Source organism: Pristis pectinata, chromosome 11 (genome assembly GCF_009764475.1).
Source record: "Pristis pectinata isolate sPriPec2 chromosome 11, sPriPec2.1.pri, whole genome shotgun sequence".
NCBI lineage: Eukaryota > Metazoa > Chordata > Chondrichthyes > Rhinopristiformes > Pristidae > Pristis > Pristis pectinata.
The window spans coordinates 20,291,620-20,347,768 of NC_067415.1; the positions used below are offsets into that span (position 1 = coordinate 20,291,620).

General features: G+C 40.6%; 1 protein-coding gene across 1 annotated transcript; it reads left to right on the plus strand.

Annotated features, from left to right (window-relative positions):
• The first annotated feature begins 2,050 nt into the window (after nt 1-2,050).
• On the plus strand, nt 2,051-52,002 carry vps36 (vacuolar protein sorting 36 homolog). Its single transcript, XM_052026628.1, is given in 16 exon segments — nt 2,051-2,404; nt 7,098-7,166; nt 9,302-9,372; nt 15,707-15,821; nt 19,281-19,370; nt 24,315-24,401; nt 32,066-32,098; nt 34,981-35,058; nt 39,926-40,060; nt 45,869-45,934; nt 46,498-46,562; nt 49,005-49,089; nt 49,654-49,696; nt 49,699-49,729; nt 49,815-49,845; nt 49,847-52,002. Coding segments are annotated over 16 exon segments (1,158 nt in total). The 5' UTR covers nt 2,051-2,308; the 3' UTR covers nt 49,910-52,002.
• The last annotated feature ends 4,147 nt before the right edge of the window (nt 52,003-56,149 follow it).

Here is a 56,149-nt window from a genome sequence, read left to right on the forward strand (position 1 = left end):
GATGCCGTCTGACCTGCTGTCTTTATTTCACATTTCCAGCATCTGCAGTTTATTTGGAGATTGTTTCCAATTTAGAAAATGGGAAAATAGTCCATTAAGTGAAATTTCACAAATAGAAGAGATTGCAAAATGCATTATAGTTACTTAAGTGCAGAAAAACTCCAACAATCTAGTATATGCCCAATCGTAAATCCCAATGGTTTAGCATGCCATGATATTTACCACATTCCCCATCCACTCAGTGAGGCTCTGGTTTCTGTGCTTCCTTTCCAGAAACCAGTCCCGGATACCATGTTCCCTTTGATTCCCCTGGTTCTGTTGGCTGTGCTCCCTTGAAACTCCCTTTGTTCCTGCACTTCATATTAAACTTATCAGGCCACTATGTTGCATGGTTTTAAAAAAGTGAATTAAAAGCGTGTTGGAGTATTACTGAAATAGCATCCAATAGTCCAGAAAAATCTTCTAGTCCAGCACCGAAGTTCAATGGAATTAATCTCATGCAGTGAATAGCATATTGGAATTGGTTTATTGTTGTCATATGTACTGAGATACAGTGAAACCTGTACATCTGTACAGATCATTTCAAAACATAAGTACACTAAGGTAATACAAGGAAAATGCAACAACAGAATGCAGAATATAGTGTTACAGTTCACAAGATCACAAGATCATAAGACAAGGGAACAGAAGCAGGCCATTCGGCCCATCGACTCTGCTCCAAGGAAAGGGAAATAGAAATGAGAAATGGGGAATGGGGAAAGAAGAAAAAAAAACTATTCTAATCCCAATTACCGGCCTTATCCCCATATCCCTTGATATCCTGACTATTTAGATATCTATCTATCTCCTCCTTGAGCGTCCCCGCTGATCTGGCTTCCACTGCTGTACGTGGCAAGGAGTTCCACAAATTCACCACCCTCTGGCTGAAGAAATTTTTCCTCATCTCTGTTTTGAAACTGTACTCTCTAATTCTAAGATTGTGCCCTCTGGTCCTGGACTCACCCACCAAGGGAAACAGCCTAGCCACATTTACTCTGTCCTTTCCTATCAATATTTTAAATGTCGCTATGAGGTCCCCTCTCATTCTTCTGTACTCCAGCGAGTACAGTCCAAGAGCCGACAAACGCTCCTCATACGTAAGCCCTTTCATTCCTGGAATCATCCTCGTAAATCTCCTCTGAACCCTCTGCAACGTCAGCACATCCTTCCTAAGATGTGGAGCCCAAAACGGCGCACAATATTCCAAATGAGGCCTCACTAGTGCCCCGTAGAGTAAGTGTTACTTCCTTACTTTTATACACTATACCTCTCGAAATGAATGCCAACATAGCATTCGCTTTCTTTACCACCGATCCGACCTGGTGGTTAACCTTTAAGGTATCCTGCACGAGTACCCCCAAGTCCCTTTGTACTTCCATGCTTTGGATTTCCTCTCCTCCTAGATAATAATCTGCCCGCTTATTTCTGCTTCCAAAGTGTACAACTGCACATTTCCCTACATTGAATCTCATCTGCCATTTCCTTGCCCATTCTCCTAAACTATCTAGGTCCCTCTGCAACCTTCCTATCTCTTCAATACTCCCTACTCCTCCCCCTATCTTGGTGTCATCCGCAAACCAGTTACAGAGAAAGTGCAGTACAGGTAGACAATAAGGTGCAAGGACTATGATGAGGTAGATTGTGAATTCAAGTCAGTTTATTGTCATATGCAGGAGTACATGTATGCAATGAAAAACTTACTTGCAGCAGCATCACAGGCATATAACATCAGATAAGCAGCAATCAGAAGAAAAACATAAATTATACACATGGTGAAGACTCCTCTCACCTGGACTTGCCTATCACCTGCCTGCGTGTGCTCCTCCTCCTCCTCCCCATCCCCCCACCTTCTTATTCTGGTTTCTGCCCTCTCCCTTTCCAATCCTGATTAAGGGTCTCCGCCCGAAACGTCAACTGTTTATTTCCTTCTACAAATACTGCTTGACCTGCTGAGTTCCTCCAGCACTTTTTGTGTATTGCTCCAGATTCCAGCATCTGCAGAACTTCTTGTGTCTCAGTGCTCCTTGTCAAAGGCGTTAAAGCGAAAACTCGTAAACCAAGGAATTACTCTATGCTGCTGTTAGAAATGTTGTTGTATCCGGCAGTGAAGAGGATTTGGGAGAGCGTTGTAACGATACCCTGGCTGGAGCAGAGATGTTCCATTTGCTGCTCTCCTTTCCAACGGGAACCGTCCGGTAGGTGGTGGTGTCGCAGGAGTTGCTGGTGCCGGAAGTGAGCTGGGCCTGGACGGTCCGGGGGCCGCTCGGCGATGGACCGGTTCGTGTGGGTGAGCGGCCTGCTAGAGATTAACGAGACCCTGGTGATACAGCAGCGCGGAGTCCGATTATACGACGGCGACGAAAAGGTAAAGCGAGTGGGGCTGCGTCGCCTGGGCCCAGCCGCTCCGAGAGTACGCGAGCCCCAGGCGGAACTGGGCCTGGTTTTGGCCTCAAGATGAAACTTTTCTTGCACAGATGCAAAAGCATGAAAGTATCAGCGAGTTAACAAAACCCTTGATTAATCTACTTGTTTTTGCTATTGGAAAGGCCCATGGTAAAAAAAAAGGCAGCTGCCAACTTTATTAATGGCCATGTACAGTCAGGATGTGGGATGCTGTAACCTGAAGGAATGGTGATCAAGGGACAATGGTGTCGCCAGTGGAGGAGCCAGAATATTTTATTGTCCACCCAGTCACTATCACAATGCTATAGCCTGATTACAGCTGACAATAATAAACAATTCCAATACCACTAAAGTATTCTCTCTTGACCCAAACTTTCCTTTAGCATTCTTTTCATGAGAGGCCTTAGGGGCTTAATAATACTAAAATGCAACACCGAAACACACACATACTAACACATAAAACAGTGGTGCCGTTGCAGAGCTGCTGTTGCACAGCTCCAGCGACCTGGGCTTGATTCTGATCTTCGATGCTGTAAGCAACATAGGCCAAGTGAGTGAATGTGTTGGTGGAAACAAACTGGTTAGGACGGTCTAAAACTAACGTGTTCTCTCTTTTCAAGTTCTATTAAATGATTTTTGACCTGAAACGTTAACTCCCTTTGTCAGGAGACACAAGGGACTGCAGATGCTGGAATATGCAGCAAAAAAAGTAAATTGCTGGAAGAACTCAGCGGGTCGAGCAGCGTCTGTGGAGGCAAAGGGATGGTTGACGTTTCCGGTCAAGACCCTGCACCAGGACTGAGAATGTAGAGTGGAGGTAGCCAGTGTAAAGAGATGAGAGAGAAGGGTGAGACAGGGGCTGGTAGGTGATAGGTGGAATTAAGTGAGGGGGCAGATGATGGACAGATGGAGCTAGGGGGGGGGGGGGAATGTTGGGGGAAGGTAGAGACAGAGGCTGCCCGTGATAGATGAAATCAGATAAGGGGAACAAAGGGGGTTTGGAGACGGAGCCATGTGGGATGGGAAGATAGAGACGGAGGCTGGAAGGTGATGAGTGAAACCAGATAAGGGAGGGGTAATCAGCAGATCGAACCAGGTGGACCCACTTTCCAGTAACCCACACCCCCTGTGTTCTTGTCCCACTCCAACTGGTCCACCTACGTTCTCTCTCCCTTTTTTCATCTGTTCCATTCTTCCCCAGACCTAGATCCACTACGCTTCCCCATCTGGTTCCACCTGTCCATCACCCTCACACTTATCTACCTAGGTTTCTTCTCCCTTGGCCTACCCTTCGCATCTCCTCTTCGACCTGGCTCCATCTGCCCATCAACCCCAGCCTGACTTGATTCCACCTATCACCTACCAGCCCCTGTCTCAACAACTGCACCCTCCCCCCCCCCCCAATTCTCTTTATACTGTTTATCTTCCTCTACGCTCTTAGTCCTGATGCAGGGTCTGTTGCCTCCACAGATGCTGCTTGACCTGCTTAATTTCTCCAGGAGTTTGTTTTTAATTCCCTTTCTCAGATGCTGCCTGACCTGCTGAGTGTCTCTGGCCTTTTCTGATTTTTATTTCAGGTTTCCAGCATCTGCAGTTTTTAAAAAAAAAAATTTATTTGCTGCTGTCTTCCAAGTGGGTGTGCCTTGGCCCACCTTTGGCCTCCTCTGGCTAAGCTCATGGGTGTCAAAGGCATCAAATTAAAAGATTTTTGTCCTTTTCAAGTTCAAGTTTATTGTCATAGGTATACGTACCCAGGGTGTAAATGCCATGAAAATTAGCTTTTTGCAGCAGCAGAATACATTAGAAACTTTTGGCATTGGCTTCTGCAGCCCACAACCTGATAAGGAGAAAACCTGCCAGATTGGGTTAGATCTGAAGCCAGCATGGGCTGCCGTCTTCCTATTGTCTGTGCAGTTGATGGTGGAAGCACATCCCTTCATCTTCATGCCCATTTCTCATGCTCATATTGTGTGCTATAATGTCACTGAATGTGGTGCATCCGTGTCTTTTGAATAGGACAGCCAATTCCCCAGCAAGTTTTTAAAAACAAAAGTAGACAATAATATTATTTAAAGAAAATAACTAATGGAATCACATCATTGCTTTCTGTAAAGCAATAGAGTGATATTGCATGCCTTCTCAAGATTGCAGTCTTGATGCAGTATAAAAGAAGGCTCTGTGTCCCAGCAAAATATTTGGATAATATTTTTTCCTTTTTACCTTGGTATTGGTTTATTATTGGCACATTTACCGAGACACAGTGGAAAAACCTTTGTTTGCATGCCATTCAGACAGATTATGCCATACATGAGTACATCAAGGTAGTAGAAAGAAAAACAGAATGCAGAATATGGTGTTGCAGTTGCAGAGAAGATGCAGTGCAGGTAGACAAATAATGTGCAAGGGCCATGACGAGGTACAGTGGGAGATCAGGTGTTCTTTCAGCGTTGAGAGGTTGTTTCAAGGGTCTGATGACAGCAGGATAAAAACTGCCTTTGACCCTGGTGCTACGTACTCTCAAGCTTTTGTACTTTCTGCCTGATGAGGGGAGAAGACTGAATGATGGGTATCGAAGAGGTCCTCGATTATGTTGGCTGTTTTCTTGAGGCAGCAGGAAGTGTTGATGGAGTCAATGGAGGGAAGGCTGGTTTGCATGATAGACTGGGCTTCATTCACCACTCTTTGCAATTTCTGCAGCCTTGGGCAGAGCAGTTGCCATACCAAGCTGTGATGCATCCAGATAGGATATTTTCTATGGTGTATCTGTTTTAAAAAAAAAATTGGTAAGATTTACCAGGTATAGGCTGAATTTCATTAGCCTCTGAGGATTTGGAGGCACTGGTGTGCTTTCTTGGCTATGGTGTCTACATGGCTGGTCCAGGGCAAGTTGTTGGTGATATTTACACCCTAAGCTCTCAACCATCTCCACTTCAGCACCATTGATATAGACAGGAGTGTGTACTCCAACCTGCTTCCTGAAATTAATGACCAGCTCCTTCATTTTGCTGATATTGTGGGAAAGGTCATTGTCTTGATACCATGCCATTAGGCTCCCTATCTCCTTCCTGTACTCTGTCTCATTGTTGTTTGAGATCTCACCCACTATGGTAGTGTCATCTGCAAACTTGTAGTGGAGCTAGAGCAGAATTTGGCCACACAGTTGTGAATGTATAGGGAGCAAAGTAAGGGGCTGAGGATACAGCCTCATGGGGTACCAGTGTTGAAAATAATCGTGGAGGAGATGTTGTTGCTTATCCTTACTGATTTGCAGTCTGTTGGTCAGAAGTCAAAGGGAGTGCAAAGTCCTAGGTCTAGGAGTTTGGAGACGAGTTTGCGTGGAATTATGGTGTTGACGGCAGAGCTATAGTCAATAAATGGGAGTCTGACATGCGTGCCTTTGTTATCCAGATGTTTCAGAGATGAGTATAGGGCCAGGGAGATGGTGTCTGCCATAGACCTTCGGCAGTAGGTGAATGTTCAGTGGGTTAAGGTTGCCTGGGAGGCTGGAGCTGATGTGTACCATGACCAGCCTCTTAAAGCACCTCACGATGATTGATGTCAGAGGCACTGGGCAGTAGTCATTAAGGCACGTTACCTTATTTTTCTTTGGCACTGGGATGATAGTGGTATTCGTCACCCAGCAGTGATCGCTGTTTGAAAAGTAGCCACCTTCTCGATCTTTGAAAGTGTTGCAGTAGCCAGGTACAGAAAAATTTATGTCTTGTCATCCTCTCATTTACAAGTACTGGATCTTAAAGTGTATGACCACCAGGTGGTGTCATGGAACAATGTTAACTGCATACAACTATATTGATCTGCAATTTCACTATTTTAATTTTAAGCTTCCACAATGAAAAATTAAACAAAATTACTTATTTTTATTATGCTTGATTTATAACAGCATAGTTTTTTTTTGTTTTATCACTTTCAATACTGGACAGTTTTTGACTAGATATTTTACCCTACAATATTTAGAGAAGAACTTTCAACCATGTGAACGTTCTGAATAAATTCAATTTTCAGGATGACATCTGTACATCATCAACATTTAATGAATAAAAAGGGTATATTCTTTCATCATGGGGAGATTTGCAAGCTGCTTTGTTTATTTTCCCCCAAGAGTTTGATGGAAACAGTCTTCACATATTTAGATGGATGATATATAAATTGTGCTTGTCTGTTATGAAGCCTTCAACAGTAGATCAAACATGTATGAATAGGAATAGATGTTACCATGTGAGAGACATTAGTGAGAATGCGGAGAGTGGTTGCTGCTTTTTGTTGTTGCTGGCTGAAAAGGGGAAGAAAAGATTGTTGATAGAGAATTGATATTATTAGTCAGTTATCTTTTTTCAATTGTATGTTTTCAGTTTAAAAAACCTTCTGGAATACTTATGTGCCCATATGACTTTTTAATATGAAGATTGGCACCCTATCCAGCCCTGTTTAAAATGTCATTAGACCCTTAAGTCTATTACCACATTGTCATGTTACAAAATAATATTGCTATTGTCCCTGCTAACATAATGCATAACAGTTTGACTCACAGAAACCTTTCCTCTCTTACTATGATCAATGCCTAACTATGCTCCAAGTTTTGTAGAAAAATACATCTGTTAATATGAATTCAATTAAATGTAATTTCTTTATTGCAGACGAAATTTGACTTGGGAACTCTTCTTCTAAGCACACACAGATTACTTTGGAGAGACCAAAAAAGATCTGTAAGTTTCTTGAAAGTAATTTCAATTGCATCATGCAAAATGTATTATTTTAAATATTAAAAAGGTTTACTTTCTGAAAAGTTTGTCAAAAATAGCATTTAAAAATAAAATAAGTAATACTTTTAATGTTGCAAAATGAGGTTCTGAGGTGCTTCACAAGAACTTATCCTGTTGAAGTTTAACACACAGCAATAGTAGGAGCTATTCGAACCAGTATCCATATCTTGGTCAAAGAAATTGAATTTAAGTTGAGGAGAAGATTAGTGAGGGAATTCACTAGTTAGGCAGCTGCTGGCAGAACTGACAGTGGTAGTGCAGTTACAATCAGTGATATTTAAGGACTACAGAAATTTTAGAAGGTTGTAGCATTGAGGAAGATTGCCAAGGTAGGTGAGAGTGAGGCCATGTGGATTTAGAAACTAGAATCAGTATTTTTAGATTCCGGATGTGATTTGAATAAGGAGCTAATGACAAACAAGGACAGGGATTTAAGAGTAACCAGAACCTTGTGTGAGTTATAAGAATGGATGGCAGAGTTTTGGATGAATTCAACCCTTTAGACTATCAGAAAAGTCAAACATCAAGGTGATAAATGCAGGGATGAGGGTTTCAGAAGCACATGAACTGTACCAGGGCAGCGATGAGTGATTTTTTTATAACGGCAAAAGTAGTGGTGAAGGTGTTGGAGCAGATGTGTGGTCAGAAACTCGTTACAGAGTCAGATAGGATGGCAGGCTTTCTAGTAATCCAGTTCAGCATCTCACGGTTACTGCAGAGACAGGTGCAGGCAATGGCCAGGGTTAGAAATTGTAGGAACGATTAATGGCAGCATTTTGATTTTCCCAATATTAGAGGACTTATCCAGGACTGGATGTCAGACAAACAGCATGATTAATCAGAATGGAGCAGTGAAGAGAAGTGCTGAGGAAGGGCTGGATGTTGTCAGTAAACACCTGAAACCTGATTTTTCTTCCTTTTTGCAATGCCAAAAGAATCAAAGGATACAGGGATAAGGGTGCAAAGTGGATTTCTAACACCCAGTCAGCTGGGAGCTCACTAACAAGGAGCCAGCTTGAGGGGCTTTCTGGCCATCTTCTTCATTCTCATGAGTGACATCATTAAGGGGCAGCTGGTAGGTGAGGAGTGAGGGCACCAAGTTTAGATCTTTGACAAACTCCAAATGTAACAGCTGGGGGAGCAGGAATAGATGTTGCAGCTGTTTCGATTTTCATGCCTGGAACCAGGTGAGGGCAGTATCCAGTTGGTTGATAGAGAAAAGGGTTTGCAACACCTTGGCAATTTGGATAGTGTGTCCTCTTGAGTTACAACGTTATAAATACAGAAGGGGGTAGGGTGACACTTCTTTGTGCAACAGAGGATACTAACAGACATACAATAGCTCATAAGGTTTCTAACGCTTATACAGAACAATTGTGCTTCCATTGTTCTCCCATTGACAAAGACATCAATAAATCGGCTGAGCATCATTACTTGTGATAAGTTAGTTGTCTGTGGACCAGTGAAAATGGTTAAAATGTAATTATCATGTCGTTTATTCATATTGTATATTTTTGTCTGCTGTAGAAAATAAACATTTTATTGACTATAGGTGCTGTAGGCCAAGGTAACCAGAGACATTATGTACAGGAGGATTTCAGTCTCATCTAACTGTGCAATCATTGTCCACACTCTTCTTGCTTGGTGGCAAGTTGCTCAGTTCACATGAGCAAACACAACACAGGAAAGTCTTACATAAATAATAAAATTACAGCATTAAGATAACACTGCCTTCATTCATTTTTTTATAGTACTTTGGCATCAATTTATTTACTGGTGCGCAATGTATTATTTTCAGTATTTTCTTGCATCTTGATGAAATCAAAATGTAATTAAGCTAAGTTTTAAAAATGCTGGAAAAAGGAAATTAAAAACAGAATACTGGAAATGCACATTCTCTGGTAGAGAGAGATAGTTCATGTTTCAGAAATGAGGAAAGAACACAGTTGCTATGTTGAGTATTTCCAGTATATCATGGCTTTATTGCTGAAGATGGTTATCTGCATATTGCAATTTTCAAATTGAAAATTTGATGGATTTTAGCCACTAAATTATTTCTCCTTTTGCTTTTAACACAGGAATGTTGCATCGCGTTACCTCTCTCACAGATTATTTTCTTTGAAGAACAAGCAGCTGGAATAGGAAAAAGGTCAGGCTTTGAACACTGAACTTCTGTAAACTCATCTTCTGTATCCCTTATCCTGTAACACACTGAATTTAATCCAAAAAAACATTGATTTCTATGGATTCTGATGAAAGCATTTGTATGAGACGTTGGCTTGAATTTTATGGGAAAATACTACCAGTCCTGTGTGGAACTTTGACATTTCCTACATAGGTGCCAGCAAGTTGGGGATTCCTGTTCACACACGAGTAAGTGTAGAAGTTCTGAACTTCCTGGCAGCTATTCTGCACTACTTCCCTTGATTCTACTTCCTTTGCTTAAACCTGAACTTCAATTCTAAATTTTTTCCAATAATAAAAAAAATTATCAACCTTAAAAGTTAACTTTGTTTTATGACCAGAGGCGCTGCTTGACCTGAGTATTTCTAGCACTTTCTGATTTTACTTCAGAGCTCCAGCACATGCAGCATTTTGGTTATGCTTTTATCTACCAAGCTTGCCACCAACTCAGAAGAATTTATAGCAAAAAAACAAACTGCTGGAGGAACTCTGCAGGTTGAGCAGTATCTGTGGGTGGGAATTATTATTAGTTTATCACTTGTACTGAGGTACAGTGGAAAAACTTGTCTTGCATACCGTTCATACAGATCAATTCATTACACAGTGCATTGAGGTAGTACAAGGTAAAACAATACAGAATGCAGAACAGCTACAGAGAAAGTGCAGGTAGACAATAAGGTGCAAAGTCATAACGAGGTAGATTGTGAGGTCAAGAGTCCATTTTATCGTACTAGGGAAGCGTTCAATAGTCTTATAACAGCGGAATAGAAGCTGTCCTTGAGCCAGGTGGTATGTGCTGTCAGGCTTTTGTATCTTCTGCTTGATGGGAGAGGAGAGAATGTCCTGGGTGGGTGGGGTCTTTGATTGTCGACGTTTCGGGACAAGGACTGAGGGGGAGATGGCCAGTATAAAGAGGAGAGGGGGAAGGGTGAGACGGAGGCTGGTGGGTGATAGGCAGACTGCAGAGGGGTGGAAGATGATGAGCAGAAGGAACCAGGTAGGGGTGGAGTTGAGAGGCAGAGGCAGGTGGGTGATTGGTGGAAGCAGACAAGAAAAAATTAAGGCAAATGGACCTAGGTGGGGGGGGGGGGGGGGGGGAATGGAGTGTGAAGGTGGAGAGAGAGAGGTTGGAGATGATAAGCGAGGACACAAAGGCAACAAGTGCTGGAATCTGATAAGTAATGAAGGTGATAATAAGGACCATTAATGGAGAGAGGAATGGCAGATGGAACCAGGTGGGGAGAGGATACGATGGGTGAAGTGTGTGGGTAGTAGGTGGTTAGAACCAGGAGGGCAAGGGGTGAAGATGGATTAACTTCATTTCAGATTCCACACTTCATCTGCTAATCAGAGTTATTATTGCATTGATAGTTAACCCATTTAACAGTTGTTACTAATTAAATCTACTTAAGATCAAAAGGATTATGTACTCTTGATATAATTATTTGCAGTTCAAGTGACTAAAATGTTTTGTGTGTCGAATTTAGTAAGATACAAATCAATTGCTATTAGAAGTTTAGTGTCACTATTCGGACCCTCACAGTTAATATTGGTACAGCAGATATTGGTTCTAATACAATGATAATGGGACAATCAGAACACGTGAAAAGGGCAAAATTCTGTGATTATGGAATGTCAGACCACAAAGGGGTCTTGTCAGATGTGACTTGAGTATAAAGTGATAGGTTATAGTGATACAGTTAATAATTTTGAAATAGGACAAAAGTGAAAGTTATTGTTGTTAGGAAAATAAAGCAAAATTAATTGTAAAATAAAAAACAGTGTGCAGAATGATGATTATTTGTTTGAAAGATTGCTTTCTGGAGATTTGCTGTACTTTACACAGCTTTCAATGATGTGATTTCAGGGAAGGTATACTCTCAATGTATTGTAATTATTATTGGATATATGGTCTGTCACTTATTTTTTATTTTGTTAATCACCTCTTGTTTCTTCTGAAACAATGTGGCCTTTATTATCCAGCCTTGGATCCTAAATTTAAAAAAAATAGAAATTCCATAAAATCATAACTTTGATACTGAATTAATAACATTGAAATCAAAAACAGAAAAAGGCTGTTTTATTTTCATAGATATTAGTTTTGAAATAGTAACTAGGGATAATAATTTGTTCCAATAAATTCTGTTTATATAATCTTCATACCTGTAAGGAAAGCATGGTATGTTTCTCTTGGCAGCAAATCTGACTGAAGCTTTTGTTTTGGTAGGAAACGTGTGCTTTAACAAAGTTTTGAAGTAATTAATAAGTTTAGTTTATTATTCTTTTGGGAAGTGCCTACAATCTTTTGGCACTTGATCTTTTGGCTTTCCTAGATTAACGTTGACTTTCCGGAAAAGAGGGAAGAAATGAGGGACAGTTGATTAAACAACGGTGTAATGTTGATGGTACAGCAGGTGATCAAACTTGTTTTTAAGCCTGGAGTTGACATAATTTCCAACAGTGCCAGATAATGTAGTCCCTTTATCTATTTTAAACAAAGTATGTAAAGGGAAAGAATACAGGAAATGGCGGGACCCTTGGTAGCATTGATATACAGGGGTGCCTTGGGATCCAAGTCCACAGTTCCCTGAGAGTGACAACACAAGTAGATAGGGGGTAAAGAAGGCAAGTGGCAAGCTTGCCTTCATTTGGGCACTTAGTCAGGAAGTCATGTTGCAGTTGTATAAAACGTAGGCTAGGCTGCATTTGGTGCAGTTCTGGTCGCCCCATTTACAGGAAGGATGTGGAGGCTTTGGAGAGGATGCAGAAGAAGTTCACCAGGATGCTGCCTGTATCGGAGAGTATTAGGTATAGGGAGGGGTTGGACAAACTTGGATTGTTTTCTCTGGGGTGTCAGAGGGTAAGGGGAGACCTGATAGAAGTTTATAAAAATTGAGAGGCAGACAGATAGTCAGTCTTTTTCCAAGGATAGAAATGTCAAATACTAGCTATAAAGAGAGAGGGGGAAGGAGATGTGCTGGCAAAGTTTTGTTTTACACAGATGTATTGCCAGGGGTCATGATGGAAGCAGACATGATGGTGACTTTTAAGAGTCATTTAGAGAGGCACATGGACATGCAGGGAATGGAGGGATATGGATCATGTGCAGGCAGAAGAAATTTAGTTTAATTTGGCATCATGGTCCGCACAGACATTGTGGGCGAAAGGGCCTATTCCTGTGCTGTACTGTTCTATGTAATATCAATACTCTAAATAAAGAAGACATTAAATATTAGAAAGAAATCAATGAGTTTTCAGCATTTGTATTCCTTTTTTTTTCAATTCCAAGGTTCACCACCCTTTGGGGCAATAAATTTCTCCTCCATTCAGTCTTAAATGGCTGCCTCTCATCCTTAGATTATGGCCCCCTAGTCCTGGACTTCCTGTCCATTGGATACCCAGGTCTCATTGCACCTCCCTTTTTCCCAATCTATTGTCATTTAGATAATAATCTGCTTTCTTATTACTGTTGCCAAAATGGATAACCTCACATTTATCTACATTATGCATCCAAAATGTGCCGTGAGTAGTTGGGGCCCTGGCACTGATCCATAGAACAGTACAGCACTGGACAGGCCATTCAGCCCACAATGTTGTGCTGATCTTGATGCCAATTTATACTAAATGTCCTCTTCCTGTGTATCATCCCTATCCTGCCATTTTCTTCATATTCGTGTGTCTACCTTAAAGCCTCTTAAACTCCACCAAACTGCCTGCTTCCACTACTACCCCTGGTAACCCATTCCAGGCACCACCACTCTCTGCAGAAAAAACACTTGCCTCTCACGTCACCTTTAAACTAATCCTCCTCCCCCCCCCCCAACCTTAAAAGCATGTCTTCTGGTGTTTGACATTTCTATCCTGGGGAACAGATTCTGACTGTCTACCCTATCAGTGCCTCTCATAATTTTAAAAACCTCTATCAGGTCTCCCCTCAGCATCTGAAGCTCTAAGAACAATCCAAGTTTGTCCAAGCTTTCCTTATAGCTCATACCCTTTAATCCAGGCAGCATCCTGGTAAACCTCTTCTGCACCCTCTCCAGTCTCCACATCCTTCCTATAGTGGGGCGACCAGAACTGCACACAATACTCCAAGTATGATGTGACTAAAGTTTTATATAGCTGCAGCATTGCTTCCTTGCTCTTATACTCAACACCCCGACCAATGAAGGCAAGCATGCCATATGCCTTCTTTACCACCTTATCCACTTGCACAGCCACTTTCAGTGAACTATGGACCTGGACCCCAAGATCCCTTTGTACCTCAATGCTGTCATTAACTGGATACTTTCTCCTTTCATTTATGACCTCCCAAAGTGCAACACCTCACACTTGCCCGGATTAAACTCATCTGCCACTTCTCTGCCCACATCTGTAACCAATCTATATCCTGCTGTATTCTTTGATAGCCCTTTACACTGTCCAAACTCCACCAATCTTGGTGTCATCTGCAAATTTGCTAATCCACCCACCTACATTTTAATCCAAGTCATTGATATATTTCACAAACAACAGAGTCCCAGCCCCTGTGGTACCTTGCAAGTAATTGCCTGCCATTTAGAAAAAGACCCATTTATTCCTACCCTTTGTTTCCTAAGGGCCAACCAATTCTCTGGTCAGATCAATACCTCGCCTCCAATCTCATACTTTAACCTTGCATGCTATACTTTCATGTGGGACCTTATTGAAAGCTTTCTGAAAGTCCAAATCTACCACATCCACTGGTTCTTCCTCATCTATCCAGCTCGTTACATCCTCAAAAAAATTCCAGTGTATTTGTCAAGCATGAGCAGAATAAGAACATCCACTGGCTCCAAATTTTCGAGTCATTTGCTTGAAACCTCATGTATGCCCTTGAAATGCGAAACTTGATTAACCCAATACATTCCAGGCCAATGTCTCGTCTTCCATCTTCTCTAAATTTATGTTCATATGAAAGTTTGATGCCTGTGTCTTAACTTCACAGAAGTTAAGGGTGCTTGCAGGGACGATGTTTCCTGCAGCCAAGGAGTGTAGAACCAATGGTCAGTCTCAGTAAGGGCTAGGCCATTTAGGATTTGAGATGAGAAGCAACTTCTTCATGCAGAAAGTCGTGAATGTTAGAAAATCTTTCTCCAAAAGAGCTATGGGGACTTGGTCATTGAGTTCATTCAAAGCAGAGGTTGATAGATTTCTGGATATTAATCCAGGGATGTGGGGATACTGCAGCCAAATGGAGTTGAGGTATAATTTCAGCCATGGATTAATGGTGGAGCAGGCGCTAACGGCTGGATGGTCTACTCTGGCTCCCAATTCCAACACTTTTGTGAACATTGTCCAATACAGCTCAGGAGCTCCATCTCTGCTACATTTGCAGCAGATAAAGGCAGAGGACTGAGAAGGTGCACCAGCACTTGTGAGATCTTTGCATTCCTCCTGATCTGAATTCATTCACACTCCAGATTTTCTTGACTCTACTGTCAGTTGCCTTCTGATGCCTTGAGCTCTGGAATTTTCTTCCATAACTTCTCTGCTTCTCTCCTCCTTTAAGACATTTCTTAAAACCTACCTCTGTCACTGTTCTTAAAAATTACTTATGTGGGTTGCTGTCAACTTTTTTCCAGTTATCATTCTTGTAATGCGTGCTTGATATTTTATCATGTTAAAAGCATTATATTTGCCCTAAATATAAGTACTTGGTTGCTAATCTAGGAAGATTGCTAATCTGCCAATCTAACATATTGCTTCTTTAGAACGGCGAGCTTCCATGCTGCATTACTCTCTGGTGCATGATTTGCTGCAGTTCCGCAGACAACGTATATTGCAATATCCTATGTGTATTTTAGCTTTATTTTGAAATATATCATGGGCTATATGTGCCTTCGATAGAATTTATTTGTAGTCATCAAGACTACATTGCCAACAGAAGAATTATCAGTTTCATTTTGTTTCCTGTTATTAAGTTAATATCAGTTTTCCCCATACTTTCATGTCACAGCCATTCCATGCTGAGGAGAGTGAACCTTTGAACACTCATTCATTATCACTGTTTAAATGCATGTTACAAAGCTGAAACTTAGTTTTCTTCCTTCTGGAGAAATGCTCAGCTTTGGTGAACATTTTCTTTTAAACTCAACATCAAATCAAAATTGGGATAATTTCCTTTGGTCCCTGATTAAATTGTGTAATTTTCTGGCTAAATTTAGAAGAAGGGATGTCATTGAGAATAACTGTCTCAACAGTAATATACATTTATAACTAGGCATTTTAAACTTCCCTCTGTAAATGTCTAATAGTTGAACCTTTTATTTTGCTTCCAGTGCTAAAATAATAGTTCATCTTCAACCAGTTCCTCCCAACAAAGAGCCTGGTCCATATCAGAGCAGCAAGTACTCTTTCATCAAACTATCCTTCAGGGAACATGGACAGATTGAGGTAACTATAATATGTAGAGTTGAAATATTGTGTAAGACAACTTGCCATTTTTTAAGTTTGTATTTGTTATGCTTCAAAAAATTAAATTAAAATATCAATTGGGGTATGTAGTACAGGGGCTCAGTGGGTAAAAATCCAACTTTACACAAATTCTCCCATATATTTTAAGTATTTTTCAAGCTAGTAGTTATAATAATTAAGTATTCCATAGTATTCATTAATAACTCGATACAGTATATATTCTACTAGTATAATTATGGGTAGTGTTATGGTGATTATTCAAAGAACTATAGCAAGTGTATTTAGAGCAATACAATATGGGTTACCATAGAAAACGGACGTTTCTGACTTGTGGAGAAATTGGCTTACGGACAGTTCTCAATAACCCTCAATAGTGGACCATTTGATTCAGAGATGCAAGTTGAAAACCCACCAAGGGAGGTGGTGAATATAAATACAAGTAATTAAATAAATCCAGAATTTTTAATGAAACAAATTTTACCAATGGTAAGCATAAGGCTAATGGACTATCTTAGAAACCCAATTCTAAACCACATTTCTTCCACTGCATCTGGCTCCTGGCCTCGATACCCTTTACCCTTTAGCACTTTTTTCCAGTTCTTGTCTAGCATGTATTTCTCAGCTGCATTTGCCCGTCCTGTATTTACTAGCTGGCTCATTCTCCTATGTTCATCCACTACTCTCCTTATTGGCATTTCCTTTTTAAGCTGAATGATTTTATGAACATCTTTTTAAATTTCCCATGTTCCTGACCTGATTTTGATCTCCTTGGAACTAGCAACTGTTCCTTGGCTGACTGCTAGGAAACTGTACTTTTAATTTCCTGTCTTTACATCCTGCTCTGGCTTCTCTGTCTACCCCTGCATCCCAAAGGCTGAAGCATCATCATCTTCAGCTTCACCCTTTACTTTCAATCAGGCTTACTGAACTTAATCTATATTTCGCACATGTTCAGTCAAAACAGTTGAAGTGTGCCATATAAATGAACTGATCTTTGTTTATCACTGGAATAATTTATCAAAGCCCTTTTATTCACTAACCTTTTCATGTGACTTCTATTCCTTCCAAGCCTTTGGTCAATAATTCTAGTCAAGTTCAAGCTTATTGCTATCATAGCATACACAGGTTATAAATGGCATGAAAATTAGCTTTTTGAAGCAGCAGCACAGTATATGGCAAGATGAGACAAACACAAGTTAATATAAACTTAATTTAACATAACTAGTCGGGTGTCTCCTACATTACCCTGCTCCCAAATATAGAGGTATCAGTCTTCTTAAAGTGGTAAGTTATCTTCTTCAGCTACTCCATTTGGTAGTGAGTTACAAATTCACAACAGTGCATGTAAAGAAATTTCTCCTAAATTTGTTTGACTGGTTAATTATTATCTTGCATTTATACCATCTTGCTCCCATATTTACCCATGTGGAAATAGTTTCTCCCCACACTAATAGACCCCTTCATAATTTTAAAGTCTATCATCTTTCTTCTTAATATTCTGTACTTCAGGGAAAGGACTGCAAATAGTTACGTTAGTTCTAGTAACAGCCCAATAAATCATTGGCCCTTTAATGCTTCTGTTTCCTTTTGTAGTTGAAGACCACTGATGTATCTAGACTATTGGCGTAGTCTATCTGAGGCTCCACTTACATTTAATATTACCCTCCTGCTTTTGTATTCTGTTCCTTCAGTAATGAACTCCACTGGAGTTCATTGCTATTTAACAATTGTGATTTAAGTGCAAGGAACTTGTCTACTTGTTGAAGAGACATGTTATCTAACATATAGTGAACAGAAGTATTCATACAGTAGAGTTAGCATTTTAATAAGTAGAAGCCGTGTTCATTCCTGTGGTTAAAGCAAGTTCTTCATTACATGAGCAATACTGTTTAATTTTAACTAAGTATTTCCAGTTAGGATGAAGCTTTATAATCACTGAAGTTTATTTATTTCTAATTATTGTAATGATCTTCACGTGTCCAAAATCTTATTCAGACTTTTCAAAAGAAGTGATATTAGTTGTGTTTTAAGTTTCAATAAGTAGACATGGCATTTCAAAACTTCCTAACTCTGACTTTGCCCTCACAGGATCAAATTGTATCAGATTAAGATATCAAAGGGTTAAGACTGGATATGGGTGATGATGGATTTGAATGGGGGTATAGAATATTTTAATATCTGACATTTAAATATTACCACCCTGTCTGAAGGAGTTGAGTCAAGGCCAGAGGGTGTGAGCTGAATATGCTGGAGACCCAAGGAAATAGCTGACTGTCAATACTTGGAGGGCTATGGAATACTTGGACCTCAAAGAGCACTTCTTTTAGAAAAGCTAAAGTTAAATGCTTGCTTTTTTGATTCCTCTTCTGTGCCAGCAAGTTTTGATTTGGCCCTGTGTGATCTGCTGAATTTTATAATTAAAACAGTGCCTGTTCCCTGTCCCTCTCTCCTGACCAGAAGGGTTAAAATCTAGCTTTGTGTCATGATTTGAAATTGAAAACAGAGAAATGTAGAAACCAGAGTAATTCGGATAGCACTTCAAACTGTTCCACTCTATTGGATCATAACTGACCTGTACATTCAATCCACTGGCTTTTTTTTTCACATTTTTGAACTTTTTCTTAAAAAAAAGCTTGTTATTTGCCAGTTCTTTGATATCCTTTACTATTCTCTTAACCCACACGAACCCGGAACAGTAATAATAATCCACTTGCGTGAAGAATAATAAACATTGAAAGTAATGTGAAATTGTTCCTGTCCCAGTTTTAAGTTAATATTGTAAATTAAAATCTGTTGGACAGCTCAGCCTCTGTTTAAGTACTGTTAAATATTAAGAATCAATCTGATGCAAGACAATGACATATAAGATTGAAATTTTCAAAAGCTCATAAGGAGAAAGTTGGTGTTGTCAGGTTGAGGAATCAATGAAATCTTGCACACACCTGTATTGTGTACATATGTTCAATATTTACTCTCCATAATCTTACATCTCATCCTGAAGATGTTTGCTGGAGATCAGCCAACTGATAATTTCACTTCAGCATTGTTGCCACTTTGTTTATGGTTGAGCCTAAAGAGTAAGTGCTGGAAAGCTTTATAAACTGGACAAAGTCACAGCCATGTCCAATCCTGTCATCTGCTGGCATCCACACGCCTGAATTTTCTACCATCAGAAAATCATGTGTGCTGAATGGTGAGATTGCCTAATGCTGGAGGGCAAGCTGGGGAATAATTGGTGTGCATATTTCTTAATGACCTTAATTGGTTTACATTATCCTCCAAATACCTGTCATTTAATCAGTTTACTGGGTTGAAGGTATTTTGTTGATGTGATTGTTACAGTAGTTCAAATTGAAAGTTGCTGTTGGATATCTAAATAGCATTTGTGAAGCTTTGATTATGAATAGTTTTGATCAATGTTTAATATTATTTTTAAAGTTTTACAGGCGACTATCAGAAGAACTATCTCAGAAGCGATGGGAGAGTATTTCTGTATCTCAGCCAATGCAGTCAGCTAGTAGATCACAAGTATGTACTATTGTACTATTCCTTGATTATTGTAATAAGACAAAACAATGCTGTGTGTAAATGTATTCTAAAGAATTTAAAACCTACACGCAACTAACCTTAGCCTTTATTGCTCTACTGCCTTGTACCCATTTCCCATTTGTGCTGCCTGCTTTTTTGTACTTTTACTGTACCAGGCCATTTGTGAGATGATAGAACATGGAACAGTACAGGCCCTTTGGCCCACAATGTTGTGCTGAACTAGATGATCAATCTAACCCTTCCCTCCTGCACAGCCCACATCCCTCCATTTTTCTTACTTCCATGTGCCTATCTAAGAGCCTCTACAACCACCCCTGGCAGTAATTTTCAGGCACCCACCACTCTGTTTTTAAAAAAAAACTTGCCTCTGACACCTCCCCTAACCTTAAACTGATGTCCTCTGGTATTGGCCATTGCCACCCTGGGGAAAAGGTGCTGGCTGTTGACTATCTATGCCCCTCGTAATCTTATACACCTTTATCAAGTCACCTTTCATCCTGAGTCGCTCCAAAGAGAAAAGCCCTAACTTGCTCAACCTTTCCTCATAAGACATGTTCTCTAATCCAGGCAGCATCTTGGTAAATCTCCTCTGCACCCTCTCTAAAGCTTCCACATCTTTCCTACAATGAGGTGACCAGAACTGAACACAATTCTCCGAGTGTGATCTAACCAGAGTTTCATGGAGCTGCAACATTACCTCGTGGCTCTTGAACTCAATCCCCCGACTAATGAAGGCCAGCACAGCATACACCACCTTAACCACCCTATCAACTTGCACAGCGACTTTGAGAGATCTGTGGACTTGGACCCCAAAATCTCTCTGTTCCTGCACACTGCTCAGAATCCTGCCATTAACCTTGTCCTCCGCCTTCATGTTCGTTCTTCCAAAGTGTATCACTTCACATTTTTCCGGACTGAACTCCATCTGCCACTTCTTCGCCCCTGGTGCCACTTCTCTACATCCTGTCAATATCTTGTTGTAACCTATGACAACCTTCTACACTATCCACAACCCCTCCAACCTTGGTGTCATCCGCAAACTTACTAACCCATCCCTCCACTTCCTCATCCAAGTCGCTTATATAAAAAAATCAGAGTAGGGGTCCCAGAACAGATCCCTGCAGAACACCACAAGTCACCCTCCTCCAGGCAGAATACTCTCCATCTACTACCACCCTCTGCCTTGTATGGGCAAGCAAATTCTGAATCCACGCAGCCAAGTTTCCATAGATCCCATGCCTCATGACTTTCTGGATGAGCCTACCATGGGGAACCTTGTCAAACACTTTATTGAAATCCATATACACCACATTCACTGCTCTACCTTCATCTATTTGTGTGGTCACCTCTTCGAAAAACTCAATTAGGCTCATGAGGCACGACCTGCCCCTCACAAAGCCATGCTGACTTTCCCTAATAAGACTATGCTTCTTCAAATGCTCGTACATCTTGTCCTAAAGAATCCTCTCCAATAGTTTGCCCACTACTGAGGTAAGACTCAGTGGTCTATAATTCCCAGGATTATCCCTATTCTTGAACAAAGGAACAGCATTAGCCAACCTCCAATCCTCTGGTACCACTCTTGTGGCCAGGGAGGATGCAAATATCATCATCAACACCCCAGCAATCTCTTCCCTTGCCTACTGTGGTAACTTGGGGTATATCCGTCCGGTCCCAGGGAGCTATCTATCCTAATGTTTTTCAAAAGCTCCAACACTACCTCTTTCTTAATCTCAATGTGCTCCAGTACCATATTAGCCTGTTCTGTGCTGATCTCCCATTCATCAAATTCTCTCTCCATAGTGAAAACTGAAGCAAAGTGTTCATTAAGGACGTCCCTACCTCCTCTGCCTCCAGGCACATGTTTTCCTCCTTTATCCCTGAGTGGTCCTACCCTCACTCTAGTCATCCTCCTGTTCCTCACATATGTGTAGAATGCCTTGGGGTTTTCCTTAATTCTACTCTCCAAGGCTTTCTCATGTTCCCTCCTAGCTCTCCTAAATCCCTCCTTAAGCTCCTTCCTGGCTACCTTACTCTCAAGAGCCCTGCCTGACTTCTGCTTCCAAAATCTTAAGTCTTTTTCCTTCTCCCTCTTGTCTAAATATTCCACCTCTTGTCAACCATTCTTCCCCTGTCTCAGTGGGACAAACCTATCCAGAAGTCCATGCAAGTGTTCCCTAAACAGACTCCACATTTCTTCTGTGCATTTCCCTGAGAACGTCTGTTCCCAATTTGTGCTCCCGAAATCTTGCCTAATACCATCGTAATTAGCCCTCCCTCAATTAAAAATGTTCCCATACCGTCTGCTCCTATCCCTGTCCGTGGCTATGCAAAAGGTCAGGGAGTTGTGGTTGCTATCTCCAAAATGCTCGCCCACCGAGAGGTCTGTCACCTGACCAGGTTCATTGCCCAGTACTAGATCCAATAGTCAGCCTGTCCACATACAGTGTCAAGAATCCATCCTGGACACCTAACAAATCCTGCCCATCTGAACCTTTTACACTAAGGAAGTGCCAATCAATATTAGGGAAGTTGAAGTCTCCCATGACAACGACCCTGTTATTTTTGTACCTTTCCAAAATCTACTATCCCTGATTAGCAATGCCACTCCTTTTCTTCACCCCTTTTTTCTTTTAACCTCCTTTTGAAACATCTAAACCCCAAAACATCAAGCAGCCAATCCTGCCCTTGTGACAGCCAAGTCTCTGTAATGGCCACAACATTGGAATTCCATGTACTGATCCGTGCTCTGAGTTCGTCACCCTTATCCTTAATATTTCTTGCATTGAAGTAAAGACATTTCAACCCATCCAACTGACTGCGTTTATGACCTATACACTGTCTATCCTTCCTCACAGTCTCTCTGCATAATGCATCTACCTTTACACCAACTGCTCCATCATCTGACCTAACACTCTGGTTCCCATTCCCCTGCAAACTAGTTTAAACCCTCCCCCAATAACTCTAGCAAACCTGCCCGCAAGGACATTGGTCCCTCTCCAGTTCAAGTGTAGTCTGTCCCTTTTGTACAAGTTATACTTTCCCCAGAAGAGATCCCAGTGATCCACAAATCCTGAAATACTGTCCCCTGCACCAACTCTTCAGCCACGCATTTGCCTGCCATATCTTCCTATTCTTACCCTCACCGACGTGTGGCACAGGCAGCAATTCAGAGTTTACCACCCTTGAGGTCCTGCTTTTCAGCTTCCTTCCCAACTCCGTATATTCCCTCTTCAGGACCTCATCCCTTTTCCTATCCACGTCATTGGTACCAATGTGTACCATGACTTCTGGCTGCTCTCCCTCCCCCTTGAGAATGCCGTGGACTCAATCCGGATGTCTCTGACCCTGGCACCTGGGAGGCAACATACCATCCGGGAGTCTCATTCTCGTGCACAGAATCTCCTATCTGTTTCCCTATCCAATGAATACCACAGTCCTCTTCTTCCCCCTTCTGTGCCACAGAGTTAGACTAAGTGCCAGAGACCTGGCCACTGTGGCTTTCCTCTGGTAGGTCGTTTCCACCCCCCCCCCCCCCCCCCCCCCCCCCATAGTATCCTAAACAATATACTTGTTATTGAAGGGAATGGCCACAGGGGTACCCTGCACTGACTACCTATTCCCTTTCCCTCCCCTGACGGTCACCCAGCTACCTGCATCCTGTAACTGCCTCCCGGTAACTCCTGTCTATCATCTCCTTAGTTTCCCAGATGATCCAGAGTTCATCCAGCTCCAGTTCCCCAACACAGTCTGTAAGGAGCTGCAGCCGAATGCACTTCTTGCAGGTGCAGTCATCAGGGACACTGGAGGTCTCCCCTGATTTTCAACATCCTGCAAGAAGAGCAAATTGCTGCCCTGTCTGCCATTTCCAGTGCTCTAAACTATGCAATAAGATCAAAAAAGAGACTTTACCTGAGCCTCTCCTTAGCCTTCGCTGACTTACTTCGCCTCTTCACACTGAAGCCTCTTGAGCCAAAGCCTCAAGGTCCCACTCTTAATTTGAGCTACACACAATGGCCGCTCCTCTTGAGCTTACCCTTTTATTGGCTGCTGCTGCCCAATTAGCTAAGCAACGAGACTTGCTCTCCAAACGGCTTCCCACACTCGCTCCTAATAGGACAAAAGAAGTTCCATGATTTTTGTTTTGTTTATTCAACTGGCAAGTGTTGATTGATAATGCACTTGTGATTTATTATTTGGGTGAAGGTATTTCTAGGTACAACATAACTCTGATCAGATGAAATTTAAAACTCCATATTTCAAAAATGTACCTTGATTTTGTGTTCTGGTGACCATTGTTTCAATGTGTGTCATATCTGTACCACTTTTTCAGCCAAATTAATAACTGCATATGCTTTAGTAGTCACATTTATTGAGAAATAGGTAATTTAAATTAAAGCTCTTGAAACTGGAAGAGGAGGAAAAGAATCCTTGTCCCATCTCATTGGATTAGATTTCTCAAAGTTTAATGGTTCTTTCAGTGAGCAGACAGAGGCACAGTCGTCTAAAAAGTCTAGAGGGAGACATTATTCTATTTAATAGCCTGATCAGAAATTAAGATTAATTTCTGAATACCCCAAACATAACACCAACGCTGAAAATACAAAGCCCAAGTTTCGTGCTTGCTTCAGGCAGGAGAAGGTGTCACTGTGTCACTGTGTCACTGCAGGGGCTGAAGAGCAGGATGTTTGACATCCCTCAACAGCAAAGAAGATGACGATTATACTTTAAAGGGAATTACAGCTTGACTGAGTCTCAACTGTTGTTTGTAAAAACAACTGATTTCCTTTTATAGTTCATTTCCTTTGAGAGCTTTTAACAATCATAAATAGTAGGAAATATTTGTATTTGTGAAAGACCAAAAACAATGAATAGAAGATGTATCATTTGTCCTGTGAAATTAAGAATTTCCTATCTTTACAGGCAGGAAAAGTAAGGGCTGCAGGAATTGTGGGTATTGAAAGGAAGCTGGAAGAAAAACGAAAGGAGACCGACAAAAACATCTCTGAAGTAAGTCCTTCTAAATGTTCAAGGCCAGCCACCCGTCTGGTTCTGCTGAGACCATTTCCTGTGAAATGCTAGCGTGAGTACTGTGTCAAAGCAGAACTCTCTGTGACTGTTGCTGCCTGAAAAATCAGCGTGGGTGATATTTAAGAAGGGAATATCTTTTAATATTTGCATGATTATTTTGTGTATAAAGAAGAAACTAAGGTAAATATTCCAAACTTTGTGCTTTCAAGTCTACATTAGAGACTTGAAGACAGTGGACAGTTTAGCTGTTTCAACCTAGAAGACATTGCAGTTAGTGTATCTGCTTGTTCTGTCGTCTCTCCAGGCATGGTGAAGGTGCAGCAGTTGAATTACCAGACTAGTAATTTGAAGGTCTGCATTTATTACCCATCCTTTACTGCCCTTAAAGTGGTAGGAAGCCACATTCTTGTACTTCCACAGTTCTATTGAGGAGGGAACAATAGGATTCAGACCCACTGCCAAGGAATTTCCAATATACTTCCAATTCCGTATGGTACATGACTTGAAGGAAAAGATGCAGGTCATGGTGTGCCTGAAGCTATTGTCCTCCTTGATGGTGAAGGTCCTGTTGAAGTAGCCTGGTCTAGTAACTGCAGTGCATTTTGTAAATGGTACACATTGCAGCGACTGTGCACTGATGGTTGGAGGAATGAATGTTTAGGGTGGTAGATGGAGTACCAGTCAAGTGAGCTGTTTTGTCTTTAATGGTCTCGAGCAGACTTTTCCAGACAAGTGGAAAAGTATTCCATAACTTTCCTGACTTGTGCCATGTAGATATTGATAAGATTTAAGGTATTGGTAGGTGAGTCCTTTGCCAAAGGATATCCAGCCTCTGAGCTGTTCTTGTAGCCACAGTGTTTGTACATCTGGTCCCATTGAGTTTTTGGTCAGTGGACATCAGTGTATTGATGGTGGGGAACTCTGTAATGGTAGTACCACTCAATGTTAAAAGTATGCGGTAGACTCGATTATTTGAAATGATCATTGCCCAGGACATTAATTGCACAAATGTAACTTCCCAGTTACCAGCTGATCAATGTTGTCTAGGTCTTGCTGGATGCTGTTATGTGCTATTTCTTTTGCTGAAGAATTACAAATGGAATTGAACATTGTACTATCAACCACCATCCCCACTTCTGACTTTATGATAGAAAGAAAATTATTGCTGAATCAGCTGAAGATAACTGTGCCCAGGAAGCTGTCCTAGGCAACTCCTACCATGATTGACCTCCACAATAGCAGCCATCTTCCTCTGTGTGAGGTATGACTCTGGTCATTGGAGTGTTTTCCCTTTGATGCCCATTGATTTCAGGTTTACTGGGGCTTCTTGAAACCACACTCAGTCAACTGCTGCCTAGATGGCAAAGTCAGTCACTCAGCTCACTGCCTGTTAGATGCTCACCTGATGATGGAATAAAAGACACTGAAGTACCTGCAGATGGTTGAGCTGAGGACTCTGCCATGAGGAATTCCTGCAGTGATGCCCTGACATTGTTGAACAGTGGTTGACCTTCAGCTCATCAGCTACACATTGTGGAGGTCTACATTCCTGCTGCCGCTGATGGTCCACAGCGCCTCATGAAATGCAAGTTTTGAGCTACCAAATTTGTTCTGCATCTGTCCGATTTAACTTGATTTTCATGCAACATGAAACAATAGATGGTTGAATAAATGGAAATCTGGTTGAATTCCTTCACCAGTAGCATTTTGATCCTCTTTTGTTGTAAAGTACTATTAACACCTTCCTTGTTCAGGACTGGACTTAACTCGTGCAATGAATTCAGCAAAATAAGCTGACAAATTTTTCATGTTTTATGGGGCTAAAGTACAATGTAATATGCCATTCTCCAAAAGATAAAACAATCAAAGATGTACTATAAAAATAATCAGTTTGCTGAATTTCTTTTCAAGTCCTTTAAATATGACAAGCTATTTTGCCTTTCTGGATGTATTGTGTCATATTTAGTGACCCCCAGGTTTTAGTAAAGGTTTCCTGCCGGCACTGTTTGTCCCTGATAAGAATCCTGCTGGTCAGTACTGTTTATCAGAGGAAGTTCCTGTTAGGTGTGTGCCCATTCTCTTTTGTTCATAGAATCTCTGTGAACAATTCCGTCATGGTGTAACCTAAGTAGACTATTCTAGTGGATGTTTAAAGGAAAAATAATCCTGGAACTTTCCACAGCCCTTAAATTCTTGGTACTTATATTTATTTTACTTAAATTTTGTAAGGATCTATAGATCAGTTTTGAGGCAGAGTTGAGTCTTTTCAGCCATAACATTAAGAATAAGAAATAGCTTATAGATTGTGATTATCAATATGTCTTTAAAATATTATCTTGAAATAGAAATATTAAGGTCTGAATTTTTTTCATTTCAAATAACAGGAAATAATTGGTTCTCATCAATTTTATTGGATAAATAACAGTATAATTTATAGCTTAAAAACATGAGTCATTTTAATTTTCTTTGATAAATTGATATTTGCATTAATGCTTCTCATTTCTCATTTCCTTGTGATGTAGAAAGAGGCCATTCAGCACATTGAGTCTATGCTAGCTCTCAGTAGTCCTATTCCTCTAATTGCCTATAACCTATTTTCTTCCACATTCCCATCAACTCTACACTGATTCTCCTGCCAAGCACCTACCCTAGGGGTAATTTGCAGTAACCAAAGCAGGTCTTTGGGATGTGGGAGGAAATCCACACACCACAAGGAGAATGTGCACACAAACAGCACCACTTTGCTACCTAGAATTGTCTTAAGGAATTCCCAAAGGCAGATTGCCTAGAATATACTATTGAGTTGGATTGTGCTCAATCCAGCCTACACCCTATGCTTTATCCCAGCAGTTGCAGAAACCTTTCAACATGCAGAGAAGTCCTTCAGGTCTTGCTGTTGTAGCGTGTGTGTTTGTGGCTTTTTTTTAAATGAGGTAATTGGAAGTGAAAGTGATAATATTTCTACAAATAGCTGATGGCAGGGGAACCACATAGTTAATGCAAATTTACACTTTTATCGTCTAAGTATTAGATGCAGGAATTGGCCTTTTGGCCTCCAGTTTCCATAAGTCTATCAATCTGTCCTGTGACTTGGCATCCACAGCCAAAAGGGTAGAAAATTGCAGCAATTTATAAAATTGTAGAAAAAGAAATTTCTCCATCTCAGTCCTAAATGCCCATACTCTTTTATCCTGAGACTTGTTCCCAATTCCAAATTTTCCAGTATGAAAATAAACTCAGCAAATGCACCTCTAAATGCAACATCTATGAAGTCCACCACTCTGCCTAGTTACAGTATGATTTAAAATGTTGAGTTAAAATTAAAATAGATGAGCTATTTTATCCCTGCAAAAGTAACAACATGCCAACGTGTTTAGATAATCTGATTAATAATTTCAATTCCCTCTTTCCAGTGATTAATTTTTTTTCTACTAAGCCTTCTTGCTACATTGAAATTTGTGTCTAAATATATTCCAGTAAGGTTTATCATGTCAGCAAAATTATTAGATTCTGCAGTCAAGCAACAACTGAGACTGTGAAATCGGGGCTGAAACAGGCCTTCAGGTTGAAGATAAAAAAGAAATTGGAAACATTTCCAATGAGGTTTACTTTTAATCTTTTACTTAATGAACAAAAATATGCTGTTGTGTGCCAGCATCATCCAAAGCTACAATGGTACTGTATTTGATCAAGGTATGATCATGGACTGGACCCAATTCAAAAACCATCCATACTCAAGTGGATTGCTAAACAGACCGCAATCAGTGAGGATAGGCAGCAATTCCTCTGGCACGATTATTCTCAACACTGGTGCACCTCAAGGCTGCGTCCTCAGCTCTCTACTCCCTATACACTCATGACTGTGTGGCCAGATTCTGCTTTAACTCCATCTACAGGTTTGCAAATGATACCACCGTTGTAGGCCGTATCTCAAACAGCGATGAGTCAGAGTATAGGAAGGTGATGGAGAGCTTAGTGGAATGGTGTCATGACAACAACCTTGCCCTCAATGTCAACAGAACTAAAGAGCTGGTCATTGACTTCAGGAAAGGGGGTGGTGTACATACACCTGTCTACATCAGTGGTGCTGAGGTCGAGGGGGTTGAGAGCTTCAAGTTCCTGGGAGCGAACATCAACAACCTGTCCTGGACAAACCATGTGGATGCCATGGCCAAGAAAGCTCACCAGTGCCTCTACTTCCTCAGGAGGCTAAAGAAATTTGGTTTGTCCCCTTTGACTCTCATCAACTTTTACAGATGCACCATAGAAAGCACCCTATCTGGATGTATCATGGCTTGGTACGGCAACTGCTCTGCCCAAGACTGCAAGAAGCTGCAGAGAGTTGTGGACACAGCCCAGTGCATCACGGACACCAAACTCCCCTCCTTGGACTCTGTCTTTACCTCTCGTTGTCTTGGTGAAGCAGCTAGCATAATCAAAGACCCCACCCACCCGGGCCATTCTCTCTTCTCTCCTCTTCCATCGGGTAGAAGATACAGGAGCCTGAGGGCACGTACCACCAGACTTAAGGACAGCTTCTACCTCACTGTGATAGGACTTTTGAACAGTTGCCTTATACAATGAGATGGACTATGATCTCACGACCTACCTTGTTGTGACCTTGCACCTTATTGCACTGCACTCTCTGTAGCTGTGACACTTTACTGTTTTTTTTAAACCTGTACTACATCAATGCACTCTGTATTAACTTGATGTAACTGCACTGTGTAATGAATTGACCTGTAAGATCGGTTTGTAAGACAAGTTTTTCACTGTACCTCGGTACAAGTGACAATAATAAACCAATACATTTTTAATTTGCTTATAAATAAACACTGGAATGGTATTTTTTTTTGAAAACAGGTAAAATTCCACTGGATTGGTATTATAGTATTAAGAAAAATAGTTTGCATCAAGTTATATAATTGTGGGGTTTTTGACTTTTCAGGTGAGGAAAAATTTTTTTTTATTATGGACAGAGGAGTTACTGAATATAACTGAGGGGAATGTGACCTATAATTATCAAATATTGAGCTATTAACTCAGTTTGTTTTTTTAAAAACTCAGATGTGCATTGATTCCATGCTTTCCTTCACTACTTTACTGCAATCATTTTCTTTAAGTGTTTTTGTATGAGCCTCCAGGAGAGTGCCAGAACAAAGCCCACAGTCTATAACATCTGCTTTCCCCATATTGTTCTTGAATGTGCTAATAGTGGTGGTGAACCTTATTCAAAGGCTATTTGGAAAACAGTACTTGTTTTCCACTCCTCTCATTATTATAATGCATCAAAAAATCTGTTATTTTCAATACTTTCCTATTAGGAAGACAGAATACGCTGTTTACTTTGCACTGTGCTACTAGCCATGCTGTGCTATCCCTATAATCCTTTAAACCAAAAAGTAAAATAAATTGTATGTTCTCTCATCTGACTTAATTTTAGTCTGATTTCAACCAGTCCAAAAGAAAATTTAAGGCCACTATGAAAACTATAAAATATATATTCAATTGAAAAGTGAAATTTCAGTCATTATCTATCCAAAACTTTGGAGAGAGGTTGAGGGGAGCTTTAGACTATCTACCCAAAACTATTGCAAAGATGGTGGTGAGGTACAGCACCATTCTGAGCACTTAAGTTCAAACATCATCTAAACTCACTAAATGAAGGTCACCATCTGCTAGAAAGTTTGAAGGTTCGATCTCTGCAGAGGCTTAAAGTCCAACAATCTAGGCTGACATTTCATATACCACTGAAGGATCACTGCTTTATTAAAGATGCATTCCTTTAGAGGACAAGTTACATCAAAAGCCTGTCTTCAGTCAAAGCAAGTAGTCCTCTGCAAGTAGAACTTTTAATTTCATGGCCCTTGGATATCAATTTAACCAAATTATCTAGGCATTGACCTTTGCTGTTTGTTGGATCTTGCTGAATGCAAAACACAAGTAATTTCCATTGCTTCAAGAACCTCTTGAGCAGCAGTAATTGAGATTGTGACACCTTGGGGAGAATTCAGAGTCCTGTTTCTAAAACAAAAGGATGTTTGTGTATTTTTTCACATTCCAAATGGGGTCAAATGTTGCTGCTGTGGTGTTGTACTTTGCCCCTATCAAAGTGTTCACACTTAAACTTCAGATTTCATCATTGGGAACTTGCTTCTGATTTGAAAGTGCATATTATGTTATGAATATTAAACTTCTGTTTATAACTATTACTTTCAGGGAAGCATAATGAGGCCTAATTTTGCTCCAAATACTTGGCTTTGTTTTCCCTTATGGGTGTAAAGTGTAGAACGGGAATGCATCCTATGGGTGATTTTGCAATGCCATTGCAATTATATTTTTTTCTGTATCTGAATTATTGACTGACTTTTTAAAAACAAAACTTTATTTTTTCTAGAGCTCAATTTTAAAACATTTTGTACAAATCTGCTACAAAAAATTACCATCTGCCTACCCTGGTTTTTTTTTCCAAAAAAAAAAGTTTGCCCTGAAACTCCCCATATTAGTCCTGCTAGTAAACTTCTATAAATAATTTCCTGCAATTTGAGAACAGTGAAATAATGCCAAAAGCACTTGGGCATGGGAATTCCTATTAATCCCTTTTTGGTCATTCATCCAGAACAACGTTACATTTCCTCCATTACTGCAATTAGTTATTTTTTAAAATTGATCAAGCTATTTAGCTTCATCAAGTACTGATTTAACTTCATCAAATCTCAAATACTGTGTCATGTTGAAGCACCTCTTGGTATCAGTTTTTATTTAAGTTGTTTTCCTTCCAGAGTTCCACCATCCTACTATTATATAATTTAAATCAACATTCCAAATTATATTCGAGTAGGAAATTGGGACCAAAAGCCACTCGGCCCCTCAAGCTTGTTCTGCCATTCAGTAAGATTGTGACTGAACTGATTGTAACCACAGTTCTACATTCTCACTTAACCCCAGTAATCTTCCATCCCTGGTCATCAAGAATCTATCCACCTCTGCTTAAAAATATCCAAAGATTCTGCTTCCACCACCCTTTGAGGAAGAGAGATCCAAAGATTACTTACCCTCCGAGGGGGGGGGAAAATAAGACCTAATTTTTTAAATGAGCAACCCCTTATTTTTAAAACAGCGACCCCTAGTTCTTAAACTCTTACAATCTCTCCACATCCATCCTGTCAAGACTTCTTTCAAATCTTCTCTCATTGTTCTAAACTCCAGCTGACACGATCCTGACCCATCCCACCTTTCCTCATGGGGCAACCCTCCCAATCCAGGTGTGGGTCTCGTAAACCTTCTCTGAACTGCTCCCAACATAACTGCATCATTTGCCATTACTCTCCCAGCGTAAAAGCCAAAATCTCTTCAAGCCTTTTTGATCATAGATTCTAATGCAGGGACCAGCCACATGACATTTCCCTGAAGTTTCTGGCATTTGAATGTTTCCCTTTTCTCTCAGCAACCAGAACCAGTCACTTCATTTGAGGTATGGTCTGACCTGAGCACTTGTTCAACATTCTGTTCACGCTTTAATGTCATTTATAACCTTTATACAATTAACTACAACACTTAGTTGTGTATTTTTTATAATTATGACTATTACTGACTGCACAAGTTTGATTGTAAGCTGATTTTCTTCCCACATTAATTTCTAGGCTTTTGAAGACCTCAATAAATTAATGAAAAAGGTAAGCTTCCACCATATTTTTCATCAACTCACATTAGCTGAGGTTTAAATAACTGATATCCAAAATCAACTACTACAGATACTGGAAATCTGAATACTACAAGTGCTGGAAAATTATAGCAGGACAGGCATCATCTGTGGAGAGAGAAGCAGACCTGAAGCATTGGCTGTTTCTCTCCACAGATACTGCCTGACCTGCTAAATGTTTCCAGTATTTTCTGTTTCACTTTAACTTATTTTGATTTAAATAAGCTGTGAAAAGAGTTATTTTGAATCTCAGCATACTCTTGAACATAGCAAGGTGAGAAGGGGAAGTTTAAAGGGTTTAAAGTGAAAGTTTAAAGGCAAGTTTTTTAAAAAAAAAACGGAGTGGTAGCTTCTTGGAACATGCTGCCGAGGGTGGTAATGAAAGCAGATACAATAATGGTGTTCAAGAGGCTTTTAGATAGGCACATGAATATGAAAGGAATGGAGGGATATTGATCATGTGCAGGCAGGAGGGATTAGTTTAATTTGGCATCATGCTCAGCACAGACTTTGAGTCAATGGCCCTGTTTTTGTGCTCTGTTTTTGTTCTATATTTGACGTAGAATAAACTAATAAGTGGTTCCCATCATATTTAATGAAAGCAAACTTCACCAAGTAACCATTCTCTCAAAAACAGATGACTGCTTGAACAAAACACCATGAAATGTCTACCAATCTCTAAATCAGAGTTGTACAGCACAGAAAAAATATTTGGCCCAACTCGTCCATGCCAAGTTACTTACCTGAGCTCGTCCCATTTGTCTGTGCTTGGCCCATATCCCCCTAAACCTTTCCTTTCCATGTACCTGTCCAAATGTTTTCTAAACATCGTAATTGTACCCACCTTTGCCTCTTCCTCTGGCAGCTTGTTCCACATACCAACCAATGTCTGTGTGGAAAAGATTCTCCTTGGGTCCCCTTTTAAATCTTTCCCCTCTCACCTTAAACCTATGCCCAAGTTTTAGACCCCCCAACCCTGGGAAAAAGACTATGACCATTCACTTTATCTATGCGGCTTGTGATTTTGTATACCGCTACAAGATCACCCCTCAGTGTGCTACATTCAGGGAAAACAAATCCCCAGCCTATCCAGTCTCTCCTTTATAACTCAAGCCCTCCAGTCTTGGTAACATCCATGTGAAATCTATTCTTTAATTCGTATAGCTGAGCAGCAGATAGAAATGGTGTGATGCCACTAACCTAGAGATCATCTTCATCTTACCTTCTCTTGATGCGAGGAAAAGGCACCTCAAGCTTATTCTGTTGCAGTGTTTTCCTGATGCTGTTCTCTTTTTGCATTAGCATTCAATTTTTGACTTGCTTGTCTTTTTCTACCTACTCTTATCCTTTCCAAGTAAGCTGCAGTCAAATTATATTCCAAGTGAAACAACCACATTAGTTTCCACAGTACCAGCTGATTTTTCAAATCACTTTATTATTGAATTGAAGTTACTGGCATCTAGCAGCCAGTATAAGAGTAGACAGGAACAACAAGTGATTGTATGTATATAACAGTAGTGAAGGGCATAGCAAGATAAAGGGTGGGTTGGAAAACATTTGTGTTTTGATTTATCATTAAGAGTCCATGTTGTTTTGACCCTTATCTTCAGCTCAAGGGAAGAGTTTAAAAAAAAATGTCTATTAAATGGCAGCATCACATTTGGCTTGCAACAAGGAAATTGAGAATTTAAATTTAATTTGTTCTGTTAGGATTGGTTCTTGGTCATGGGGATATTGGTGAATTCAAGGGCCTCCCTACAGAGATAATGAACATTGAAAGATTGTGTTCCACAAGGGCAATTCTGGTGAGGCTCCTGGTTAGTCCAGAGAGAACAGCATTTCTTGGTTATTCACTTACTTTCCTGGCTGTCAGTGATGTGTGGTTGATGGGGTGGGCCACCTAAAAGCATCTTATACACACAAGAAATTATGAAAAATAAAAGTCTTAAAAAATCTCTTAGGATCCTCTGAGACAAGTATTAAAACTTGTTTAGTGAAGTGATTCAGATGTGGATCACAGACACACAAAATTCTGCAGATGCTGGAATCTGGAGCAATACACAAGAAGTGCTAGAGGAACTCAGCAGGTCAGGCAGTATCCATGGAGGGAAATAAACAGTCAACGTTTTGGCCCAAGACCCTTCATAAGGACTGGAAAGGAAGAGGGCAGAAGCCAGAAAAAGAAGGTAGGGGGAGGAGCACACGCAGGCAGGTGATAGGCAAGTCCAGGTGATAGGCAAGTCCAGTCCAGGTGATAGGCGGAAGGTAGGTGGGTGGGGGGGGGGGGGGGGGGGGGGGGGGGAGGAGGAGGAGGAGGAGATGTAATAAGCTGAGAGGTGATAGGTGGAAGAGGCATAGGGCTGGAGGAGGAGGAATCCGGTAGGAGAGGGCAGTGGACCATGGAATAAAGGATGGGGGAGGAGAGGAGATGGGCAGGTCATCAAAGCAGGGGAAGGGAGCCACAGAAATAAGATCTGGATCAGAGTAAGCTTGTGCTGCCAGTTGTTGACAGGTAGATTGAAAAGAAATCTTGTTATGGGTCACAATAATGGCAACTGAACCTCTCTGCCAAGTCCTGATGGTCAGTGTGTTAAATCCTACTACTTTATTTCTCTGGCTAATAAATTACGGATGGAAAACAGGAAATGTTGGAAATATTCAGTGGGTCGGGCAGCATCTGTGAAAAGAAAAACACAGCTAAGGTTTTGGGTTGAAGACCCTTCATCAGAGTGCTGAGTGTTTCCAGTGTTTTGTTATTTCGGATTTCCAGCATCTGCAGGTTTTTCCCCCCACTTACTAATGAATTATAGAATGTGTTCAATGTGGATTAAGTGACCAAAGTGCTTTTGTTTTTAGGCCAAAGAGATGGTTGACTTGTCAAAGTTAATAGCAAATAAAATCAAGGACAAGCAGGGTGACATTTCTGAGGATGAGGTAAGTATATCAAACCAACTTTTAAAATTTTAGTTGACCTCAAATGAGTTTATTCAGAGAAATGTTACTTTTATACATATGATCTATGTAAATTAGCAAATTTGTATTTCTTTTGCTAATTTTGGTTGAATATTATGGAGTTTGTGTGTTAGTAATACTTGTTGGCTTGCTTGAGCCTGAAGAGGTGAATAGGATTCAGCTGGAATTGATAACATCAAATTTCATTTACTGGAGTGAAGGTTAAATTGAGTGAAGCTTAATTTCAAGGTATTACACGGTCGGTACAGGAAGAAAGAAAAACATTAAGTCAGAGGCAAGGGAGCAATATTATTGCCTATTCTTTCAGCTGTGACAAAGCACAACCACCAAAAAGTGATCAGAAAAAAACAGATGCCTGACCAAATGCTTTAACTCTATTGTTGTTGCAGACCAATTGTCAGTCTCAACAAATTTGACCATAATTGTATGGTTTACAAATTTTTCTTGGCACAATGACACCAAACGCAAAAAAGGGTATTCCCCCCCCCCCCCCCCCCCCCCCAAATCTTCTACTTTTATTTCTTTTGCTATTTTCTGTTGCTATTGTTCCCCTCTCCTCTTTTTGTCTCCCATTTTCCAATGCTACTTCACTATTGTTAATCTCTGCCGTTTCACTTGATTCCTTATTCTCCTTGGTTTTCATCTGTGTTACTTGTTCTGTTTTGTCTTTAAGCTTACTTTTTCCCCCCTTGCTTTTTCATTTTTCTACCCTTTGCCTTCACAAGTTTCTTTTCACTCTAGTATTTCAGCTGATGCATGGGGAAACTTGGAGTGGGGAAGTAAAATGAGAATTACAGGAAGATACAACAATAAATAAAAAAACTGTTACTCAGCTGGCTTGCTTTGCCACATGTTATGAGTAATTTCTCCAATTAAGAACGTTGTTCCAAATAAGAAGATTGCTGCCTGTGCCATGCACCAGGGAGGGAAAGAATAGGAAGAATTGGTAGACTAATGAGTGACTGAAGAGTTGGTGCAGGCGGCTGGAGTTCAGATTTGTAGATCGTTGGGATCTCATCGGGGTAGGTATGACCTGTACAAAAGGGACAGGTTACACCTGAACTGGAGAGGGACTAATGTCCTTGCAGGCAGGTTTGCTAAAGCTGTTACAGAGGGTTTAGACTAGGTTTCAAGGGGATGGGAACTGGAGTGTTAGATTAGAAGATGGATCAGTTGGTGTAGAAGTAGATGCAATGTGCACGGACAAGGTGAGGAAGGATAGGCAGGGGACAGGGCATAAATGCAATAAGTTAGAGGGTTGAAATGTGTTTACCTTAATGTGAGAAGTGTTGAAAGAGCATGGACCAGTACATGGAATTATGATGTTATGGCCATTGGAGACTTGGCTGTCACAAGGGCAGGATTGGCTGCTTGAGGTTCCGGGGTTTAAATGTTTCAAAAGGGATGGGGGGGGGGGGGGGTGGTTGGCATTGCTAATCAGGGATAATACCACAGCTGGAGGAAGAGAAGATATCATGGAAGGATTGTCTATTGACCCAGTGCAGGTGGAAGTCAGAAACAGGAAGGGAGCAATCACTCTATGGGGAGTATTCTATAGGCCCCCAAATAGCCTTCGGGACACTGAGGAGCAGATAAGTAGGCAGATTTTGGAAAGGTGCAAAAATAACAGGGTTGTCACGGATGACATCAACTTCCCTAATATTGATTGGCACCTCTTTAGTGCAAAAGGTTTAGAGGGACAGAATTTGTTAGGTGTGTAAAGGAAGGATTCCTGACACAGTATGTAGACAGGCCGACTAGAGGGGAGGCCATGCTGGATCTGGTATTAGGCAATGAAGCTGGTCAGGTGAAAGGCCTCTCGGTGGGCAAGCACTTCAGGGATAGTGACCACAACTCCCTAACCTTTAGCACAGCCGTGGACAAAGATAGGAGCAGATGTTATGGGAAAGTATTTAATTGGGGAAGGCAAATTACAATGGTATTAGGCAAGAACTTGGAGCATAAACTGGGAACAAATGTTCTCTGGTAAATGTACTGCAGAAATGTAGAGGTTGTTGAGGGACCACTGACATGGGGTTCTAGATAGATTTGTCCCACAGATGAGGAAAGAATGTTGGGGTGAAGGAACCATGGTTAACAAGTGAGCTGGAAGGTTTAGTCAAGAGGAAGAAGGAAGCATATTTAAAGTTTAGGAAGCAAAAATCAGATAGGGCTCAAGAGTTATAAGGTAGCCAGGAAGGAGCTTAAGAAGGGACTTAGGAGAGACAGAAGGGGACATGAGGAGACCTTGGCAAGTAGGGTTAAGGAAAACCCTAAAGTGTTCTACACGTATGTGAGGAACAAGAGGATGACTTGGGTGAGGGTAGGACTGCTCAGGGATGAGGGGGGAAAAAATATGTCTGGAGGCGAAGGAGGTAGGGGAGGTCCTAAGTGAATATTTTGCTTCAGTGTTCACCAAGGAGAGGGACTTGGATGAATGTGAGATGAGTGTAGAACAGGCGAATGTGTTGGAGCATGTCATGGTTAAGAAAGAACTAGTGTTGGAGCTATTAAAGAGCATTAGGATAGATAAGTCCCCAGGGTCAGACAGGATATACCCCAGGTTACTATGGGAAGTGAGGGAAGAGGTTGCTGGAGCATTAACGATGGTCTTTAAGTCCTTCCTGGCCACAGGAGTGGCATAGGAGGATGGTAAATGTTGTTCCATTGTTCAAGAAAGGTAAAAGGGATAATCCCAGGAATTATAGACCAGTGAGTCTTGCATTAGTGTGGGCGAACTATTGGAGGGGACTCTTGGACAGGATTTATGAGCATTTGGAGAAGCAGAGTCTTATTAGGGATAGTCAACATGGCTTTGTGAAGGGCAGGTCATGCCACACAAGCCTGAGTTTTTTGAGGAATTGACAAGATAACTTGATGAAGGTAGTGTGATGGATGTGGTATAAATGGCTTTTTAGCAAGGCATTTGACAAGGTTCCCCATGGTAGGCTCATTCAGAAAGTCATGAGGTATGGGATCCATGGAAAATTAGCTGTGTGGATTTGAAATTGGTTTGCCCACAGAAGGCAGAGGGTGGTTGTAGAAGGGGAATATTTGACCTGGAGGTCGGTGACTAGTGGTGTTCTGCAGGATCTATTCTAGGACACCTGCTCTTTGTGATTTTTTTTATATATAAGTTATTTAGATGAAGTGGAAGGATTGGTTGGTAAGTTTGCAGATGACACGAAGGTTGGTGGTGCAGTAGATAGAAGAAAGTTGTCATAGGTTGCAATGGGATTTAGACAGGATGCAGAGCTGGGTGAAATGGCAGATGGAGTTCAGTCTGGAGAAGTGTGAAGTGATGCACTTTGGAAGAACAAGCTTGAAGGTAGAGTACATGGTTAAAGGCAGGATTCTTAGTGGTGTGGAGGAACAGAGACATCTTGGGGTCCAAGTACATAAATCCCTCAAAGTTGCCACACAAGTGGATAGGGCGGTTAAGAAGGTGTATGGTGTGCTGGCCTTCATTAGCTGGGACATTGAGTTCAAGAGCTGTGAGGTAATGTTGCAGCTCTGAGACTCTGGTTAGACCACACTTGGAATATTGTGTTCAGTTCTGGTCACCACATTATAGGAAGGGTGTGGAAGCTTTGGAGAGGGTGCAGAGGAGATTTACAAGGATGCTGCCCGGGTTGGAGTGCACGTCTTTTGAGGAGAGTTTGAGCAAGTTAGGGCTTTTCTCTTTGGAGCAACAGAGGATGAGAGGAGACTTGATAGAAGTATGTAGGATTATGAGAGGCATAGACAGAGTGGACAGCCAGCATCTTTTTCCCAGGGTGGCAATGACCAACTTAAAGTGTGTGGAGGAAAGTTCAGGATAGATGTTAGAGGTATGTTTTTTTTTTTAAAAATTGCAGTGGTGAGTGCCTGGAATGCACTGCCAGGGGTGGTGGTAGGGGCCAATAAGATAGGGTCATTTAAGAGATTAGATAGGCACATGGACAACAAAAAATAGAATGATACGGGAGGTGAAGTAGAGAGGGGGATAGATTTGATTGGCGATAAGGTTTATATAGGTCAGCACAACATTGTGGGTTGAAGAGCCCATACTGTGCTATTCTAACAGTAGTGTAGTGGTTAGCATAACGCTTTACAGCGCCAGTGACCCGGGTTCAAATCAGGCCACTGTAAGGAGTTTGTATGTTCTCCTTGTGTGTCTGTGTGGGTTTCCTCTGGGTGCTTGTTTCCTCCCACATTCCAAAGATGTGCAGGTTAGGAAGTTGTGGGCATGCTGTGTTGGCAGCAGAAGTGTGGCGACACTTGCAGGCTGCCCCTAGAACACTCTACGCAAAAAAGATGTATTTCACTGTGTGTTTCAATGTACACGTGACTAATAAAGAAATCTTATCTAAATTTTGGGAGCAGTTTTAGCATGTGTACATCAAAGGCATTTTTCATAACTCATTGCTCACATCAGTGCTCATAGTAATATTATGTAGCTTTACTATTGAATCCTGCATTTTTAATCTTCAGACAACAAACTTGGTGACTTAGTTGAACTTCATCATGAAGATTTTATTTTGTTTGAATTTCTTAATTATTACGTGTCTAAGTAAAAACTCTGTCCTAATTGGTGAAAAAAGTAATTTAATGAGAATTTTCTTCCTGGATTCATAAATATGGGTTGATGTGATGAGGGGATGAAATTTGCTCATAGCCAACAGCAGATCAGCTGAACCCAGTAGAAAGATTGTGTTTTCTTCCAACATTGCTGTTCTTAAAATCTGGAATGAAGTTATAAACACATCGTGATTTCATCCAGCCGTGTTACATGAAACACCAATGTACAAAACAAATTTGTGAAACTAAAATGTGTTTTCTATTGCAGACTATCCGTTTCAAATCCTACCTACTGAGCATGGGAATAGCTAATCCAGTTACTAGAGAAACGCATGGATCTGGAACACATTATCATATGCAACTGGCTAAACAACTGGCAGGAATGTTGCAAGCTCCATTAGAGGTAAATAAGTCTTCATTTCTTCTCCCCACCCCATTTGCTATGACCAATATTCTACTGAATAATTTCTGAATCAAAATAAAACCATTATGGATTTGGACTAAAAATGGAGTCATTCAGAATTGTAAACCAGTTATTGGAGGTCTGTGACTAGTGGTGTCCTGCAGGGATCGGTTCTGGGACCTCTACTTTTTGTGATATTTGTTAACGACTTAGATGAGGGGGTGGAAGGCTGGGTTAGCAAGTTTGCAGATGACACAAAGATTGGTGGTGTTGTGGATAGTGTGGAGGGCTGTAGAAGCTTGCAGAGGGATATTGATAGGATGCAGAGCTGGGCTGACAAGTGGCAGATGGAGTTCAATCCAGAGAAGTGTGAGGTAGTACACTTTGGAAGGACAAACTCCAAGGCAGAGTACAAGGTTAATGGCGGGATTCTGGGCAGTGTAGAGGAGCAAAGGGATCTGGGGGTTCATATCCACAGATCATTGAAAGTTGCCTCACAGGTGGATTGGTTAGTTAAGAAAGCTTATGGGATGTTAGCTTTCATAAATTGGGGGGATCAAGTTTAAGAGCCACGGAGTGATGATGCAGCTTTACAAAACTCTGGTTAGGCCACACTTAGAGTACTGTGTCCAGTTCTGGTCGCCTCATTATAGGAAGGATGTGGAGACATTGGAAAGGGTGCAGAGGAGATTTACCAGGATGCTGCCTGGATTAGAGAGTATGGATTATGAGGAGAGACTAAAGGAGCCAGGGCTGTTCTCATTGGAGAGGAGGAGGATGAGGGGAGACATGATAGAAGTATACAAGATATTGAGAGGAATAGATAGAGCGGACAGCCAGCACCACTTTCCCAGGGCACCAATGCTCAAAACAAGAGGACATGGCTTTAAGGTAATGGGTGGGAAGTTCAAGGGTGATGTCAGAGGGAGGTTTTTCACCCAGAGAGTGGTTGGGGCATGGAATGCACTGCCTGGGGTGGTGGTGGAGGCTGATACATTGGACAAGTTCAAGAGATTGTTAGATAAGCATATGGAGGAATTTAAGATAGAGGGATATGTGGGAGGAAGAGGTTAGATAGTCTTAGGTGTGGTTTGAAGGGCAGCACAACATGGTGGGCCAAAGGGCCTGTATTGTGCCATATTGTTCTATGGTTCAGTTATATAAAAATTATACAAAGCACTAAATGCTTCATAAAAACTCTTAGGCTTCTCAGCTCAGCAAGTAGAGCTGTTGTCTCATGGCTCCAACGATCTGGGTTCAACCCTGATCTCTAGTGCTCTCTGTAGCGTTCACATGTTCTCCCTGTGACTGTGTGGGTTTCCTTTGTGTGCTCCAGTTTCTTCCCGCATCACAAATGTGCAAGATAGTGGTTAATTGGTCACTGAATTATCCCTTGTGTGCAGGTGAGTGACAGAATCTCAAGGGAGTTGATGGGAATGTGGGGAAAATAAAATGAATTCAGTACATGATTAATGTTAAACTGGGTGTTTGGTGGTAGGCGCAGACAGTGAGCCAAGGGGCCTGTTTCTGTGCTGCATCTCACCTATGACCTTGGTATTTCCAAGTCCCAGAATATAACCAATAATATTGGACAGCGGCACCACACTTAATCCTGAGATTCATCCATCTTCTATACCCTCAGTACAGACTGATCTTGCATCTTTTTCAGTCCTTTCATTGCCACTTCTTAAATCATACCCTCAAAACTCACCAACTCCAGTGCCACCTCTGAACCACAACACCCCTTGCAGTTCAGCAATTTAAAAACTTAAATCAATAATTAATCTGCTATTCTCAAATGAGTGTTCCAGATTTTTACCACCATTATCCCAGAATACATTAAGTAATGCATTTGATTTAGTCAATCACCACATAAATGGCACTGACTGTAAACTGCTTGATATTGTTGTGAAAAAGGATAGTCTCCAACCCAACGTAAATGGTATTAGAGTTGCATTATAACAGCACATTAGACAATAATGGCACGGTTAATTTGGAATCAAGATATTGCCTTATGCATTCTTGATAAAACAGAAAAAGAGGAAAAGCAGAGTTGTTGAGCATTTGTTCTCAGTACTCATGATTGAACAGTGTTTGCATGGTTACTTTAAGTTTTCTAATTTCTACGTTATTTATTCTGGAGTGTGGGCAGTGTGCTGTCAAGGCCTCTCTATTTGCCCTAGTTTGATGCATGTTATTCCAGAGGCCATTAGCACTGGAATCATATATAGGCCAGTAAAGGTTAACAGTGAACCCCCTCAGAATCTGACAGCTTCATGGATACAAATGCAGACAATTTCTGACTTCCATGCTTCCTTGTTCATCATGCTACAGAAGTCAAAAGTAAGCATCAGAAAACAGTATAAGGAGCACAAGAACAATTTAAAGAACAGAAAGAGTGCAGAAAGTCAGCAACTAACTGATATCATACATGGATGGTATGTTTTTTTTTGAAACCACACCTCAAGTCCAAGAAAAATGTAGGGTGCAAATCCATCCACTGTACAAAGCTTCCTTTGATCTTTCAAAAGCTTTTGACTCCATCAACTAAGATGTGTTATGGAGAATCCTTCTCAAATTTGGTTATTCTCAAATTCATTCTACGTCTGCTACACAATGGTATGCAAGCCATGATCCTAACCAACAGGTCCATCTTAGACTCAATTCCAGTGCAGACTGATGTCAAGTGAGGTTGTCTCATCATCACAAAAATCAGCTTCTCAATCTGTCTCGTTGCAAGACTGCTTCTTGCCTCCAACAAGCTCCCTTTGAAGTGGGTTTAATCTACAGCATGAACAGCAAACTTGTTCTACTTTGTTGTTTCCACTCTAGAATGAATTTCACCCTATGTCTGTCATCAAATTACAATAAGCAGATGATACTTGCATGTGTGTACATTTGGAGATCAAACTAAGTCATTCAATGAAGCTAAGAAACCCGTTATTTCCTGTTAGTTTTACTAATTGAATAGTACAGCACAGGAACAGGCCCTTCGGCCCACGATGTTGTGCTGAACCAATTACATTATTACTAATGTCCAACTAAACTAATCCCTTCTGCCTACACAACGTCCATATCCTACCATTTCCCTCATTCATGTGCCTATCTAGGAGCTTCTTGAACACCCCTGTTGTATTTGCCTCCAGTACCACCCCAGGCAGCATATTCCAGGCACCCACCACTCTGTATATAAAAAAAAAACTTGCCCCCATCACCTTAAATGCATGCCCTCTGGTATTTGACATTTCAACCCTGGGGAAAAGATACCAGCTATCTGCTTTGTCTATGCCTCTCAATCTTATAAACCTCTATCAGATCTCCCCTCAGCCTCCGCTGCTCAAGAGATAACAACCCTAAGTTTGTCCAACCTATCCTCAGCATATGCCCTCCAATCCATGCAGAATCTTGGTAAACATCTTCTGCACCCTCTCCAAAGCCTCAACATCCTTCCTATAATGAGGTGACCATAACAATGCAATACTCCAGATGCAGCCTAACTAAAGCTTTTTAAAGCTCCAGCATAATTTCCTGACTCTTGAACTCAGTGCCTCAACGAATGAAGGCAAGCATGCCATGTGCCTTCTTTACCACCATATCAACCTGTGTAGTCACTTTCAGGGAGCTATGATCCCTCTGTTCATCAACACTGTTAAGGGTCTCACCATTGATAATGTACTGTCACTTTACATTTGATCTCCCAAGGTGCAACACTTCACATTTGTCCAGGTTGAACTCCATCTGCCATTTCTCTGCCCATATCTGCCACTAATCTATATCCCACTCTATCCTTTGCCAGTCTTCTACACTATTCACAACACCACTAATCTTATCTGCAAATTTACTAATGCACTCACATACATTTTAGTCCAGGTCACTTATGTACATCACAAGCAGCAGAGGTCCCAGTAGGGATCCCTGAGGAACGCCACTAGTCAGCGACCTCCCCCTAAAATAAGTCCCATCAACCACTACCCTCAGTCTTCTACGGGCAAGCCAGTTCTGAATACAAATGGCCAATTCACCATCCACCTTAATCTTCTGGATGAGCCCACCATGAGGAACCTTGTCAAATGCCTTACTAAAATCCATGTAGACAACTACCTTTCTTCCAATCCCTCCACTGTCTGACCCGGTGCTCTGGTTCCCATCCCCCTGCCAAACTAGTTTAAACCCTCCCAAGCAGCGCTAGCAAACCTCCCAGCCAGGATATTGGTTCCACTCCAGCTGAGGTACAACCTGTCCTCCTTGTACAGGCCCCAGAAGACCTGAAACTCTGCCCCCTGCACCAGTACCTCAGCCACTCATTCATCTGTTCTATCATCCTATTCCTGCCCTGACTGGCACATGGCATCGGGAGTAATCCAGATATTACTATCTTGGAGGTCCTGCTTTTCAACCTCTTTCCTAACTCCCTATACTCACTGTGCAGGACCTCTTTCCTTTCTACCAATGTCATTGGTGCCAACTTGCACCATGACCTCTGGCTGCTCACCCTCCCCCTTGAGAATATTCAGCAGCCACTCTGAGACATCCTTGATCCTAGCACCTGGGAGGCAACACACCATCCTGCTGTCTCTTTCATGGCCACAGAATCTGCTGTCTGTCCCCCTAACTATCAAATCTCCTATCACTATTATTCTGCCTGACTTTACCTTTCCCTGCTGAGCGACAGAGCCGGTCACTGTGCCGCTGACCTGGCTGCTGTGCCCTATTATGTCTAAAGAAGAGAAAAATATTTTACAGCTAAACTTTTGGTATTGGTTTAGTATTGTCATTTGTACTGAGGTACAGTGGAAAAACTTGTCTTGCATACAATCAGATCAATTCATTACATACAATTGATTGCATACGATCAGATCAATTCATTACACAGTGCATTGAGGTAGTACAGGGCAAAGGCAATAATAGAATATAGAGTAAAGTGTCACAGCTACAGGGAAGTGCACTGCAGGTAGACAATAAAGTGCAAGATCAAACAAGGTAGATTGTGAAGTCAGGAGTCCATCTCATCATATAAGGGAACTGTCCTGAGTACATCCAACTCCATTTCCTTGACCTGGTCAGTCAGGAGCAGCAAATGGATGCACTTCCTGCAGATGTAGTCATCAGGGAGACAGAGAGGTTCTCTGACATCCCACATCTTACAGGAGGAGCATTCCACTTCACTAACTGCCATCCTGCCTGCATTGAATCAAGGACTAAGGATTTACAGACAACAAAATAAAGACCTTACCTGTATTCTTACTGAAATGTCTAACTCTGAACTGCTCCAAAGTGGCCACTCTGCTTAACCCTAGCTTTTTATTGGTGGCTGCTGCTGATTAGCTAATTAAACAATAAATATGCAAGTGTGTCTCTTTATGGGTCCTGCTCACTGAAAAAGAACACCAAGCACAAAGACTCACCTCTTTTGAAAACTCCCACCTCTCATTCCAAGTACTTCCAACCCAAAAATAAACAATTGACCTCTAATTTTCTTGTGAACTTCCTTGCTGTCAACTATTTGACCTCAAGCTTCAAAAAGCTATGTAAGGTTGTAATATTTCCATTTTAGCAGCAGAAAAACATACTGCGTTTAAATAGTTTCCTTCTCTTTACTGTACTTAAGGAAGATCCACGAGTATAATGAAATTTAACTGTTACTATGAAAAGCAAAATATATTAAGTATTTCAAAGTATATTTTAAAATTACAGAACTACATTTATCAGGAAAATGGAAAAATTTGCATTATTACAGTGTAAGAAAAAAAACAAGCTTTTTAAGAAGTATGTAAGGAAATATTTTTAAACCACTCTTAAACTTGACAGGAACAAGGTGGAATGATGGCACTGACAGAGGTCTACTGTTTGACAAACCGCGCTCGAGGAATGGAGGTAATGCCGTAATGTGCAAATAGTTCTCCACTGTTCGTATAGATATAAAACATCAAATCTGCCATCTAGATGTAAACTAGATCAACTGAGCATCTAAAACAGACATTAGCTACATAAGAGTCTTTAGACCCAGGCCTAATGGCAGGTGGTTAACAAGCATTTGTCATTGTATTTTGTTGTTATTGATCATCCAACACAAGAGTTGCAAATCATTGAGCAGAACATTCATCTCAGGGGATGACATCTGAACTTTAAGATGAGAGTTGCCTCAAATACAACCCCTCCAGTTCTACTGACCATTTTGCTTCCTCTTACAAGGTTTTATCCCTGATTTAGGAATACACCATCTGAAGGGAGGGCTGGTGCCTGCTGTTTTGAATTGTTGAACTATTAGAACTAGAATCCAGAGTGTGCCAAATGTAATTGTTTAAGTATCACTGACCATTTTGTGACTTAATATTAAAAAAAATTGTAATTGTAAAGCAGTGTTTTTTTCTGTTTTACCTATGTTCCGATTTGTAACAGTTCCTTTAGTAATTATTATTATACCTTGTTTCCATCAGCTTCTCTCACCAGAAGATTTAGTGAATGCTTGCAAAATGTTTGAGGCACTGAAGTTACCAATGAGGCAAGTGGACATATGTCCATACTAATTATGCAAGTTTCTCATATGCATGTGTTCAGTAGATTAAAATGTCATCAGTTGATGCATTTATTTCCCCATTCAATGATGAGCTTTGTGGCTCATTCAACAGATTTTACATTGAATTAATTTGATTTCTTGCATTTTTGTTTTGTATGTTTTATATATCACAGCACCAGTGAAAGCAATGATATTGATTGTTGAACTGACACATTTAATTGGAGCACTTGTTTATTGGGAAAAAAAAACTGTATTAGAAAATGATTGAAGCAAGATGCTCATTTTGTCACAGAATATCCCTGTGTTATGGATCATTTTGATAGTTCCTTATTGCTAAGCGATGATTTAATTGTATCGGGCATTTCTTTTAAATCTGGGAAGTGGGGGAAGAACTGAAGACAAATGCAGGAATTGGGACAAGTATGGTTGAAGACCCCATCATTCGCAGTTGAGGTAAATGGAAGCCTATCAGAAGCATTAGTGTGGAAAGAGGCATTCAGAGAAGAGATGTGGAGAGAAAGTGAATAATGAATATAATCCTTGGAGGAAACTAGGTATAAGGGTAAGTCGAAACCAGGTAACATGGGAATTAGTGGACTAATCATAAATAATTGTTGACACCCCTTATCCTCGGGAACCTGAATATATATCAAGAAAGGGATGACGAGAGTTGAAGATAGATAACGTAAGGGTAAGGGAGAGATTAAATTGAAGGCAAACTGGAAGACTTCGTATTTCAGGCAAGAGCAAGAAATAGCATCATTGTGCTCCAGGAAGAGAGATGCTTGAAAGTAGGACTGTTACAAAGAATGGTTGAGATTTCCCACCAAATGGAGATGTAATCAGGACCGATCCAGGTTCCCGTAATAAATCGGAAGAAGTGCTTGAAGTCAGTGGAGAGGTTATCGATTGCAAGTCCAACAAAACAAAAGAGGAGGGCATGCAGGCAGTACGTTGGGAGCTGGGTGTGAAGGAATTTCATGTCTGTGAGAAAAAGGCAATAGTTAGGTCCACGAGTGTAGTTTGAAAGAAGGTGAAAGATAGTTGTGATTGGAAGGAAACCATTCCATGGGGCAAGAGCAGGCTGAAATTTAGGGTCTGTAGCACAGTCCTGTTTGTGGAACCTGGGGAGGAGGTGGAAACAAATCTCAGAGGGGAAAGAGGTTGATGAGCACATCAAGAGGAGATGAGAACAGCGACAGTCTAGAAAGTAATATTTTAATGTTCAATGGTGGAGTCTTGGTCAGTGAGGATACTGGTGGATGTGTCATAGATTTACTATCAACCTGACAGAGGATTGTTTCCCTAGCAACAAGTGCCACCCTTGTCTTGAGGCTTAATGAAAATGTCAGGGTTAGCCTTGAAAGAAGTGAGTTGGTAGATTGGAGTGAACAGAATGGATAGAAAAGTTGGGATGGCTGTTGTCATGCTGACAGTTCCCAATAAAAGGATCAATGCAGGGTGTAATGGAAATTCTTACTCGGGAAATGGGGCTTGCCATCTGGAGAAGGCTCCTCACCAAAGAAGTGAGAAGAGGTAAGAGTGACTGAAAGTGAGCTAAGCCTTGTGTTGAGCTCCAAATTCAGTTTCACATTTCTCCATTGTGTTGATCTTGCTCTGTACAGCTGTGCAGCTGGCCGGTACACCCAGAACCCTGATGCAGGGTTTCGACCCCAAGTCGTCGACAATTCCTTTCCTTCCCACAGATGCTGCTCAACCCGCTGAGTTCATCCAGCAGATTGTTATTGCTCATTGATTGTAATTGTTTTTTTGGACATCCTGTGGTTGTGAATGGTGCTAAATAAATGCAAGTTTTTTTCTTTGATCTGGACTTTGCTGGAGCAGTCTGTGAACAGCAGCAAAATATTGTTTTACTGTTTCCAATTTTTGTTTAACATTAGTTCACGTGGCAGTGACATATTTTAGTTGTGAAAAGACTAAATGCATCATGTAGTAAACGACGGAGACTGCAAGTCTAGCTTCAATATCTAGTGTCTGTTACACCTGGAAAAGTGCCACCAGAGTTGGGATTTTGGGGAGCAGAGGCAACAGGTGAATTGAATTAAGAACTACAGTCCCTGATTACCAACCATTGTAGCCTGCTTAAAAGCAATGCCGGAATGAAAGTGAGCTTCATGATCGATGATGCTGTTGAAGTCTGGGTGCAGGTTGCATTCAACCAGAGTGCACCAGGGATCCACAGAACAGGGGAGAATGGGCAAGGGATTGATTGCAGATGCTGAAAAATTACCCTAATAAACATTTAACTTGTATCCCTGCTGCTTTGTCCTCCAAACATAGTGGGGTAGGTGGCTTCCATGTGTGTAGCAGTGAAACCATATGTGAATGCATGGCAGATTCTGTTGATTTTTTATGGTGATTTAAAATCCTGTTTCAATTAATAAAACTGATTTATTCTTCCTCCAGATTGCGTGTGTTTGATAGTGGAGTAATGGTGGTTCAACTACAGTCCCATAATGAAGATGAAATGATTGCATCAGCACTGGAGACTGTAAGGCATTTCCCCTTTAAGAATCAGTATGTTAGTGAATACCCTGAGGTTTATTTTATCTGCACTAGAGTGTTCAGTACAGACAGTGATCTATCAACACATAAGTGATAACATGACACGAGGGCCAGTTAGTTGAATGATACCTAATATGTATATACGGTAATGTGTAGTATTTTTGTATATTATAAATGGTATGGAAAAACAATGCAAATCACATGGCATAAAATGTTTAAAGACCACTTTGTTTATATAGGATATTTTAATATACTATAACCCTTCTATTTCATGTCCCCAATTAGGAAAGCAAATATATGAGCTACTTCTGAAGAGCTGTCCATTAATAGGTTGCAGGAAAAGCCTGTGACAAAATGTCTTTAGAATAATGTTTCTCTCCGGGGGAAATGTAACATTTGTTGGTTAGGTGTTCTTTATTGGTGAAATAGAAACTCTCAGCATGTTAATAAGCTATCAGAAATATTGATATGTAAATTTATGCTCTTTTTATATCTGCTGGCTAACTACCTGACCAACAAATTATAGGGTTTTTATTCTTTCTGGACACAGGTATCAGAGAAAGGTTTCCTTAGTTCTGAAGAGTATGCTAAACTTGTGGTATTTCAGTACTACTGGCCAAAGAAAGGTGAGAAATTATTACTGAATTCTACATTTGAGAATTGTGCTGAACACTATTACACTCTGCCCCCTTTTTTTCTGTTTAAACCTAGACTACTGCTAGCAGAGAAGTTTGGACACCTTTTGTCGCGATGATTCTGTTGAAAGCCTGCGATTTTATCCAAATTTGTTTTTGACACAAGACTGAAAATTCGCCAGTGAAAATCTGAGCAGTATTTTGCTTGGACCCGGTGACTGCTGTGTATGACAGATTGCTGAACATTGCAAGTTTAAATTCAGACACTTCCAAAATCATTGTCATGGAAAAGATACAACCAATGGGAGCTAAAGAACATGCAGGACTCTGTATATGTGAACAAAGCATAAACAAGTGCTTACAAGTTTCATCAGTTATCTATCTCATGTTTTTCCAAATGGTTTTATCTGGGTGCAAATCTGATGAAGCAGTATTAATAAAGTGAAGGTAAATCTTATGACATAGGACTTCCACAAGTTTGAATTGTTAACATCCTGCACGTAAAGGGTTTTTCTATTACGCGTTTATAATAAAGAAATGTCCTTTTTTTTTTAAGTTCTAGAAGTAACCAGTTTCAAAGGTTTGGTTTGGTATTTCTGACTTCATCTGTAGGAGTTTACATAGTTTTTTTTATGATCTCACTATTGACAAAGCACTATTTTGCCTTTTCATTTTTCTCTCAGGTTATTGTGTTTTCCCCTTTATTTAATTCTGGCTTATCCGTTTATTGCTTTTACTTTCTGTTCTGTCTTTAATTTTTTTTGTTTCATTTTCTTCTTCACAGCTTTTATTTTTTCTTTGCATGTGGTGAGGAAAAATATCAAAAGAAAGCCAAGATTTAGTTAAAATGGAAGTCATAGGGGCATATGAATCATTTGGGCTTTGGAAGAAATGTGCGAGAGACCTGCAATCAAAGGAAGGGGAGGACCTTGACAGAAAGGAAATGTAAGCGATGTGTCCAATTCACTGGGGATAGGGAGGGGTTGAATGAAGAAAGGCAAACAGATGGAGAAGCAGGACGTGGCCAAGACTGAGTGTTAGAGAAGTCCAGATCCAGCAAAGGATCTGATGAATTTCTCTTCCTAAAATCCTGGGTAATGTCATTGTTAAACCTTTACACAATAAATATAAAACTGGTTTGTTGCAATCTTGTATTATGTGAGTAAGATTCCAAACCGGCCAAACACTATGGATTTTAGGGAATAGAATGGGATATATTAAACACATATGATCATAATAAATTTTTGTTATTTAAAGTTAGCTGGTGAGCTTTTCTAAATGGTGCGATTGCTCTTTTAGTGCTAAGTTATAAGAGTTTGGTGCTTGAATTCCTTTTTTTAGCTTCACCTGATCAGTGACTGATCAGTTCTTTACTATTCTGACAAATAGGAACAAGTTCGAAAAGCTGTTGGAGATGGCCCAGTGGGTTATTTAAGTTGTAAGAGTCTGATGCATGGATAAAGCTAAATTCTGGTTCAGTAGGATTAGGTAGGTAAATTAAGTCAAAGGGATATTGTACTGCCTGTGAAATGCATTTTAAATTGCAGCCTAGGGCTACATGTAAGCCCTTTGAATAGGAGCAGTTAGTTTTCGAAGACCAGGCATTTTGGTCTCTTATTTTTTTTTAATTTGCATGGTTCTGATTTTGTGAACCTGCAGCTTTTGCAAGGAGCTACATTTAGTACTCTGTTGTACATCAGAGCATCAAGATCTACAAATTACTTTTGAGAGCAAGTTAAAATGTACATTATGTTATTGGGACCTCAATTTAATTATAAATGACCAAGTTTCCATATCACTTAGCCATATTACCATTGAAAAGTTTGAACAGCTTTATTAGATGTAATTTACTCCATCCATGCTCCTGACAGGAACCATGCTGCTCATAGTGCAGAATTCAACTCAGTGAGGACATACTGTCCGTGAGTTTTCAACCAAACCATCAGTGGCCAGTATAGCAGGAAATTCTCATACTTGCTATGCAAACACAAATTTGAACTTCTTGTGCTTTATACTGCCTCCAGCACTCCCATTTTGCTATGATGCATTGTATTTATTGTGAACAAAATGGATGACATGTTTTGATATCTGCAAATTAATTAAGATGCGGCAGTTTAATTTCAGACAATAAAGGCGATTGCTGCTATGGAAACAAAAATTAACAGCACGTCATTTAACTCATCTTGGGATTATGTTTTCTTGGGGTGGTCAGAGTGAAGACAGTGTTTTAAGCTCCATGAAATAAAGATGTCTATTTATCTCCATTTTTGTATGTTGTAATTCTGTATTGTCTTTAACCTTTTTATGTCTGAAAATTATCTTCATTGATCATATAGTGAAGCATAAAGATATGAGTTTAGTCACCCCCAAGTGTCAAATCAGTAAGAACTATGCAATTAATCAATGCTATGTGCATCTTTCACAATTATATGCAGCACCATATTTGCGGACATGCCAGGAGAAATACCACTTAGAGATGAGATGGCAGCCTAGTGAAGCTGCCACGGGATTATGCGCAGGCTTAACAACATGCAATAAACAGCACAGGGATCTCACAATTAATGGATCAAATTGTAACCCAGTCATTCTACCAGATCTCATCATGAATCTGATGGACCATTGACACAGCTAACAGAAGGAGCAGGCTACAATGGAAAGGCCCAGCAAGTGAATGCCTATAAACAACATTGATGTATTCACAACTGTGTTCGGCCAGAGGTGCCAGATAGATGAGTGAGAAGTGATGCATTGTTAGAAGTTAAACCAGGGCAGGACATGCACATTGAATGGCAGGGCCCTGGGGAGTGTTATTGATCAGAGACACCTAGGGTACAAGTACATAGTTTCCTGAAAGTGGCAGCATAGGTGAAGAAGGCGTATGGCATGCTTATCTTCATCAGCCGATGCAATGAGTACAAGAGTTGGGATGTCATGTTACAGTTGTACAAAATGTTGGCTAGGCTGCACTTGTGTGCAGTTCTGGTCATCGCACTACAAGAAAGATGGTGATTAAGCCGGAGAGGGTGCGGAAAAGGTTCACAAGTATGTAGCCTGGATCGGAGAGCTTCAGTTATGAGGAGGGATCGAATAGGCTGGGTCTCTTGTCCATGGAGGAAAGGAGACTGAGGTGAACATGATAGAGGTATATAAAATTATGAGAGGCATTGATAGGTAGATAAGAGTCTGTTTTCAATGGTAGGGATATCTAAATATAGAGAGCATAGGTTAATGTCAAAGGGAGGAGGTTTTAAAGGTGATCTGAGGGATCACTTTTTGTACAAAGAGTAGCTGGTATCTGAAATGAGATGACAGGAGGTGTGAGGCAGGACCGGGAACAGTAACAACATTTACAAGGCATTTAGACTGGTACTTAAATGAGCAGGGCATAAAGTGATATAGAATTAATGCAGGAAAGTGGGGTTAGTAATGGTGGTCGGCATAGATGTGGTAGGCCAAAGGGTCTGTTTCTACGCTGTTCCATTCTATGACTCTATGATCCATCTCAGCTTCCTTCTGAAATCCCCACCATCGCAGAAGTCAGTCCTCGGTCAATTTGATGTTAACATTTTAAGTAGTTTACAAGTATGAATTCATCCTACGTTGATTTACTTTTGAGGGATTTATTAATAAACAAAAGAAATGAAAAGTTTTCCCATAGCAAAAGGAAATCATCATTTTCCATAAGCACACAAAAAAAACAATTTCGTTACTCGAATGTCTAAGTGGTTAGGATTTGCAATCTAAGTCAATCAGGGATTTTTCTTTTGCAGAGCCTAAGTTGCCTCCTTACTGTGTTCCTGAAAATGGTATATTGGTGATGGATCTGCAAACAGCTTATTACCCGGATTATGAGGAACTAATGACAATGTATTCAAATTACTGAACCTCATATGTTACAATGTACATACACGAGTAAAAGCATTTGGTGTACTATTAATTGACGTGGCTGGGTAATTGTGTGGTGGGCACCAAGGATTAAACTTAGAAGGATGCATAAACTGGGAACAGCCAACCGTTTATCAAGGTCTGTTCTATCAAATCAGACATGGAACAACCTTTATGCACTATCAACCCAACTTTGCCTAGTTTATCCCATAGATGAACTGGTTTAAAATTCTCAAGCCAAATGCCTTTACATTTCCCAAAGGAAACACATAAGTTCCTTGAAACTCCAGTAAGCGGAATTGCTTGTCACAAACTATTCCCCTTACTTCCTGGTACTTGAATGTACTCATCCAGCCTCCTCTTCAAGACCTGCAGCAAAGTCTCACTAAACATCCCGACAACCTATTTGCAACGTTGTTGATTCGAAAAAGAAGTCCTTCCTGTCATTTAACCCGACACTTCTATTTTGAGTTGAACCTCTTCCTGTGCATGTACAGTTAACCTATCTCCCTGAACAGAATCTATTTCCTTCATCACTCCCTTCCCTTAAAGGCTTCACATATCTCCCGAAAGTCAATACATCTTCAGTGAAATAAATGCAAATCCATTCTGATTAAAATGGATAAAGCAATTATACCTAAAAAGGTAAAGCTGCTTTATGGTCTGGGTTTTTCAAGAAGTTTGATATCCCTCACAATATGAAGGGATTAAAACTGGGTGGCCTCATCAAGTTAAGTAATTAAATTTCTAGATTTGTATGTAACTATTCTAGCTGTACTTCCAAACAATTGTAATTGATAAATATAAGTTGTAGCTTTGTCCTTGGAGCCATGAATGGCAAACAAATTCTATTCTTTTTGATATGGATTTGGTAAGCATTTTGCCTAACTGATAGTATTCCCTTGTAAATTGGTAAATTGTTTTTTTATTGTTGCATGTACTGAGGTACAATGGAAAACTTTGTTTTGCATACCATCCATACAGATCATTTCATCACATCAGTACATTGAGGTAGTACAAGGGAACACGATAACAGAAGGCAGAATAAAGTGTTACAGTTAAAGAGAAAGTGCAGTGCAGGCAGGCAATAAGGTGCAAGGTCATAACAAGGTAGATTGTGAGGTCAAGAGTCCATTTTATCATACTTGGAGACCATTCAATAGCCTTATTACAGAGGGATAGAAGCTGTCCTTGAGCCTGGTGGTACAGGTTTTCAGGCTTTTGTATCTTTTGCCCATGGGGGGGGGGGGGGGGCACAGAGAGAATGTCTGGGGTCTCTGATTATGTTGGCTGCTTTACCAAGGCAGCATGATGTGTAGACAGAGTCCATGGAGGGCAGACTGGTTTTCATGTGCTGAGCTGTGTCCACAACTCTGCTTGTCTCTAAGTGGTTGGAGGTTATGGGTTCAAATTCTTTTCCAGAGACTTGAAGTGAAAGTCAAGGCTGATGCCCCATTGGGAGGTTCTGCATTGTTAAAGATGCCAAGTTTTGGAGGATGTAATAGTCCAGAACTCAGTTTTACCCTTCAGTTGGACGTTAAAGATCTTGGCATTATTGGGAAGGAGAACAAGGGAGTGGGCCTCGTGCCCTGTCCCTTGTTCTCCTCAACTAAGGTCACTAAAGCAGATGTCTGATCATTAAGAAATTGGTATTTATCGGCCTTGCTTTGGATATATTGTAACACTGGCTACACTTCAAAAAGTACTTCATTGAATGCAATTGGCAGTATATTATTCATTTTGAAACCATGAATATAAGTCTGGAGAGATCTGAAGCAAAAGGAAGTATGTTAGTCATTTTACACTACTCTGTGGTGAAGACATAAATAAAGAGAACCAACAATGTATTGGAATAAATTGCTTGAAAGTTTAAAGTACAACTTATTTCAAGAATTCCAATTGGTTGCTAAAAGTGGACTTAGATTCTTCATTCCAGTTAACAATTGAGGGTTGGGGAAGATGCTTAATCTTTTGAACCTTTACAGCAAACGACTGCTGGACCTAGACGAGGACAAATGATGTTTTCACAAGTGTTGCCTGATTCCTGGGGGATTCATTTTTGCTAATTATTGTAAAACTGAGATTGTTTCAAAGTGAAATACATCACGTATAACTTGGGTATATATTTACTCAGTTATTGAAGGCAGAAGTTTTATTTCCCTCCCTTGCCCTGACCATCAATAAATATATGTGAGCTCATTAACAATGAAAAATAAAATGACACATACCTCTGAAGAACTAAATGAAATTCATTTACTTCAAGTGAAAAACTATGGTGCTGCTCAGATCCACCCATTCTCTCTGTCATGTTAACTGTACAACTGCATTTCTGAGATGACTAAGTCTGAAACAACTGGAACAGTGGGTGACAAGAACAATAAAGAGCATATCTGCACAATAAATGCTGCATTCAGGGTAAACATGACTCTGTGATAAATTCCTGCATGCCTGTTTCAACAATCATTTCTGATAGCTTAAAATGTACATCCTCAAAACAAATCAAATCAAATGTAGTGATTATGTGAG